General features: G+C 52.8%; 3 protein-coding genes and 1 long non-coding RNA gene across 5 annotated transcripts in view; 2 read left to right on the top strand and 2 right to left on the bottom strand.

The window, feature by feature from the left end:
• Positions 1 to 1378, bottom strand: part of PRKAG3 (protein kinase AMP-activated non-catalytic subunit gamma 3) — a 6155-nt gene extending 4777 nt beyond the window's left edge. Inside the window, exons 1-3 of one of the 2 annotated variants that reach the window (XM_061147914.1) lie at positions 1342 to 1378; positions 911 to 950; positions 279 to 434 (exon numbers count right to left, since the gene is read on the bottom strand). In XM_061147914.1, the coding sequence (XP_061003897.1) occupies positions 279 to 434; positions 911 to 950; positions 1342 to 1377 (232 nt within the window). In that variant the 5' untranslated portion in view covers position 1378. Of the gene's footprint in view, positions 1 to 278; positions 435 to 910; positions 969 to 1341 lie in introns of both variants that reach the window. The other variant, XM_061147915.1, reaches the window with a different exon arrangement.
• A 27420-nt stretch (positions 1379 to 28798) lies between these two features.
• Positions 28799 to 41598, top strand: WNT6 (Wnt family member 6). The gene is made up of 4 exons (XM_061148726.1): positions 28799 to 28878; positions 38460 to 38680; positions 38907 to 39241; positions 40820 to 41598. The coding sequence occupies exons 1-4, from the start codon at positions 28799 to 28801 to the stop codon at positions 41279 to 41281; spliced, it is 1098 nt and encodes a 365-aa protein (XP_061004709.1). The 3' UTR covers positions 41282 to 41598.
• Positions 41599 to 42395: 797 nt separating this feature from the next.
• LOC133060860 (uncharacterized) lies at positions 42396 to 49510 on the bottom strand. Its single transcript, XR_009693856.1, has 4 exons — positions 49349 to 49510; positions 48247 to 48331; positions 44224 to 44284; positions 42396 to 42986 (listed from the first exon to the last, which is right to left on the bottom strand). It is a non-coding gene; the product is annotated as an uncharacterized LOC133060860 (long non-coding RNA).
• On the top strand, positions 49209 to 62261 carry WNT10A (Wnt family member 10A). The gene is made up of 4 exons (XM_061148725.1): positions 49209 to 49446; positions 50488 to 50750; positions 58045 to 58424; positions 61156 to 62261. Exons 1-4 carry the CDS (start codon positions 49334 to 49336, stop codon positions 61651 to 61653), a joined length of 1254 nt encoding a protein of 417 aa, XP_061004708.1. The 5' UTR covers positions 49209 to 49333; the 3' UTR covers positions 61654 to 62261.
• The last annotated feature ends 1895 nt before the right edge of the window (positions 62262 to 64156 follow it).

The following is a 64156-nucleotide window of genomic DNA, read 5'->3' as shown; positions in this document are numbered from 1 at the left end:
TCCCTTCATCCTCAGAGCAGCGTGGGAAGCCTGGATGCTGAGGTCCCCACTTTGCTAGTGAGAGCCGAGAGAGTCACAGCAGAGGGTGGCTCTGTCCTGAGCTGGCCATGCTGGGCCCCTGGATCAGCACTGCAGCTGCCCCCTCTCATGTGGGTAAACTGAGGCCACAGGATGTCATGCGTCTGTGTTATGGAGGGATCCAGGGCAAGGCCAGCTCCAGTCTCGGGGACTTCCCACTGCCCCCAATCCCATCTCCCCAGGACTGGCCGTGGCCTCACCTCCCTTCAGGCCTGGGAGCTCCCCTTCCTCTACAGCCTCCTGGCTTGTCCATCTTGAGACCTTGGTCCCTTGTTCCCCAAGGCTTATTTCTGCGCTGGTGGTCATGGCTGGTGATGGCCATGAAGTGCTGTCTCCTTGCTCTAGGAAGCTCATCTCTGGAAGGGGGAATGGGGCCTGTTTGGTTAATGGGGAGTAACACAATAAAACAATTGAAATGTTGTTAACAATAATATTCACTATTTGCAAATGTCCAAAGGTCTTTCCCTCCAATGTATTTGTCATTCAAACCTCATAGCAATCTTATAAGGGAGGCATTAGTATCATCCCTATTTTACTAACAAGGGACCTGAAATCAGAGAGGTTAAGCAATTTGCCACAGATCACACAGGTAACATGTGATAAAGTCAGGCGGCTCCAAATCTTCAGACTCTAGATCCAACCCCCTCCTTTCTTCTTCTGAAAGAGGAGGGAGGAGGGCCGGAAAAGGAGGAAGAAGAAGCAAGTAGGAACAAAGAAGGAAAAGGAGAAGAAGACAGGCTAGTGGGATGGGGGAGATGGGGAGCCTAGAGACGTGAGAGGAAAGGAAATGGAAGAAGAGGCTGGAGCCGTGAGGAGGGGCAGCCCCACCTACCTTGATGCTCGGGTCCCCCAAAGCTGCTCCAGGAGGGGGTCTGTGTGGAGAAAAGTGACTGAAGGGGTGGGGAGAACATCCTACACTCAGAACCACAGGAGCTGCCCTTCCCGCCACACATGCACAACCACACAACCCCCCATAAACACACAAACACCCACCCCGAAGACACACATAAACCCATACAACCTACCCAGACACTTACATACACTCAGAAACTCGCATGCTCAACCCTCCCCAGACACACACACGAGCAGAGAGACTCACACCAAGAATATACACATGCAGACAGCCTCCTGCTCCTATACACAGAGAAAATCTTGGTCAAACACACCCACATGCACGCATACACGCACATATCCATGCGGCATGGTGCTCTCAGCCCTGTGGCCTCAGCTGCCCCGGCTCCCAGCCCCCCGGGACCCCGGTACCCTGCTCAGCGCGTGCTCCAGCTCGGCGGGCTCCATGAGCGAGTGCGCAACACTGTATCTGGGCAGCACTATTCTGGGCCCGGCCCCTGGCACCCTGCCCTCCCGGATCAGGTTCTCTCTGATTGGATGTCGGGCACTGGGGAGGAAGGGGTCCACCCGCGCCCGCAGCTGCTCCAGTCCTGAGGCCTGGGGGCTGCTGGGGAGGCGAGGGGAGGGGCGCACCTGGAATCTTGACGCCTGGTTCTGTCTGCCTCCTGGGTGTCCGATGATGGGAGGGAAGAAAAACCCTGCTGTGGGGGGAGGATGGGTGCTGGGGTGGGAGGAGAGGGTCTCTCAGAGCCCTGGGGTTTCTTCTCTGAGGGCCCCTCTCATCTTTGTCGGATGCCAAAGGAGGAAAGACAGAGGCAGTTGAGCTGAACTCTCTTCCTTGTACAAACCTGGGTCACGGGTGGTGCTGGAATTAGAAAGGGCAGGTTGCAGCCGGCTGGCAGGTTGGGGATAAGAGGTTTGTGGGTGGTCCTGGGAGAGTGGCCAGTGTGTGTCCAGATGTCACTATTTGAGTCCCAGGGGCCCATTCCTCTCTAGGTGAAGGAGCTGGGACTGGAGGGTTCAGGCAGGTGGGGAGTCCTGAGAATCGCCTTGACGGTGCGTGGTGGGCTTGCACGTGTCTCCAGTGTCAGGGACACCTGTTTGTACCTGTGGAGGTAGACCCAGGTGTGCAGCAGCCACTGTCCCCTCATTCCGCTGTGTGTGCTGTTTCTGTGTCTCCCGGGGCCAACAGGATCCCAGCTGGCTCTGGTGGCTGCCCACCCACCTCCCCCTTCCTTAGCATTCCTGGGGCCTGAGTCAGTGTCCAAATCGGGAATGCTGACCCAGCTGCTCCAGCTCTCCTCTCGGCCCCCCTCCCCTTCCTCTTCTCTTTCCAGCCTCTTCCATCCCTGTCTCACCAGGGAGTGAACGGATGCTCAGTAATGGGTTACCAGATTTCTTGCTGATTTAGTGAACGTATTTCCCATCACTCCTCAAAGCCCCTGTACTGCCTATGGGGATGGTGGAGGAGAACAGAGCCAGGAAGAGGCTTGCCTGTCATGCGGGTCTTGGTCAATACTGGGGATGGGTGCAGTTCCCCTTCTGCAGGGCCCCTGCGGCTTGTTCCTGTCTGGTCCCAGATGATGGAATAGCAAAGGCACAGCTAATGGGACATTTCAAATGGGGGAAAGGTCACATGGACCATCCCTGGAGATAGGTAGTGCCTTGGTCCTGTAAAGCGCTGTCGGCTTATCCGCTGGACACCTTCACAGCCAAGCCAGATATAGAACACGTGCAGCTCACGCCTCTGCCTTCTTCTGCAATACCTCATCCTCCCCTTTACCTCAGACATATTTCACCTGCAAGACCAGAAGCAGGGGCTCCTCTTCCAATAAAGCCTCCCTTGATTGCATCACCCTTATTGTGGTTGTTCAGTCGCTCAGTCACTCAGAGTGTCCGGCTCTTTGCGACTCCATGGACTGCAGCACACCAGGCTTCCCTGTCCTTCACCATCTCCAGAAGTGGTGGTTTGCTCAGTCACCCTCATTGCACTGATCCTAGAGCCACGCTCTGTGTGCACATCTCAGGGTACACTGGGCTGGCACTCGCATAATTATTCACGTGTGAATGTCTTTTATCTCTTAGTAAACACTGGGTACCTTGATGACCACAATATGTTGGTTGGATGTGAGGGAAAAATCTGTTTTGGGGTCAGATCGACCTTGTTAAAATTCTTGTTCTGCCATTTGACCTTGGAAAGCATTGCTTGTTTTCTCTGAGCATGTTTCCACGAATGTAAAATGAGGATAAAAGCATTCTGTGCCAGACACTGCCAGTTGCCTCCTAATAACTCTTTCTCTCTTTTGCTTTTGTAATAGAATCACTTGAATTTTAACTGGAATGATTGCCTATAACAAAGACTTAAATTCCCAGCCTTTGCAGTTAAATATGGCCTTGAGACTTAATTTGTGAGTGCTAGTGATGGGAGCAACTTCTGGATCAGGCCTTAAAAGAAAGAGCATGAGTTCCTTTCCTCCTCTGATGGCTGGAATGCTAATGTGATGGCAGGAGCTAGAGCAGCTATCTCACAGCCAAGATGGAAAATGCTTGTTCAAGGTTTCAGAGTCACCCTTCCAGGTTTAGATTGTCTGGAGACTACAAGACTAGAGAAATAAACTCCTTTGTTTAAGTCATCCTTAAATTGAGTGTTTGTTATAGCAACCAAACATGTATCCTAACTAATGCAAAATCTGATATCTGGAAGTGACATTGCTTTAAAAGCCTAAAACAAGTGGCATTGGTTTGGAAATTGGACTTTAGGTAGCAAAGAAAAGTATTGCACGCTGGTAAGCAGATGACCATTGTTATGTTACAGCAAAACATATGATCTGTCACCTATGATGCCTTGAAAGGTCATCATATGCTAACAGAGCCTGTAACTCATGGAAATTAGCATGTATTGGCTTCTGCTGGATGCTACAGGCAAGGTCCTATAAGAGAAATGCATTCAGGCAGCAAGTTGTAAGTGGTGGCTTGAAAGAGGCAACCTTAGCAAGGGTTCCAAACCTTTCTCAAGTGAACCCAGTTCTGTAGATAATAGAAACCAGTCCCATGGGCAAAACAGGAAAGTTCTCTGGTGGCTCAGACAGTAAAGAATCTGCCTGCAATGCAGGAGACCCGGGTTCGATCTCTAGGTTGGGAACCCCATCCCCTGGAGAAGGGAATGGCAAACTCATTCCAGTATTCTTACCTGGAAAATTCCATGGACAGAGGAGCCTGGTGGGCTACAGCCCACGGGGTTACAAAGAGTCAGACATGACTGAGTGACTAACACTTAACAACCAAGCATATTTTTTTGACAACCTCAAGGTAGCCACCAGCAGTTCAAGAGAGAATGGGAAGAACTCCAAGTCCAGAATAATCAAGCAGGAAAATGATGAGACATTTGGCTGTGGTTACATAAATATGAAGTCAATCAGAAGCCTTGGGAGACTTTGAGGGTGCAACATTGGCAGAGAAACTATAAGCCTGGTCAGCAAAGACTAGTTTGCTCCCCCACCCACCCAATAGTCCCTAGCCCTTGAAATCTGCACCAGCATAAAGAGGGCTGTGTAAGGTCCGCAAGGACGGCCGTGTTCACCAGCAGCCTAGGGCATGTTGCATGAGAAATAACTTCCAGGAGGCAATGGCAGAAGCCACTAGGAGAGTAGAAAGCTTCCCTCCCAGACAGCAGGACCAGCAGTGGCTGGATGAGCCGCCCTAGAACCGACTCCTCTGTGGGGAAGCCATGCTGCAATTCCTGTCCAACTGGATTTAGTTATTGCTAAAGATCAGGTGACTGCCCAGTGTTTGCCATTCTTTGTTTTCTGGAGTTTATCCTGTTCCTCCTCCACTGTTATCTCGGGGAGGGGGAAGGCCAGATTACCTGCCTTTTGGTTCACAGGGCTCTAGACACTGAGGATCCCATCCACACCCAGGCCCTCAGAAATTCTGAGTTCTGAGCTGGAGCTGGGTCTAGATGGAACTCTGCCTTGCCTCTCTTCATTGTTATTATTGTTCAGACCCTCAGTCATGTCCGATTCTTTGCAACTCCATGGACTGCAGCATACCAGGCCTCCCTGTCCCTCACCGTCTCCTGGAGTTTGCCCAAGCTCATGCTCATTGCATTGGTGATGGCCTCGACTCTGGTGGCTCGGACGGTAAAGAATCTGGCTCTCTTCAGAGGGTGCTAAATGCAGGGTAGGCTGAGGGGTGGCCCAGTATAGGCTCTGGCAAAGCAATAGTTATTTTCCCCTTCTTCTTCCTCTACTGGTAATTCCCCACAATTTCAATGAAGTGCAGGATTATATTTCCCAGCTTCCTTTGCAGATAGCATGGCCATGTGACTAAGCTTGACCAATGGGATCTGCACAGCAATGTTATCTGCAACCTCTAAGGATGTCCTCAGGAGGAAGGGGCAGATTTCCCTCCTCCTACTGACTGGAATTATGATATGATGGTGGGAGCTGGATTGGTCATTTCAACTCATTGGTGGAAGGTTGAAAATAATAGAGGTTGAAAATAATAGAATCTCATCCACTCCCCATCTCTGAACTGTTATGTTATAAAAAGAAGTAAACATCTATCTTGTTTAAGGCACTAATCAATAGAAACTTTGCTACAGCAGCCAAGCCTCTAACTAATGTATTTACATGACAGGATCGGGGTAGGGTGAGAAATTACAAGTGTATATAATGATGCTTCATATGTATGCAGTGCTAAAGATCTGCCAGACACTGCAAAACACATTGTGGGCAGTATCCCAGGTAGTCCCTCACAATCCTATGCGGTGAATGCTTTATTGCTATGATTCTACAAATCACAAGATCAAGGCACAAGGGATTAAGTAACTTGATCAAAATCCCAGAGCTAGTGAAATGAAAATGAAAGTCTCTCAGTCATGTCCGACTCATTGAGACTCCATGAACTATACAGTCTATGAAATTTCCCAGGCCAGAATACTGAAGTGGGTAGCAGTTCCCTTCTCCAGGGGATCTTCCCAACCCAGGGATCGAACCCAGGTCTCCCACATTGCAGGTAGATTCTTTACCAGCTGAGCCACCAGGGAAGCCCAAGACATTGCCCAGGGTCAAACCCAGTGTTTCTGAACTAGCACCACACTCTCAGCCACTAAGCGTAATATAAACGAAGCACAGGCCTGGCATGTAATATATGCTCAGTAAGTGGTTACTATAATTACTACCTCACTACCTGCTTCCAGTCCCCCTAACCTTCCAGCTACAAGGTTCTGAAAGCAGGCAGGCTGGGGGTGGGAGTAGGTGGGGGGTTCTCTGACTCTCCAGTAGTCATCTCATGGTGGCACCGAGGTTGGGATGAAAGAGGGCCAGGTTGGGGCACACACTGCCCTGCCCAACACTAAAATCATAGTGAATTTCCAGTTGTGAAAAAGGAGCTCCCACACCTGCTCTTGTGGCCAGCCCAGCCCCACCCATCCTCTTCGGCTGGGCGAATCAGCAGAAGGTACTGGCTTTGGTTGGGAAATAAATACTCCTTGGGTGTTAGAGTTTAGTCTCTGGTCATGGTATCATATTTCTTGAAACCCTCCTTCTTGGCGCCATCTCAAAACTGGGTGTAATAAGGACACTGGCCTCTGACCCTACGGTGAAATTGGCCACCATCTCTGGATCATTGATTTGGCTAGGACATGGGGTTGGGATCCTGTTTAAGTGTTATTTTTATATCAGAAGGAGTAAAGCAGCTGGAGTGGGTCAAGGGGATAGCCTGGACGAGACCATTACTGATAAATCACAGATGGGGTCCCCTGTGCCAAAGTGGTTGGGAGGCTGTGAGAGCAACCTTCATGCCAGTCACCCAGACCCCAGCTCCTGAACTGTCTGTGTGTGGCTGAAACCAAGCAGCTTCTATGCCAGTGTCCCAGGGACCTGGACTGAGCAAGCACCTTGTTACTACAATTTAGTCAGCCCCACAGGCCCCATTGCTGGGCCTTTTTCTGTCAACTGTTGGAGATTGAAATGGACAGATGGTGCTTTTGTCTACCCAGGATCCATTTCACCCCTCTTTTGGCAACCCCCCAAGTTTTCCTTCAGGGAACCACATTTCCTCCAATTTAAGAGCATCTGAATCTCAGAGGAACTCACCCATCGGTTCCAGGAAGTATACAGCTGACTCAGACTTAGCCAATGAGCACATCAGATTCCCCTGACCACAGTGAAGGGGCATGGACCGAATTAGCCCAATAGAGGTGAACCCTGGGAGTTCAGCTACAGGCAATGGGGACTCTTTCCCACTGGGTTTGGAGCTATGAGGATGTATGTGTGGAGATTCTGCTACCACACAGAACAGAACTGCTTGAGAATGAAGACCAAAAAAGAGAGTAAAAGAACCACGATATAATAAGAAAGATCAGGTCCTCTTGATTCATTGAGCCCCTGGATCAAACTGTACCTGGAGACTTTATACTGGGTTTTTTTTTTTTCTGTTACATTAACCAATAGAATCTTTTTGTTGTTGTTGTTGTTTTTAATGCAGTTTGAACTGAGTCTTCTGTCACCTGCAGCTGAAACAGCCCTGATACCAGATTTAATAAAGAAACAACCCCAAGACACTTGCAAAAGCTGCTGGGCATGATGTTCATTCACTGCACTTTCCCAAGAAAAAAGAGCACATTTCAAAACACAATTAGAGTAATCAACAAGACATCAGGGGATAGCAGGCTAAAAGTTACTTTGATAAAATGCAGTAAAAGAAGAATTGGAATGGGACAAAGTTAAAGAAGGAAGGCCTCATAAAGAAGATGAGTTTGGACATAGAAATAATCATCATGACAACAGCAACTGTTTGCTGAACCCTAACTATGGACTAGGCACCAAGTTAAGCAGTTGACATATGTGAAGGGACAATATTTTGAAATAATATCCAAATTGAGGGGTACATCTTTCTCTCTAGTAGTCCTTTGCTCATTCGAGTTTCTCTGCTTATAGTCTCAAGGAAGAAATGATACAATATAAAGAAGAGCATCTTCTGAGTTCTGAGTCTCAAAAGTGATTTAGTCTTCTGGGAATACCTTTGGCTTAAACAAAAGATTTGAGAGCTTTGACAGGCTACGTTATTGAGAAAACATATTCCACTAAAAACACTTAGTGAATAACGAGCATCTTCTAAAAAGCACAGAAAATATAAGATGGTAAAGACTAGATCCAACTGAAAGGAAAATAGGCACACAGAGAAGTTAGAGAGAAAAGAGGTAGCTTTGCTCTAGGGCAGAGGTCCGAAAACTCTGGGATCTAATGCCTGATAATCAAGGTGGAGCTGATGTAATAATAATAGAAATAAAGTGCACAATAAATGTAGTGTGCTCGAATCAGCCCAAAACCATCCCCTACCAACCCGGGTCCATGGAAAAATTGCCTTCTACAAAACAGGTCCCCGGTGCCAAAAGGGTTGGGGACCACTGCTCTAGAGCATCTGCCAATTCTAGCAAAAGCCATAGAGGGTTATGGAGGCCAAGGACTCATACAAGTTGGGAGTATGTAGGAGATCCCATCTATTAAAAAACTGGGATCTCAAAAAACCACATCCTCTAAGTGTACTCCAGAAGCAAGCAAGGTTGGCAGTCATGGTCTTCCCCGTCTGAGTGGTTCAGGGAGTGTCAAGGTTCAGATTTGGTTTAGGGTATGGGAAGGCCAGTAATGACCTCGAGGCCTGGCAGAAGCAAACAACAAATGTTCTCTGGGAAGAGTTATCTCTTCCAAAGCCACAAATAATCCCAACTTCCAGCACATAGTTGAAAATAATTAGATATACAAGGAAACTAGGAATTATGAACAAGAGCCAGCATAAAATACACATAGCAGGAATAAACCCGAAAGAATTTCAGAAACTGGAATTACAGACACTTTATTTATTACAAATGCTTCTTATGTTTAATAAAATAGGAGACAAGTTTGAAAAAGCCTGGAGCAAATGCAAAGCTATAAAAAGCAGAACACTTTTTTTTTTTTTTTTAAGCAGGGACTTCCCTGGTGGTCCAGTGGTTAAGAATCTACCTACCAATGCAGGAGACACAGGTTCGATCCTTGGTTCAGGAAGATTCCACATGCTGCAGGTCAACTAGGCTGTGTCCTAGAGCCCATGCTTCTCAACAGGAGAAGCCACCGTAAGGAGAAGCCCACGCACTCTAACTAGAGAGTAGCCCCTGCTCGCTGCAACTAGAGAAAGCCTGCACACAGCCATGAAGATTAAATAAATAATATAAAAATGTAGAAACTTATTTAAAATTTTTTTTAAAAAAGCAAATAGGAAATTCCCTGGTGGCTGAGTGGCTAAGACTCTGAATTCCCAATGCAGGGGGCCCAGGTTTAATCCCTGGTCAAGGAACTGGATCCCACATGCTGCAACTAAAGATTTGAAGCACTGCAACTAAGACCTGGAGCAGTCAAATAAATAAATTTTTTCTTTTAAAAAAAAGCACATAGAACTAGAAATGAATGAGGAATACACAAATGAAAGCAAAAACTTAATAAATGAGTTTAACAACACATGAAGCGCAGCTCGAAGAGAAAACTGAATATTGGGTCAGGATTTACCTACAGTGTAATACGGAAAGTTTAAAAATTTGTAAAAATTTTTAATATGAAAGAGAGTGAGAGGTGTGAGGTTAAGTTGAAAAGCCAACAACATATTTAAATAGAATCTCAGAAGGTGAGTAGAGAAAGAAAGGGGTAAAAGTGCTGTTTGAAGAGATCAGTTGATATTTTCTGGAACTGATAAACCATAATCACCCTGAGATTTGAAAAGCCTATGAATCCCAAAGAGGATAAATGAAAGAAACCCACATGTAGAAACATCACATGAGAACTGCAGAAAATCGAAGACAAAGAGAAAAAATGTGAAAAAAATGAGAGTCTAATAGTTGACTTCTTAGTAGAAAATGGAAACCCAGAACTGAGTACAGTACCTTCAGAGGGCTGAAAAAAAGTAACTTCCAACTTACAATTTTATACAAAGAGAAAATTTATAAGGAAGAGAAAAAAAAAATTTTATGACAAGCAAAAACAGAGAGTTCATCTCAGGAAAGGAAATTTCTAAAGAATGTGCTTCAGAAAGAAAGTGATCCCATATGTTAGATATGAGAAATAACAAGGAAAATGGTTTTAAAAAAATAGATAAATCTAAATGAATCATAACTGCAGAAAACCACATTAAGCCTAAGAATTATAATGTCCTGTGAGATTAGAATTAAAATACTGCCAACCATAACATACAAATCAGAGGTGGTGAAAATAGAGTACATGAAGTATTTGAAAATCTCTGTGTTATCTGGGAAGAGGAAAAAGTTTTGATTAACTTTCAATTTTTATTTATTAATCATGTATGCTGTAATGTCTAGGAAAAGCCCTAAAAGAACAGAAACAGAGCCAGCAAATAAAAGAAGGAAGAAATGAGAGAGAAAGAAACAACAGACCAAATGGGACAAATAGTACCTCTGAAGGATTTCAGAAGATAAATATGAAACAGAGTGAGACTTCTGTAGCCCCAAGAGGGGATAAAGATCTCGTGGTTTGGCAGGAAGAGAAGAGTTAGATGGGAAGCAAGGGTGAGCAGCTGTGGGTCCCTGAAGAGGGACGGCCTATCTTTTGCCTCTTCCCCGCACCCACTAACCCCCGGCCCTGGCTAGTGTGTTAGGTATCTGAGGGCAGAGGTGGCCTGTGCTCAATTCCGAGATAAAATCCAAAGTAGGAAGTGTCACATGGTGTTATGCTGGGAGAGGGGCCCTTAGGTCACTTTCCAGGGTTTCCCCAAACCCAGTATGGTAAGAGCAGCATTCCTTGGATTCTAGCATCCAAAAGCTCTGCAGGAGACCAAGCTGTTGAAAGTCACGTGACTTTGATCTAGCCTAACATCCACATGGCAAGAGTGTTTATTGTGAGACCAAGAGTGGGACAGAAATGGAGAGACAGAGGCAGAAGATGGGAAGGAGGAACAGCATGACAGCAACCTATATGGTCCATCAGCTAAGGACCACGTGGTGTGATGGATGCCTCTGTGGATGCCCAGGTGGACAGCTGATGACTGAGAACCCGAATACCTACTCTGGCATTCCAACCTCAGCTTTGCGTAAGTACTCAGAAACTTAGACACAAAGCCAGGGGAGTTGAGGAGACCCTGATTTCACTGAGATTAAATTTTTCAGGAGGCAGGCTGTATCAGTATCAGGCACAAGTCATAGAAAACTCAATTCAAATTGGTTTAAACAAGATGGAGATTTGCTGGTTCACTTGACAGGGCATCCGGGGGCAAGCTGAGCTTCCAGTGATCTTGATCCAGTGGCTTGGATATACTTCCCCTTGATTGTCTTAGTCGTGGTTTCCCCTGGCGCCAGCTTCAACTACTCAGGTGGTGGCAGCAGTTTTGAACTCCTTATCGATGCCCAACCACACCCAGAAGAAAAGAGACCATCTTTTCTATACTTTCTTTTAAGAGAAGGAAATACCTTCCAAAAATCCTCCACAAATTGTTTGTATCCTATTGGCCCAAACTGAGCCACGTACTTATTCTAGAACCAGTCCCTATCACCAGCAGAACACAACTGACGTAAGACTCAGTTCAGTTCAGTTCAGTCACTTAGTCATGTCAGACTCTTTGTGACCCCATGGACTGCAGCATGCCAGGCGTCCCTGTCCATCATGAACTCCCAGAGCTTGCTCAAACTCATGTCCTTCGAGTCAGTGATGCCATCCAGCCATCTCATCCTCTGTTGTCCCCTTCTCCTCCTGCCTTCAATCTTTCCCAGCATCAAGGTCTTTTCCAGCGAGTCAGTTCTTCGCATCGGGTGGCCAAAGTATTAGAGCTTCAGCTTCAGCATCGGTCCTTCCAATGAATACTCAGGACTGATTTCCTTTAGGATGGACTAGTTGGATCTCCTTGCAGTCCAAGGGATTTGCAAGAGTCTTCTCCAACACCACAGTTCAAAAGCATCAATTCTTTGGCACTCAGCTTTCTTTATAGTCCAACTCTGACATCCATACATGACTTTTGGAAAAACCATACCTTTAACTAGACGGACCTTTGTCGGCAAGGTAATGTAAGACTAGTCAAGGCTCATCCTTGACTAAGGTCAATCCTCCTAGTGGCATGGCTGGTACAAAATAAGGAGGAACGGAATGGATTCACATGAAGACCCCAACTATGGTCCTCCCCTTTAGTTGTCCAATATTCACATTCACCCTCCATGCTTCATTACACACACTTCAGAAACGCTCATACCTAATGAAATGTGCTCCGGCCCTACTGAAAAAAGCACCATCCAAACTTCATCTCATTATGTATCCAGGTGCAAACCCAGCATTTCTGGGAGATGTGCAGGTCTCTCCATCGAGTCAGCTACGTGCACATGGATTTAAGAGAAACTGGGTGGGGGAATGAAGTGATTGTTTCTTGTTACATGCATTTAGAAAACTCTGAGCCTCAGCCTCCTCAGCTATTAAATGAGATTAAAAATGTCTGTTATGGAGGCTGTGAAACTGACCTAAACTAAGAGATGACAAAAAGAAACCAATATGAGTTGTGTGTACTCACTTCTCACCTGCTGAATATAATAACCGTGCTGCTTTTGCATCTGATATGCCAAAATCCTGGAGCTCAAAGTGATGCTCTTTGATTAGCAAAAGACCTATTATTTTCCCCTGGGATTAGCCCTTCCCCCAACTCCTTCTCTGAGTTTGAGTCTGTTCAGCACATGGTCAGTTCTTTCATGTTGGGCTAGGGTCCCATGGCCCTTTGCACTGGCCACCCTCTTCATTGGCCGAGGTCGCCCCACTGCCCACACCACTGACTATTCCATTTCCTTACTCCTCTGACCACAGACCTCTGAGGCTTCTGTCTCTCTCTTTGGCCAACAGAAACTTTCCACCTACTTCAGATCAGCTATTTCAAAATGGGTTCTCACAGTCGAACTTCTGACCCCTAGAAATATCCTTCATTCCCTTGTACCAGAGCCGCCTTCTTCCCAGAGTCTCAGGGTGTGGAGTGCAGACTGGATTATAGTCAAGTACAGTCTCACTTCCTTGGCTTCCCAGGTGGCGTTAGTGGTATAGAACCTGCCTGCCAATGCAGGTAGACATAAGAGACTCACTGGGTCAGGAAGATCCCCTGGAGGAGGGCATGGTAACCCACTCCAGTGTTCTTGCCTGGAGAATCCCATGGAGAGAGGAGCCTGGAGGGCTACAGCCCATGGGGTCACAAAGAGTCAGACACGACTGAAGCGACTTAGCATACATGCACACACACAGCCTCACTTCCCACCTGGCTTTGCAGCATCCTCCAGCATCCCAGCCCTGCTGCCCAGTACAGACTTCTTTCACAGGCTGTGACTTTGCCTCTGGGCTCGTTAGCTGGCTCGCTTTCCCCTGGGCGCCCTTCCCAGTCTACCTGCTTCAGGAAAGCCCAGCCCATCAGCTGCATATGTTTAAAGGCCAATGACAGCCCAAGTTTTCTCCTGCAGAGCCCCTGGGTGGCATGCAAACTTAAGGGACTTCTGTCCTGAGAGGTCCGATTAGTCTACCTAGAAGCACAGAGAGAGGTCTTTTGAGAAGTCTGGGCCTCAGCAGAGCTTCTGCTCTGCCCAGCCAACAGTATCCTCCTGCCTGTGTAATTTTCAGCAAATCACTTACGTTCTTTGAACCTTGATTTCTACATCCCTAAAATAGCTAAAGCAGTGCTGAGAGAGAAATTTATAGCATTAAACACATACATTAGAAAAGGGGGAATGAAGAAGATGGGAAAGATATTTTTAGTAATACAGAAAGGTATTCAGGACTGTTAAATGGAAAAAGTTTAGTTGATAAGTTGCATCCAATTCTTTGTAACCCCACGGACTGTAGCCCACCAGGCTCCTCTGTCCATGGGATTTCTCAGGCAAGAATACTGGATTGGGTTGCCATTTCCTTCTCCAGGGGATCTTCCCGACCCAGGGATGGAACCTGAGTCTCCTGCATTTGCAGGTGGATTCTTTAGCACTGAGCCACCAGCGAAGCCCATATTTTATGGTAGTATATGCTGTAATATAGATAATTATTTCCCATTGAAATTTGTTTATAGTTTTTTAAAAAGCCATTACTGGTAATATACTAATGAGCTATCTTACTTAAACAGCTTAAAATTTTAATTTTTATAATGTGAACTTAGATGAGTCTTGTGGGGAATACAATAGTTTCCTCTGTTGCTACATTTCTTTTCCCCGTGTATTTAAAACTGTTTTTGTGAGGGCAGGGGAGAAAGAGAAAGAGAGACAGAAACAGGGAGAGAGAGACTAATTTTCAATACCCACTCAATTAATGGAGGCTCCTAAAAGAAGTCAGGGCTGGAACGGGAAAGATGCTCTTGGATACCGCCGGTTTGGTCTCTCATCGCAATCAGCCCAGAGAGAGAATTGTCCTGCCCAGTGCCAGGCTAGGACACGGCTCGCCCTGCGTCCACACGGAGCTCTTTCTCCTGAGCAGTCCTGCCCCTCCAGTGAGTCCTTTGGTTACCCCATCTCTGCTGGCAGCTGTCGCTCTTCCTGTCCCGCTGTGGCTATCGCCTCCCTTTATTGGGTCTGAAGGGTGCCTCGAATCTGCTCCTTAGGGTCTGGCGCCCTCTGCTGGCTCTGAGGATTCACCACAATCGTTAAAGGACCACCCGACCTGCCCTGAACTTAGCAGCTCATTCATTCCCCAAAGTCATATGGAAAACTGAAGCAGCAAGTGTGGGGAGTGACTGGATCCAGAACAGAAAGCAAAGAAACTTCTTGGGCTAAGACTTGGGCCTTCTGACCCTTCTTTCTGCACTCTCTCGGGTACACTGTCGTTGGAAGAAATGAAGAGATGGCAGACTTGACTCCAAGGCTGGGGAAAATTTCGCCTTCCACATGTATCCTCAGGAGCCCTCCTGCCATGTTGGGGAAGGACTGAATGTTGAGCTGGACTTTTCCATTGCTGTATTCTAGGGCAGTGGTCCTACTGCCCTCTCTGTTTAGTCAGCTCAGTCGCTCAGTCGTGTCCGACTCTTTGCGACCCCATGGACTGCAGCATGCCAGGCCTCCCTGTCTGTCACCAACTCCCGGAGTTTACTCAAACTCATCTCCATTGAGTCGGTGATGCCATCCAACCATCTCATTCTCTGTTGTCCCCTTCTCCTCCTGCCCTCAATCTTTCCCAGCATCAGGATCTTTTCCAATGAGTCAGCTCTTCACATCAGATGGCCAAAGTATTGGAGTTTCAGCGTCAACATCAGTCCTTCTAATGAACACTCAGGACTGATCTCCTTTAGGATGGACTGGTTGGATCTCCTTGCAGTCCAAGGGACTCAAGAGTCTTCTCCAACACCACAGTTCAAAAGCATCAATTCTTCGGCTCTCAACTTTCTCTATAGTCCAACTCCCACATCCATACATGACTACTGGAAAAACCATAGCCTTGACTAGACGGACCTTTGTTGGCAAAGTGATGTCTCTGCTTTTTAATACACCTCAATACTCCCATCAGAGTATGGATGGATTTAATGATGCCCTAGGCGTAGCCTGTGCTTCCCCAAATGCCATCATTCACAGCTTCCTTCATGGATTTTGCACGTCCACAAGTCACTCAGACTATAATTTACTTAATACTTTTCTTTAAAGTGTCTCATTTTAAACTTCAAAGTCTGAAGGAATGAATCACCTTTCCCTAGGTGACAACCCATAGATGCGTCTGGTTCCCTTGGAATTGTCTTTGAGCCCTTGCTGTCTGCATTTAGTGCAAGAAGAATTGATCCCACCCAGAAATCTTCCCTTTAAAAACAAAATAAAAACCATTACTTGCTGGAAAGGGTGTGGAGAGAAGGGAACCTTCCTAACCTGTTGGTGGGAATGTAAATTGGTACAGCCACTATAAAGAACAGTATGGAGGTTCCTTAAAAAATTAAAAGTAGAGCTACCATATCACCCTGCAATCCCAGTCCTGGGCATTTATCTGGAGAAAAACATGATCTGAAGGATACGTGCACCCCAACATTCATTGTGGCACTGTTTACAATAGCCAAGACATGGAAGCAACCTAAACATCCATCGACAGAGGAATGGATAAAGAAGATGAAGTACATATATATTAATACAGGTATTTACCTGGTTGTCCAGTGGCTAAGACTCTGAGCTCCCAATGCAGGGGGCCCAGGTTTGATCCCTGGTGAGGGAACTAGATCCCACATGCTGCAACAACAACAACAAAAATGATTCTGCATGCCTCAACTAAGACCTGGCATAGCCAAGTAAATAAGTAAATAAATAAATACATTAATACAAGGGAGTATTACTCAGCCATTAAAAATAATGAAATAATACCATGTGCAGCAACACTGATGGACCTAGAGGGTATCATGCTAAGTCAGATAGAAAAGGAGAAATATCATATTGTCACCCCTTATATGTGGAATCTGAAAAGAAATGATACAAATGAACTTACAAAATAGGAAGAGACTCACAGACTTAGAAAATGAACTTATGGTTGCTGGGGGAAAGGGATAGTTAGGGACTTTGGGAAGGTCATAGACACATTGCTATATTTAAAATGAGTAACCAACAAGGACCTACTACATAGCACATGGAACTCTGCCTAATGTTATGTGCCAGACTGGATAGGAGAGGGGTTGCGGGGGAGAATGCTGCTGCTGCTGCTAAGTCACGTCAGTCGTGTCCAACTCTGTGCGACCCCATAGACGGCAGCCCACCAGGCTCCTCTGTCCCTGGGATTCTTGCCCCAGGCAAGAATACTGGAGTGGGTTGCCATTTCCTTCTCCAGTGCATGAAAGTAAAAAGTGAAGGTGAAGTCGCTCGGTCGGGTCCAACTCTTTGCGATCCCATGGACTGTAGCCTACCAGGCTCCTCTGTCCATGGGATTTCCCAGGCAAGAGTACTGGAGTGGGTTGCCATTGCCTTCTCCAGGGGGGAGAATGGATACATGTATACGTATAATTGAGTCCCTTCACTGTTCACCGGAAACTACCACAACACTGTTAATCGACTATCAGTTCAGTTCAGTTGCTCAGTTTTGTCCAACTCTGTGTGATCTATGAACTGCTGCACACCGGGCTTCCCTGTCCTTCACCATCTTCTGGAGTTTGCTCGAACTCATGCTCATCAAGTTGGTGATGCCATCCAACTATCTAATCCTCTGTTGCCCCCTTCTCCTCCTGCCTTCAATCTTTCCCAGCATCAGGATCTTTTCCAATGAGTCAGTTCTTCGCATCAGGTGGCAAAAATATTGAAGCTTTAGCTTCAGCATCAGTCCTTCCAATGAATATTCAGGGTTGATTTCCTTTAGGACTGACTGATTTGACCTGCTTGCTGTCAGAGGGACTCTCAAGAGTCTTCTCCAATACCACGGTTTAAAAGCATCAGTTCTTCAGTGCTCAGTACTTTTTAGGGTCTAACTCTCACATCCATACATAAGTACTGAAAAAGCCATACCCCAACACAAAATAAAAAGTATAAAGTTTGGGGGGAAAAAAACAACTATTACTAGGGAATAAGGAACTGGTATCTTTCAGGTACCATTCTCAGTCTTCACTTACTCCTCATTACATTCTTTGGGGGTAGCTACTATCTAAATTGGACATCAAGGCACAGACAGGCTAGTCCAAGGTCTCACAGCTGAGAAATAGTTGAACTGAACTGGATCACTCTCTACTTCCAAAGCCAACTGATGTGAACTTGCTGATCTTTTGAAATTAAAAGTAAAATGGGGGCTTCCCTAGTGGTTCAGTGGTAAAGAATCTGCCTGCCAATGCAAGAGACATGGGTTCAACAGAGCAACTAATCCTGTGTGCCACAACTACTGAGCTCATGCGCTGCAACTACTGAAACCCAAATGCTCCACAACAAGAGAAGCCCCACAATGAGAAGCCTGTGCACCACACCTAGGGAGTGGCCCTCACTCGCTGAAACTAGAGAAAAGCCCACGCAGCAACAAAGACCCAGCAAGGCCAAATAAATAAATGCAATTTTTAAAAAGTAAAATGATGCAAAGCAACAGTAAGAGATAATGACCAGTGCGGCATCTGTGCTTTGGAGGGACTCACTGTGCAGGTGGAAGGCAGACAGCAGACATAGGAATACAGTGGGGTGGGCCGTGTGTGATAGAGAGGGGACCAGGAGCAACATCCAGCATGTGGGAGTATAAGAAGATCAGACAAGATGTGAGTCCTAAGTCCCAGGGAGGTGGAGGGGGCAAGAGGAGCATTCCTGGCCATGCTTTTCCAATGCTGCTGGGTCCTCTGTGGCCCCTTCTGATCACTTATAGATCATCCAGTAACATTTATCCATGGGAGCCCTTCTTGATGGGGTGGCTCTGCCTGCGGCCTTCTCCTAGGGTAGGGCTGTGTCCCTAAGGGACAGGCAATCAAGGTGGGGGTAAAGGTGCAGGTGGAAGGATAAGCTGGACTCATAGTTCTACCTCTTGATGACTATGACCTTGGCTTCAGTTTCCTCCTCAGCCAAAAGTCCCATAGGGGTGCCCTGTGCTTCCCCTTCATGGAACAACTTGCTTCCCATCTATGGGAAGTGGGGTCAGCAGCCTCCAGCTGTCCGCTGCAGAGAACCCACTCTCCCCCTCTTGGGGCTGTGGGCACAGCTGATGACTGAGTGAAGGCGGGGTGGAAAGGCCCACCCATTTTAACCCGGGGAGGGAGCCTCCCTCCAGAGCTCAAGGTCCCGGTGTCGACGGAGGCTTTGTTCCACTTTTGCCTCTGTCCTGTGCCGCCTCTGTCCCCTCTCTTTTTACAGGGGCTGATTCCAAATAAACCCTTGGCACCCCCGACTCCCTCTCAGAATCTGTTTCTGGAGAACCCGATCTGTGACATATCCATTTTACACACTCAGGACAGAGGAGGCATGCCACTGGTTTTGATGAAATGAGGTTGGATGTTAATCTAAACGTGAGAATTGTCCAGCTCATCAGGACCCACCTTCTGACCAGATCAAGAGTCATTTTGGGAGAAAGGACTGAAGGCTGCAGGACAGTCAGGCAGCCTTGCTGCATGATGTGACCTCACAGAACCCGGGCAAGTCACTCAAAAACAAAAGGGCTGAGGGGCAATTGAAGGAGGCTTCTGGAGAGAGAACGGTGCCAAGGAAGATGGGTGATGTTTCCAGCAATGCATCACCTTAGGCAATAGCTCCACAGACATCCATTGAACACACATTATGTGTGAGAGCTCAAGCTAGGAGGGGAAAAGTTTTGGAGAAAAGCCTCAAGGAGTTCCTCTGACCCTGACTGTTCCTAAGAGCTATTCCTTAGCCCTATGAGCTCTGGACATTTTCCTAAACAGTTCTCTCCTTCTTTGATTTCTTTTCACTGAATAATTGAAATCTCTATAATGAAAAACGAACTTTAGCCAAAGAGTAAATAAATAAGAAAAAAAAACCCTCAAAATGCTTTTTCATCACTGAATATAACAACTTGTTCACTTGCTCAGTTGTGTCCAGCTCTTTGGGAACCCATGGACTGCAGCCTGTCAGGCTTCCCTGTCCTTCACCATCTCCCAGAGTTTGCTCAAACTCATGTCAATTGAGTTGGTGATGCAATTCAACCATCTCATCTTCTGTCGCCCCCTTCTCCTCCTGCCTTCAATCTTTCCCAGTATCAGGGTTGTTTCCAATGTGTTGGCTCTTCACATCAGAAGGTCAAAGTAAAAAAAAAAAAAAACAGAAGGTCAAAGTATTGGAGCTTCAGCTTCAACATCAGTCCTTCCAATGAATATTCAAAGTTTATTTCATTTAGGATTGACTGGCTTGATCTCCTTGCAATCCAAGGGACTCTCAGGAGTTTTTTCCAACACTACAGTTTGAAAGCATTAATTCTTCAGTGCTCAGCCTTCTTTATGGTCCAACTACTTATAAGATTTAAAAATCCTCCCCTGATCCTTATTGCTGCACCCACTCTTTCTACTGCATAGTCTTTTAAAAAACTTATTTATTTGTTTTTGGCTACGTTAGCTCTTCATTGCTACTGGGGCTTTCTCTAGTTGCAGCAAACAGGAGCTACTCTTCTTTGCCATGCATGGTGGATCTCATTTCTTGGCATCTCTTGTTGCGGGGCATGGGCTCTGGGCATATGGGCTCAGTTGTTGGACTTGTGGGCTCTAAAGCAGGGGCTCAGTAGTTGTGGTACATGGGCTTAGTTGTTCCATCGAATTAGGTATCTTCCCGAACCAGCGATAGAACTTGTATCCCTTGCATTGCAAGATGGATTCTTAACCACTGGACCACAGGGGAGGCTTGCATAGTCTTTATTGTAAAAATAACAATTTGGGTGCTCTTTTGTCACTTGGCATTATTTTATAGGAACTGTTCTTTGTTTCAATCCAGTGAAAGTATTTGTCATTGTAATGCCTGCACAATATCCTATTGAATGATCAGATCATATTTGGTTTAACTAAACCCTATTACTGGCTAAGTACTGCATAACCTTCTAAATCTTCATCTACATAGAAAAACATATTTATAATTACATTTGTATGCATAAAATAAGTTCTTTTTTTCCTCTTAGGTAGCTTACACTGGGTATCACCCCAGAGGTAAAATCATGCAAAGCATATGATCAGCTTTGTCAGCATGCCCTCTAGAAAGCATGGTCAAATTTATAGTGCCACAAGCAATATGCAAGGGTTTTCTCAGTCAGTTTTAAATTTAGAAATAAGAATCTGCCTGCAATGCAGGAGACTCTAGTTCTATTCCTGGGTCAGGAAGATCTGCTGGAGAAGGGACAGGCTACCCACTCCAATATTCTGACCTGGAGAATTCCATGGACATGGGGTCGCAAAGAGTCGGACATGACTGAGCGACTTTCACTTTCTAAAATATTGTTACTGACTTAACAAGTTGATGTTCTTCTTGGTTCTAATATTTTTTAACTTTGCATTTCTGTTATGGTGACCTTGCAGAAAGTATTCTCTTAAGGCCCAGGGGCCAGTGTCCCATCTTGCCAAGAGATGGCGCTGTGACTCTGTGCTTAGGCTTCCTGAGACAGCCTAAGCAGCCTGTTACGGTGTGTGTGTGTGTATGTGTGTGTGTACCAGGAGAGGGGATGTCAAGAAATCCTCTGGTTTCCCCCCGCCCCCCAGAACCCCAGTTTCACACCTGAGGTCAGAAAGACCTGGTTTTGGTGAGGTGACACCCCACCTGCTAAATGCTTTGCCCCCACCGGCAGTGTATCTACCACCCTCTCAAACTCAACAGAACCCAAGTTCCACTGCAGGCCAGACATAGACCTTGTTGCTATTCAGGCACTAAGTCCTGTCTGACTCTTTGCGACCCCATGGACTTCACCATGCCAGGCTTCCCTGTCCTTCACCATCTCCCAGTGTTTGCTCAGACTCCTGTCCATGGAGTTGGTGATGCCATCCAATCATCTCATCCTCTGTGGCCCCCTTCTCCTCCTGCCTTCAATCTTTCCCAGCATGAGAATCTTTTCCAGTGAGTCAGCTCTTCCCAACAGGTGGCCAATGTATTGGAGCTTCAGCATCAGCACCAGTCCTTCCAATGAATATTCAAGATTCATTTCCTTTAGGACTGACTTGTTTGATCCCCTTGCAATCCAAGGGACTCTCAAGAGTCTTATCCAGTACCACACTTTGAAAGCATCAATTCTTTGGCGCTCAGCCTTCTTTATCATCCAACTCTCACATCCATACATGACTACTGGAAAAACCATAGCTTTGACTACATGGACCTTTTGTAGGCTAAGTGATGTCTCTGTTTTTTAATATGCTGTCTAGGAGCAAACATCTTCTTTTTTAGTGTCTTCTAATTTCATGGCTGCAGTCACCGTCCACAGTGATTTGGTTTTGTTTTTGTTTTTTTTTAACAGTGATTTTGGAGCCCAAGAAATAAAGTCTGTCACTGTTTCCATTTTTTCCCCATCTATTTGCCATGAAGTGATGGGACTGGAGACATAGATCACACCCTCTCAAAAACTCATAAGCAAGTGGAGGACAAAATCAACTTGAAATGCTGTACTTCCTATAAAACAGCTTCTAAGTGCACTGAGGGATTGGGAATCGGAAAGATTGTCTCCAACTACAGGCTGGGGTCTTGGCGGACGTGGGGGCTGAGCTGGGTCAGCTGGGACAGGAGGCAAGTGAGCAGAGCACGGAGGGGAGGAGGTGGGGGCCAGGGGTGGGGGCCTGACCGAGAACCACTGTGAGTCTGGAGCTCTGGTGGAGACTAACAGGCAGGTGAGGTTGGGGAGACCCCAAGAGAGCCCAACTGTAGTGTGGCCTGAATGCCATGCCAAGAAGCATGGACTTGGTTTTGTAAGAGGTATGCTCATGGACGTGTCACAGCCATAAAATGGTGGGGTTATCCTTGTGTTCTGGCAAGAGTAGCCTGAGATCTAACTGATTCAGTGGTTTTCCTAAGCGTGTTCTGTGGATACATCAAGGGCCATAGCCCACCAGGCTCCTCTTTCCCTGGGATTTCCCAGGCAAGAATACTGGAGTGGGTTGCCATTTCCTTCTTCATGGGATCTTCCTGACCCAGGGATCCAACTCCTGCACTGGCAGGCAGATTCTTTATCACTGAGCCACCTTGGCTTCTGTGAAAGCGTGATGCTTTTTTTCCCCCTCCTGCCTCTGTGGCGCCTCCTGAGTCTCCTTTGCAGCCTCTTCCCCTTCTTCCAGCCATGAAACACAACTTCATGAAGGCTGCTCTCACTCCGCACTCTCCTCTGGGCTCAGCTTAATTACACCCTACCTCAGGATGACTCGGGCCTCCCCGCTGAGCTCCAGACCCATATATCCACTTGCCTCCTTGTCAGTTCCTTGTGAATGTTTTCAAAGCATCTTTAATTCATGTCTCAAACTCATCCACTCCAGTTCGCCAAATACTGGTCCTCCTCCGGCGTTCCTCGCCTGAGTGGACATCCCACCATTCATTCTGTTGTGGGGCCAGTTAAAAATCTCAGAGGCACCACCCTTGCCCCCTCCCTCTTCCTCATCCCATTTCCAACCTCTCCCCAAGTCCACTGACTCTACTTCTTCCACAGCAGTCAGCACTATCCTCTTCTTTCCTCACCTCTGTGTGGTCCACGCAGGTGGAAGCTGCAAAGGCTTTCCTGGACCACTTAGGGCCACTGCAGAATCTCCTAACTGATCTTGCATGCACTCTGGCTCCTCTCCAACCCCCTCTTTTCAAAAGGAGAGCTGATAGTGTCACCACAGTCCCAGTGAAATCTCCACTGCTTCCCATTGCTTTAAAACATTTTTTTTTATTAAAATGATACACAAAAGAGTACAGAATCAATGTACAAATGAAACACTCTTGAAACCAGCTGCCATGAAAGGAGGCAGAACTTGGCTACCATCCCACTCCATGTGCCACCTTCCCTCACCCCCAGAGAAACTACTAACCTGATTTTTATAGTAAGCATCCACAGATGCTTCTTTGTCATCCAAGCATACATCCCGAAATGTTAGAGTTCCCAAAATATTTTGCTTTTTTAAAAAATTTATGTCTGTTAGTTCTGTTTTAATCTAGCAGGTCCCCTCTATCTTTTATTCTCCCTTCTTCAAATGTATTTAAAAGAATTCCCATTGCTTTTAAAGTAAGAAAAAAATTTCCCTTCCATTCCTATAAGGTTTTACTTGGTCTGATCAACCCCCACTCCAGTCCCTCTAGCCTCTTTCCCACCAGGTTGCTTTCCACTCTCTTGTCAACCTCAAGCCAACCTTGAGTGGATGCTCCCCACCCCCACCCTGGTGCCTTCTCCATATCCCTGCAGGGCTTTACAGGGCTGCTCCCTCGGCCAGAAATGCTCTTCCCTCCCTTGCAGCTCCCAGTTAATTCTGACTTATTTTTTGTATCTCACTTGGGGGGTCCCCCCTCTGAGAGGCCTTTTCCACCTTCCCTGACTTGATCAACCCTCCTGCCCAAGCCTCTTCCAGTGCTCTCTCTTCTCCGAAGCACAGGTCAGAGTTGTGATTTTTCCATTTGTTTGTGAGATGATATGATTAAAAACTGTCGGCTCCATGAAAGTGAGGATTATGTTTGCTTTTGCTTACCATGTCTTTCCTCTATTTAGCTGGGTGCCTGGCACATTGGTGGAGAAGGAAATGGCAACCTACTCCGGTATTCTTGCCTGGGAAATCCCATGGACAGAGGAGCCTGGCGGGCTACAGTCCATGGGGTCGTAAAGAGATGGACATGACTGAGTGACTAAATAACAACAGCTGGCACATAGTATGTGTTCTGTTAAAAAATTGCTGACTGTTGTCCAGGGAGAGAGAGCCAGCAGACACCGATGCGGTTAGGAGGGTGTCTGGTCCTGGAGACCTGGGTGGAGGAGATCTGATTCCCTGAGAGGTGAGGGCTGAAGCAGTGAGGATAGGCGGTGTGACCTGGGAAGGAGGGATAGTGTGAGAAGAGGGTGGGGACTTGTCTCCAGAACCCCAGAGGCCATGCCAGGGATCTTCTGCCTACCCCATGGCCTCTAATGCTGGAGCCAGGCCTGGACAGGGATGCCTGGGGAGGCTCCTGGGCCCAACCACTCCTCCTTGGGGCCACTGGGGCTGAGCTAAGTGGAAACAAATGTTTCCTGGCTTCCCACCAGCCCAGTTCTAGTGGGCGAGCAGCAATTCCTCCCTCTCAGCCTCTGCTCCCCCCTCCGCCGTCCCACCCTCCCACCCCACCGAGTTCTTTCTCCCTTTGACTGATGGAGTGATGGGAAGGCTGGAGCATGGATAGGGTTGAGAGATGTGGAAGATACAAGGCAGGTGGGTTCCATGGGGAACCACCATGGGGTGGGGGTTCCCTTGGACAAAGGCCCAGAGGCAATCTCAGGGGAAACTTGACCTAAACTGCCTAAAGCTGGGAACCAGGCATTTGAGTTCCCACTCTGGGCTGGAAAGGCACATTCTCATGATTTCAGGTGGGCTGGGAAAAGTTAGACTAGCATCTGGGATTCAGAAAGGAGAGGACAGCGGTTCTTCCTTTCTTCTATCTGTTTCCTTCTTGCCATCTCTCTAGAGGGCTGGCCTTTCCTCTCTCTCTTCTCCCGGGACCCAGAGACCCAGGGCCCTGAGGAATTCTCAAGTCCCATCACCACCCTAAAGGAATGAGAGTTAGGTCTCATTGCTGGGGAAAGAGGGAGGGAGGATGGTGGGAAGGGAGAAGAGAGAGAGGGAGAGAGAGGTGATTGGGAGGGGAAGGGTCACAGGCCCAAATTCCTGGGCTCCTGCAGCTTCAGTCATTCTGAGAAACAAAGAAACAGAGAGAATGATTTAGAGAGAGACACAAACAGAGACCGAATTATGGAGATGGGGAAGACATGAAAAGACACACAGAAAGACAGTGAGAGAGAGAGAGAATCCGACAGAGGGCTCCGCTTTCCCCTGCAGCGAATCTGATGTTATCTATCCCCAGCTGCCTCTCTCCCCCTCCACAGTCCCCACTTCTGCCCCTCCTTCCTCTCCAACCCCATAGCCAGACAACCCTGTTTCTCCGTCCCCTCCTCTCTTTTGGACGGGCCTAGACCTAAGGTGGAGGGATGGGGGAAGAGGTGGAGGGGGGCGGGAGGACAGAGAGAAAGAGATCAGTGCGGCACCCCATCCATGCTACAGAGGTGGTGTGTGTGCGCACGTGTGTGCACATGTGTGTGTGCACGTGTGTGAGTGCATGATCTCCAGGAAAGCCAGCATGTGTCTCAGTCTGAGCCAGCCCACCTGTGTGGCCTGCCCTACCTGTGGATGAAAGTTATCCAGCATTGTCTAGGAGAGGCGAGGTGTCCTGTGGTTTCTGCGAGGCTATCTGGAAATCTATGCCCAGCTGTGGGTGTGTGTGAGTGCGTATGCATGTGCATGCACCTCGATCTGTCTTTGTGTGCCTCTGTTTCCATCTCCTAGTTTCCCAGCCCTTCTCCGTGGAGGGTCTTCCAAGGTGATAGTGATGGCTTGAAGCCTCAGGGACATCTGAACTCATCTCTGTTAAGGTTTGAGGGCTTCAGGAGTGAAGTCATGGCTTTCGCTCTGCCCAGATGCCAACCAACACCTAGATGGGGGTGCAGAGAAGGCAGAAAGCAGTGGGCAGAGGCAAGGTTGCCCTTGAAACAGAGGCCTTGAGAATTGATGTTTCAGGAGACCTGCCCATCCCCTCCCTGCCCCACTGCTTCCACAGGCACTAGTAGGCCAGCTGTTTCTGGAATGGGATTCTGGGGTGCTTGAGTTGGGGGAAGGATGAGGACTTGGGAAATCCAGGGGTGGCCAAATATTCTACAAGGTCTGGCCAGAGAGAGTACTGCAGGAGGGGTGGGGCGTTCTGTGTGTGTTTGTAGGAAAGGTGGGGGGTAGGGGCAGAAAGGCCGCCTGCGGGGGAGAAGGCTTCTTGGCAAACGCCCCAGTTTCCTGAGCTGATCCCTGCTCCCTGCCACTGCTCCCAATTCTGTTGTTTCAATAACATCATTTTTATCCACCCCACAGAGAGACCGTGTCTTAGGAGGGGGAGGCAAGGGGCAGGGCTAGGGCATGAGGGGGTGGTAGTGGAGAGAGGCTAGGGTCTGGAGGGAGCAGGGACCAGATTTGGGGCGCTCCCTCCTCAGGCAGAAGCAGGGCGGTCCCAGAGCCCTGGTCCCCTGATGACAAAGACAAATACATTAAAATTCTTGCCTCGGAGAAGAATGCAGGATCAGGAGAGCATTTCATAATCTGCAATAACAGTAGCAGGGTGGGGGCGGGGGGCGGGCGGAGGGTTCGGAACCCAGGCAGTGGTTCCCAGGGGATTGGTCATTGGCCACCTGCAGCCTCTAGGGACCGCCCCCCCCACCCAGAGCCCTCCAGCCGCCTCTTCAGCACCATCTGGCCTGAGTGTGGGCCCAACCTTGGCTGCGTTGTTGAGTGTGCAGGGTCCGGAGTTGGCATTGCCCTACAGAAACAGCAACTGGGTCCAAAGTTAAGAGGTGCAGGGGCTGTGCCTGGCATCTGGTTGCTATTAAAGGCTAAAATGGGAGGGGCTGCACTTGGGCCACGCCCCCAACCTCTCCAAGCCACTAGCCCCCTTTTCTAGAGCACTCCAGCACCCTCACCAGAAGAACTCTCAGTGCCCAGGACAAGGGGTTAGACTGATTCAACCTGGACACCACAGCCCCAGGCAAATCCAGGGGCTTCCCTGTGCCCCTAGGCCAACGTTTCTCCATTTCTTTTCTCTTCTCCACTTGCTCATCCTTCCTTTCCCAGATCTGCCTCCTCCCCTGGGACCCACATCTGTGGTCTCTTCTTACACCCCCAGCCCATCTTGATCCACTTGTCCCTACACTCGGAATTGTGGCTTCTCTCTGCTCACCAGGGTGTTTCTCTCTCTTATCATTCTTGGCAGTGGCCCTACTACCCAAGTTCAGGTGCTCCCCACTCCCACCCCCACCACCACACACAGTCCAGAAGACCAAGAGCTTTCCTCTAGATGCCTGAAGTTTCTGCCACATGGACTTGAGGTCCTCCATCGTTCTCTCCAGCTAGGAGCACCCGCACAGCTTGATGGCCGCTCTGGATAGAGGTGGAAGGGAGACTGGCCCTTGCCATGGAATGTCCAGCACCACCTGTCTCTCTGCACCCCCGGGGCACACGGGGCCGGAGCCGGGAGCAGAGACTACAGCTCCCTGCCAGCCCGCTTGGCGTGATGAATGGAGCTGTCCTTCCTCCCCACGGGGGCCTTTGATCTCCCCTCGTGGGGATGGGGCCAGGGGCATCAAAGACATTTTTGTGGCATTAGAGAATCAGATAAAACGCCATCTCACCTGCAGCTGCCCTCCCACCCGCTCCGGCCCCGGCCAAGCTGGGGGAGCAGTGATGAGGCAGGGACTCTCGGACCCACGAGGCCCGGCTGCAGCGAGTCCTGACCCTTCGCTCTGCAACCTCCACTCTGTCGCTCGCTTGCACGTGCGAGCACTTGATCGCAGGCCATAAAGAGGTTCCTCTCTCTTGCTGTCTAATCTGCCCTCCCGCACCTCCTCCCCTCAGCGCCGGCCTGATGAGGCGGGGGCTGGGGAGCAGAGTGGAGGCCCATCGCTTCCTCCATGCTCAAGAAAAGGCTGAAAAACGGGGCTTGCGGCGCGGAGGCGGGGTCCGGTCAGAGGTGACCCCCTCCGGAGTCTGCCCATCGGGCCGTCGAGTTCGACACCCCTCCCCGGAGCACCCAGGGCCGGGGGCCGACTGCGTCTCCCGGCCCCCGCTCCAGCATCCCACTCCGCACCGCCCCCCAACCCAAACTCCCTCATTCCTGGGAAGTTTTCTCTCTTTACAGTCAACAAACCTGTCAAACGTCTCCCTTCCAGCCCGTCCCCCATTCCTTCGCTCCTCTTCCTTCCCCCCGCTTACCCTTCTCCACCCTGCTTCCCCGCCCCTCCTTGCCCCCGACTCCAAGCTGCGGCGGGGGGCTCCCAGGCCGTGAGAGAGGCGAGGTGAGGGGGCGAGGCAGGCGAGTCCCCCAGCCACGAGCGTGCTCGGGCCCCGCCCTCCGCCGAGCTCCGCGCCCGCCGCCCCGGGGCGCTCGCCTCCCTCCCGAGAGTCCCGCCGCCTGACTGTCGCAACTGCCACCCCCACGGCCCCCCTGCCCCCCGCCCCCGCCCCGGCCCCGCTCCCCTCCCACCCCCGCCCCCGGCTCTGATTTCTTCTCCCGAGCGAGCTCGGCAGGAGACACAGGCTCTGGCTGCCCTGTCCGCTCTCCGCCTCCGCCGCGCCCTCCTCGCCCGGGATGGGCCCCCCCGCCGCCGCCACCGCCGCCGCCGCCGCCGCCGGAGCCATCGCCTCCCGGCCGCCGCCGCGCTCGCCCTGAAGCCCGGGCCCCGGCGCGCAGCGGCTGGCCCCTCAGCCTCGCGCCCTGCCCGCACCCGCCGGCCCTAAAGCTGTCACGATGCAGCCGCCCGCGCCCTCCCGCCTGGGGCTGCTCCTGCTGCTGCTCCTGTGTCCGGCGCACGTCGGCGGACTGTGGTGGTGAGTGCTGCGTCTGGCTGCCCCCGCGGGGCCCCTGGAGCTCGGACATGGGGACCTTGGGGCCGAAGGTGGGGCTCCGGATCGCGCTCCCGCCGCCTCCCGGCTCTACCTGTGCGCGGAGCCCAGCCCCTCGGCAGGAGACGCTAGGGGGAGGTGCGTGCCGCTCCTGCCGACCTCCTCTAGGGGCATTTCTGAACTGCCACTTAGACGTGCCCACACACCCCCTGCCCCCTCCCTACATTCTACTGTATTTCCTCCCCATGTGTCCCACCCCCACCGCAGGTTACGCGCTCAATCCAGGTCACCGAGGAATCAGCGGATGGGTAGGAAAGAGATATGGGGAGACGAGGGCAAGATCTGTAGTCTGAGATCCGAATAAAGAGTGTGTGTTAAGACGGCTTTGGATTTAGGGGAGAGAGGCTGAATTTGGGGGAAAGAGAAGAACAAGGTGGGAAGCCACTGGCAGGGAGAGCCAAGCTGTTGCCTCTTCCCTCCCTACTTTGCCCACAAACCCACCAGCTTCTCTCTGGGCTCCTTCAGAATGGGTGGGAGGGGCGGGAAAGGGAGCGTAAAAGGGGAAACTGAGTCAGAACCTTCGCTTTCTCTTTCTCCTCCCCGAGCAAACAGGAGGAAAAGCAGGAAAAGGACCCAGACTCCTGGCCCTTCCAGATGCAGAGGTCATGGATGAAAAAAATGTGCTGCTGGGAATCGTGGAGGGTCCTGGTGGAAGGGAGCAAGGCCTGGCCAGCCAAGGGATGGGGTCGAGTTCCCAGACTGCCCTAGCTAGAGCAGATACTTAAGCAGCTGATGTTGCGGGAACTTGGAGTCTTGCGGGATGGATAGAGGCTGGGGAGGTGGGTGCCCGGCCGGGACCGCTCAGCGATTCGGATCCCGTAGACTTTTTTTCCCCTTCTCAGTCTTGGGAGCAGCAAGGACCCGCCCGGAATAGTTGTGTTTAGAGAGGAGGGACTTGGACGCTACCGCTGGTGCATTAGCCAATCCTAACAAGTCAAAACCTTGTCTATTTGCATACCGCCATGTCATTGGCTGGATTCTCTACCCTCCACTCCTCTCCCACCCCGGATTTGGAAGAAGGGGTGGGGCAGGCAGTTCCCTCTTTTCTAGGAAGATAGCTGGATGCCCACACAGGGAGCTGCTGGCCACGATCCCACTTCCATGATGTAGGAGAGAAGTCCCTCAGGGTGTCAGTGAGGGGGCCAAGCCAGGGCGACCTAGGTCCCGGCTAGGGAACATGCGTCCTTGGATCCTGACTTAGAATAATGCAGTAGCAGCTTTGAAATAAAGAGACCTGCGATCTAATCTCCCCCCATTGTCAAGCCTATGACCTTGGGCAAGTCACTTCTCCCTGCTCCCCGATGTCTCAACTGTAAGATAGGGAGTCGGTCCTCCTACCTGGAAGGCTTGATAGGAGGGCTGGGTGGGATGACCTACAACATAATCTGACGTTGGGATGTGCTTCTAAATGTAAGTCCTCTCCTCCACACCCCAGGTTCTGGCCAGAATCCCCATGGGTGAAAGGGGGATCAATTTACATTAAAACCTAGGGTCTCTAGCAAAATTTTGCAAAGGGATCTCTATCTCTTATTCCCCATACACACCTGTCCTAACTTTGCCCTTTCTCAAAGTATGGAAACAGAGGTCTCTCCCTGAGGGCTGTTGCCTTCCTTCCCCACCCCACTCCACCCCCTACTATTTGTCCCAATTTTATCATCCTTCCACTTAAAAATACCACTTCCTCCATGACGCTGCCCCTCTGTCTTCCCTCCCTTGCCTTCTCTATGCTCACTGCACTCCATGCATTGGACACTATGCCAGTTAGGCATTTCACTGACTGCCCTCTCCTCTTGGGTCCCCTTTCCCGCTTCTGGGAGGCGGAGCCTTTGTCTTTAGGGCCCTGGAGACTAAAGGTGCTGGGCACAGCTGTATGGAGATCTGTTGGGGTTTGTGTTCATGGTGGCCCCTTCGTTTGGGAGGGGCTGCTGGGTGGGAGCCATGCCGGAGGAGGAGAGACCTCGTCCCTTGGAGACTGACCCTGAAGCTCGAAAGGAGGGAGTGGGGGAGGAGGGGAGGAGGGCAGGTGTGGAAGAACACAGAGGCCTTCATGGCCACAGCTGCAGGGCAAGCCGGGTGAAGAGTGAGGAGTTGGAGTGATAAGGTGTCTGGCAACTGGCTCACTCAGATACTTTGGAGAGGCTGTCCCCACCCCGGAGGCTTCACCTGAAGCAAGAGCTTCTTCAGGCAAGAAATGTACGGGCTGCTCCCTGATGTCTAGGACTGGTTGGCTGGATCCTTTCTTCCTGCTTCTCAGAGAACACTGACCAGGCGGGAGCTCCAGCAGTGAACAGGAAAGTGGCTGCCCTCACAGCAGCCCATTGCAGTCCTTGCTGTCATTCTAGCAGCAGCCAGGCTGGGAAAACTTAGTTCTCCAGGAACTCTGAGTGACCAGACTGTCCTGGTTAGGAAAGGAGGGCCCTGGATGGGTATGGCCCAGGCCTTAGGCTCACGGACCTGGCTCTAGGTCACCCAGAAGTTTCTCCTTTCAATTTCTTCCCTCCTCCCCCTTCTTTCCCACCCCCTGCCCCGCCTTCTCCAATGCTTTCTAAACTCTGCCTCTGACCTCTGTCTGTCTCTCTCTCATCTGTAACCATATCTTTGTGAATCACAGAATCCCAGATTCCAGGACATTGGCCAGGCTCTCTTGAGGTCATCTTGTCCAGCTTACTGCCTCCAGGCTATCCAGTTTATGCTCTGGCCCTGACAGATTCTGTCCTGGTCATCAGCTCCCAGCCCTCCCATCCTGCTCTCTGCCCCCTTCTCATCCTCCCCCAGGAAGTTCTTCTCAATATCTGGCCCATCTTTATTTCTACCTTCAATCAGTAAATGTAGAAAATAGCTCAGTCTCACAGAATAGCCAAATCAATCTCCCTTCTTCTCCTTTCCTCTTTCCATTTGATATTTTCTATGAAAGAAACTAACCCTCCCATTGTTCCACTAGGAAAAGCACCACTCGGTCTCACTCCCTTCCCCCATCTCATCTTCCCTATGGAAACAGGAACGAGGTGCTGGTCAGCTCTGGCCCCTCAGGGAGGCAGGGAAAGGACCCAGGCCTCTTCCTGACACCCAGGCTTTCCAGCTGTGACTTCCACCACCCCTTCCCATTCTGTCTTTCTCTGGGGCCCCTGACCCTTCATGGGCAGTCCTGTTGCTGGCTCCCACAAGCTTAGGATGGGGTAGATGGTGGGGGTAGGGTGGCCATCCAGGCCTCCCCTCCTAGCCCCCCCACCCTCGCCTTGGCAGCTTCCCCTGGAGGGAGACAATGGGGCTGTGAGCAGAAAAGGGCAGGGGCAAAAGGAGGCTGGCTTGGTCCAGGCCAGAGCATGCCCTGAGCCCACCAGAGTCCTGGCACCGTGACATTTCCCGGGGGGTGCAGTCCCCTCCTGCCCCATTCTCATCGGAAGCCAGGAGTTGGGTGGGAGCAGGAGCTGGGGGGGGGGGGCGGGGGGAGTCAGCGGGAGGCTTGATCATCAGGGCCCAGCCAGGGGGATTCCAGAATGTGTACTTTGATGAAGAAATGCAGCAGTGGAGGGGATGAGGCGGGAGTGGGGGGGTTGTGGGGTGTGGGCAGCCGGGCTGCAGTTAGGCTGGCGGTAGGGCACCCAGCCAGCCAGAGCAGGAGGTGCTCAGGAACACGGAAGCCTGTCCTCTGGGAGTGGGGAGAGCGCCCTCTAGCCTGCACCCTCCTTCCTGCCAGGGGCAGGGTGGAGCGAGGCCCTGAGTGCTTCCCCTGGACTGCCCGAGGTGGCGCAGAGGGAGACAAAGGTCGCTGGGCAAGTACTTCACCCACTCTCTGCCCGGTCTCTTTGGCTGTTTCCTCCAGCTTGGAGCCCTCTGCTTAATCCAGAAATTAGATCTAGAAAGGACCCTACAGATCATCTGGCCCAATCTTCTCACTCTCAGAGAGAGAGAAGTCTAGCAAAGTTCAGGGACAGGAGGTGACTTGCCCAAGGCCACCCAGAATGCACGTAGCTGAGGGTTGGGGACCAGGAGTCCACCTCCCGATGAGTACCGGGAGTGCAGAGGGGTAGGGGTCAGGAAAGGGGCTTGCACAAGCCCCTTCTGCTCCCCCCATCCTCCCCTTCTCACGGGGCTTCCCCACCTCGGTTTGGGAGAGCAGATGGCACAGGGCAGACTCTCTGCAGGATATCCAGTGGATGGTCATTGTGTCCAGGCCGCTGACCAGCAGCAAGCCATCTTGTGTGGGGAAGTCATTCAGGGCAGGGAAAGCCCCTGCAAGGGGAGAAGTGTGAGGAGGTGGGAAGGGCAGCACCTGGGACTGGGCAGAAAGAACCCAGTTGGGCCGGGGGTGGGGGGTTGGGGAGCCAGGGAATGGGGTGGCTGGTGGGCGGTGGGGAGGTAGGGGTTAATGGAGCTGGGGCATTACTGACTTTGATGTGGTGGTTGGGGTGGGGGTAGGGACTGGGGGAGGGGGAACAGTAATTACTGAGTTAGACAGAGCAGGACAGGACAGGCGGGCCGGGCACAGGCCCGGGCCCAGCCTCCTCGGCAGCCCAGCCGTCAGGCAACATTTTTCTACCCCTTCTCCACCACCCACCTCCCCCATCCCTGTGCAGCCCCCACCCACAGCCCCAGGGCTCAGGGCTCCCTCTGCTGGCTCTTGGGAGCTGAGGGTCAGACTAAGGAGTACCCAGAATGAGTGCGGGGAACTAGTGGGGATTTGGCTGTGAGACCCTTTAGAGGAGCAGGCTTCAGAAAGGTCTGTGATCCTCTTGGCCTCAAGAATCCACCCAGGAGTGCTGGCTGGAGAAGGGAGGCAGTGGGTGGGGAGATCTTGGAGGGTGCTCCTGGTCCACGGGTTAGACTGGCAGGAGAGGAGGAGATACTGGAGAAGAGTTGGAGCAAAGCATGTTCTCAGGAATTCATACCTGCTGCCTGATTGCCCTGCACTGTGTAGGCCCAGGAGATGATTAAGGGTGTGAATGGGAAGTCACCCATGGGAAGACACTTGTGGAAGCCCACTCTCTGGACAGGCTCTTTTCATTGTGTAACCCAAGAAGTAGGCAGGTATTATTATTTATTTCCACTTTACAGTTGAGGACACTGAGGTTCAGAAGGTCAAGTTTCCTCATCCATTCAACAAAGGCTAAGTGCCAACCTCCCCGGCTAGGGGCTTGTTAACATCGTGGAACCAGCAAATGGCAGAGCCCAGATCCAAACCCAAGTCTGATGGATTTCCAAGGCCCTGAGTCGTGTTCTGCTAATGACATTATACTTCTCCCTGAGATCTTTGTCTGGAATGAGTTTATATCTAATTGGGAAGATAAGACAAGAAGATGTGACAAAACAATTATGCCACTGGCCAGGATGACAAACAACACCCCCCCCAATGAGTGACACCAGGAGTGAGGCAGGTGGGGGAGGTCAGTGAGGGCTGGGGCCCACCAGAGGCTCCTTAGAGCAGGTGGGATCTGAGGCATGTTTGGAGAGATGCTGTGTGAGATTTGGATGACTTAGGTGTGAGGAGTGGGGGTGTCTCTAAGTTCAGAAACTTAGCGGTGTGATCTGGGATGGATGCAGAGTCAGCCAACCCTGATCAGACTAAGGACCATGTGGAGGACAGTATGCATGAGCCCCTGAGGTTTCAGAAGCCCTTGGGGTGGGAGGGCTGTTTCCTCCAGTCCCTTTGGTTTTTAAAATATTTGCCTAAATTTCTTGTGATGGGGATTCCCCCATTGAGTGGCCAGGGTCAGTCCCCTCTCTTGCTTGCCTGTATAATAAGGGTGAAGTGGGTGGAAGTGGACTAGAAAATCTTCCACCCTCTGAATCCAGGCATGTAAAGGTAAGTTACGCCAAAAACCCAGGCCTCCAAGGCTTAGATTCACAGATGCTGCCAATAGGAAGTGGCTGCCCCCGGTGCCACCTCACTTGGCTACTTATTCAACCAACCGAGGTCCCTGGGAAGGAGATCTTGGCACAGGAGGCCAAGCCAGCTAGAATGGCCAAACCCAGGCTTGTTCCTTCTTGTCTACGTACTGATTTCTTTTAGGGCTAGCTTTGTTTTTTCTATGCCCAGAAGCGGCTATTTGTTTAGGATCTCAGATCCTACATATTATATATTTCCTACCACCACTCTGCTCCAACCACCAGCCCCCACCCAACATGCAGATGCTGCCAGACAGGCACCACTTTCCTAGGCTGATCTCAGGCCAATGCTAACTCAGAGGCCCCCAAAGCAGAGTTCAGTCTCTAAGCAAGCAGAAGGGAAAGAAGGAGGGCAAAGGAAGAGGGGAGGTGGGGAAGTTATTTTGTGATTCGGTTAAAGATGGTGTTAAAGTTTAGAGAGGCTATTTGAGTCTGTCTTGCCAACTCCTTATCTTCCTGACGCCCAGAGAGGGAAATGACTTGCTCAGCATAGCTCAGCTCACCCAGAGTGGACAGAGACCAGAATACAGATGTGAGGCCTGGTGTTTTGCCCAATGCTTCCCTGCCAGTCCCCTTCTGGAGTTTCCTTTCCTGTGACTTGAAGATGGGAGTGAGGACAGGAGGGCAGGGAGCAAGCTGGTCCCTTGGGATTCTAGCTGCTACTATTGCCCATCCCTCCTCCTGACCGGCTTGTAAACAAGTCTAGTTCCCAGGCAGCCAGCCAGCCTGAGGAGCCAGACCCGGACCAGAAACTGACTCCAGGGCAGCCCCTCAACCCTGTGCAGGGCCAGCCCCATCTCCTGGGGGCCCTGCCTGTCGTGCTCCTTCTGATTGCTCTCCTATCTCAAGCTTCTGGGAAAAAGACAAGGTCAAGAGGTTCTTTCCCTTTCTCGCCTGCATACCCCACCCTCTCCTACTTCCCCAGAGCAGGAGGGGGGAAAGAAGCGGGATGGGACAGAGTAACCTTGGGAAGATAAGGCCAGTCAGCCTTGGGAAAATAGGGAGTTAGCAGAGGGCAGGATTGGGGAGGGGAGACTGCAGAACTTGGCAGCTTGGGGGTGGAGTGGGGAAGATAGGTTTGCAGGGTCCTAGGCTCCCATCTCTCCCAGGTAGAGTTCTCAACATGCAGGTGGCAGAAGAGGAGTGGATGGCTGTGTGGAGGTCTGTTTCCCTGCCTCTGAATCCAACTGGGGAGAAAATGTTTCTGGAAGCTAATTAGGAGTCATGAAGCCACATGCGGACAGGGTTCAAGTGAGGACCTTTTCCTTAGATGGCTCCTTCATTCACTCAAAACACATGTATTAGATGGTATTCATTGGAGAAGCATAGTAATCGTTCACAATATGCAAATTTTCATAATAAATATTGGAGGGGAAATACAAATTAAGCAGCTAAAAATCTGCCATGGGAAACAAAAGTAACAGTCCTAACTCTCAAGGTGCTCCATAGTCTTATTCACCAACCTTGTACAACCATACTGGAAGTTGCCTCCACTTATTTTTGTAATGAAATGGGATAAGTAAGTAGAAGGGGGGTGAATAGATCGATAGAAATAAAGATAGATAGATAGAGACTGATCAACTAGTATGGCCAGGGGTTTTCCTACCCTTGGCCCACTTGCCCCTGCCCCATCTATTACTTCTCTAGGGATGTGAAAGGGTTGGGGCTGGACCTTCCCAGGTACAGTGGTAATGCAGTGATGGTAAGTCCTAAGTATGGAGGCAGGCAGGTTTGGATTATGAGTCTCTCCACTGAGGAGAGAACTTTGGTTCCTGGACTACTGGGGTAGGGGTGATGACATTGACTGGACAGGGTGGTGATGGGGGTGGGGTGGAGTGTGGTAGGAGAATTTATAGGATTGAGGACTGAGCTCAAGGATTGAGCTTACACATCTTCCTGCAATCACGTCTTCAAGCATCTCACTCCTTAGTGAGAGAAGTTCTACCTTAAGACCTAAATTCCTCATGCTGCTATTTAAGCCCATTACATCTCGTTGTGGGCCCAGAACATGCCTGGGCAGCCCGTAGTTGTGGAGCAAATGGGGACAGTGGGGTGGATGTGCACTAAAGCTAAGCTGAAAAGTAGGCCACCTTGACCTTTGGCACATATCTACCAACATTTTCCTCCAGGTTTTCTTTCTCGTGGTGTCGCTTCTCCCCACCCAAAATCTTATTCCACCCCCTGCTAAAGGCTTTTGAGTGGTTTCAAATTACCCTCAGCCTAAATGCTCTACCTACTTATTCTTACCAGACAGCGATCTCAGCTAAGTGCTCAAATAAGAGCATTCCAATTAAAGTAGTCCCCTCCAGGTGTGAATACCCAGCCAAGTGAACCTTCAGGGGTATGATGTACAGCTACTAAAAGGAAGTGCTAGCCTCAAATGAAACAAAGGCTGAGAATGGAGGGATTTCTGCAAGTGTGTGGAAGGTCTTTACCCACCAAGTCAAGGAGTATCCCCTCCCCAATCAGTTATGTTATCTGCCCTGCCACCCCCGCCACATGCACTGGTCTTCGCTTGCTACCATCTTGCTCTGGAAAGGTCACAGGCCCTGGAGCAGGAGAAGGGTCAGTGCCATCTACTTTACAACATGGCTTCAGAGACTCAGGCCCCAGTGCCTTCCTCCTGCTCAGGGAAACAGGGAGATATTGGGGGGGGGGGGGAGCGGGGGGAGGAAGGGATCTGACAGAAGGAGAAATCTGGGCTAGAGAGGGGGTGTGACTTTCCTTAAAGGCTCCCTTCCCTGACCGCTCTAACATACCCTGGCTTGCTGGGATTGCCCCACCTTTCTAGCATCAGGGCTAGTCAGCTAACACAAGACCAGCTTGTGGTCCACTAAGACCAGATCCTTTTCTGACACTGTCTACTTTTCTTTATATTTCTTTATGATATGTACCTTATTTTCTTTGACAGCTTACTTTTTTTTTCCTAATTGCATTTATTTATTATTTTTATTTTTGGCTGTGTTGGGTCTTCATTACTGTGGGAGGGCTTTCTCTAGTTGCAGCGTGCCCGGCTTCTCATCACAGTGGCTTCTCTTGTTGCAGAGCAGAGGTTCTAGGATACGAGAGCTTCAGTAGTTGCAGCACATGGGCTCAGTAATTGTTGCACACTGGCTTAGGTGCTCAGAGGCATGTGGGATCTTCCAGGACCAGAGATCGAACCAGTGTCCTCTGCATTGCAAGGCTGATTCTTAACCACTGGACCACCAGGGAAGAAGCCCCATGATGGCTTGCTTGATCTTCCTTCCATTAACGTCCTCTTCCTCTCCCTTTTGGGTTAGGCCTGGTGAATTTTAACCTTGGTCTACCGGGTACCAGAAGCCTTCACCTTGAGTCAAAATCCTGTAAGGATTTATTAATGAATGTGTACACAGAAGGATAATACTGACTCTTTGCTCTATAGCAATTTCAGCCTAGAATCTAGCTCAGAGTGCACACACACACACACACACACACGGAATAGTAAGAGAACTAGGTGGGACAATCTATCTCAGTTGGGGGTGCTGGTGGGACAGGAGGCATGTCACAGCTCCCGGCTGTGGGCTGGGCGCGGCTGGTCCCCCGCCCCTCCCCCAAGCTCTTCGAGTTACAACCATGGTCTGCTGTTCTTTACTTCCCAGGGCCGTGGGCAGCCCTTTGGTCATGGACCCTACCAGCATCTGCAGGAAGGCCCGGCGGCTCGCAGGGCGGCAGGCTGAGTTGTGCCAGGCCGAGCCAGAAGTGGTGGCCGAGCTAGCGCGGGGCGCCCGGCTGGGGGTTCGGGAATGCCAGTTCCAGTTCCGCTTCCGCCGCTGGAACTGCTCCAGCCATAGCAAGGCCTTCGGGCGCATCCTGCAACAGGGTCAGTGTGGGGAGGACCCAGGAGGGGGCTGCTGTCTCGCCGTTGGGGGAGTCAGAGGAGAGGGTGGGGGTGGGGGAGGCCCACGGAGCCCCACTTCCTCCACGGGTCAGAGGACACGGCCCCGAACCTGTCTCCCAGCCCCACACCACGCTGCCTCGCGCCCAGCGCAGCGCCCCAGAACCCAGCCCGGGTCTTGCTGTCTGACCGCCCCTCCCCGCCTCCGCAGACATCCGGGAGACGGCCTTCGTGTTCGCTATAACAGCGGCGGGCGCCAGCCACGCGGTCACGCAGGCCTGTTCCATGGGCGAGCTGCTGCAGTGCGGCTGCCAGGCGCCCCGCGGCCGGGCCCCACCCCGGCCCCCCGGCCTGCCAGGCACCCCAGGGCCCCCCGGCCCCGCGGGGTCCCCCGACGGCAGCGCCGCCTGGGAGTGGGGGGGCTGCGGCGACGACGTGGACTTCGGGGACGAGAAGTCGAGGCTCTTCATGGACGCGCAGCACAAACGGGGACGCGGAGACATCCGTATGTTGGTGCAACTTCACAACAACGAGGCGGGCCGGCTGGTGAGTGGGGACAGGCACGTATAAGGGTGCGCGCGTGTGTGAGTGTGGGTGAGTTTGAAAGGATGTGGAGACTGTGGTATATGAGGAGGCGTTTGTGGAAGACTGTGGAAAGTGAGGGTGTGAGTGGCCTGCACAGTGTGGGAGTTTGTTAATGTGTGGGAGGCCACTTGGGAAGATTGGCTGGGGGTGTGGTTGGGCCAGTGGGAGGCAAGGTGGCTGACCTAGACGAGGGAGTCACGTGGGGGGCCTGGGAGGGCTAGGGGCTGATGGCCCAGTGGGCAGGGTAGGGAGGGGACACCCAGGGAAGAGGACCCAGGGCCTTTAGGGACCTCAGGTAGGGAGGACATACTTCTGAGACAGGACAAGTAGGGCTAAGCTTGGGTGGCTAGGGGCTGCCAGGGCAGGGGCTGAGGAGGGAGACCAAGGCCAAGGATGAGAGGAAGGACAGAAGCCCAGTAAAGGTATGGGGTCTGGAGGTTGGGGAGCTGGGAGAAGTGAGGGAGGCTCCAGGGACAATTTTCTTGCAAAGGAGTGAAGGACGAGTAGTGGATCCTGATGGTAGGAGGGGTCAGGCACAGGCCAGGGAAGCTGTGACAGTCTAGGCACTTGTCAACTGGCTGCCTGGCAACCCCAGACCAGTCCCTGCCCAGAGCCCTGGCAGCCTCTCCACTTCCCTCTACGAAGAGCAGAGCCTCAGGAGCTCCTGTTTAGGGACAAGAAGCAGTATGAGTCAGATGTTCCTGGGGGAGGGGGGGGAGGGGAAAGAGAAGGGGCCTAGGAGGGGGCCCGTAGACTTTAAGACTGTAGATAAGGTTGGCCCCTGGACTCTGAGCTTCCGGAAATGATCTTTCTGGGGCATCTGACCCCATAAATCTCTAGCAGGGTTGTGAATCTTCCATTCCAGCTTCAGACATAAATGGTAAATAAAGGGCAGGACTCCTGGGTTTCAGTTCTCAGTAGGGCATTCATAGGGGCCCTCCTGCACCCTATGCCTATAGGGTGTGCCAGGGAACCCCCACATCCTATGTCTTGTAGGGTTCTGGCCTGAGGCATTGGGCAGGGGGGGAAGAGGGGACTCAGAGAGGAATGTCCAGACAGGCCCACATACCTGTCGGAAAGGGTTGGGGAGGGGTGGCGGAGACAGAGCCCAGGCCTCCTGCTCTGCCTGGGGCCCTGAGAGCAGGAATGAGAAGGCTGGCTGGCAAGAGGAATCCGTGCGACAGCTGCCACCTTTACCCCCTCCCTCCAGGGAGAATCTCACCCTTGCTGTCCATTCCGCGTTCTCCCCCATTCCTTGGCTTTGGATCCTGGGATCTCTACACTGCATAGTGTCCCCCACTCCCCACTGCTCCCACTTTGCCATCATTCTTCCTGCTCCTCCTCTCCGGGGTGTCTGGCCCGTGAGTTCCTCCTTCCCGCTTTGCGCGCTCTCGCTTTTTTGTTTGTTTTTTTTGGTCTGCTCTTTGCAGTCTTCCATTCACCACCCTCCCCTATCTTATTTTCTGTCTGTCCTCTGGGCCTTTCTGCGTCCCACCTCCCAGATCTGTTCCCATCCGCCTGCTCTTCTGCTCCCCGCAGGCCGTGCGGAGCCACACGCGGACCGAATGCAAGTGCCACGGACTGTCCGGCTCGTGCGCGCTGCGCACCTGCTGGCAGAAGCTGCCCCCGTTCCGCGAGGTGGGCGCGCGGTTGCTCGAGCGCTTCCACGGCGCCTCGCGTGTCATGGGCACCAACGATGGCAAGGCTCTGCTGCCTGCCGTCCGCACGCTCAAGCCGCCGGGCCGCGCTGACCTGCTCTATGCCGCCGACTCGCCCGACTTCTGCGCCCCCAACCGGCGCACGGGTTCGCCGGGCACCCGCGGCCGCGCCTGCAACAGCAGCGCCCCGGACCTCAGCGGCTGCGACCTGCTGTGCTGCGGCCGCGGGCACCGCCAGGAGAGCGTGCTTCTCGAGGAGAACTGCCTGTGCCGCTTCCACTGGTGCTGCGTGGTGCAGTGCCACCGCTGCCGCGTGCGCAAGGAGCTCAGCCTCTGCCTCTGACCCGCCGCCCGCCGCCCCCGGAACTGCGCGCGGAGCCTCCTCTCGGCACCTGCGGAACATCTGGGCGCCAGCAGAGGGCGCTGCCTCGACCCGGCTTCCCCCTGAGAAAGTCCATCTCCCAGGCCTCTGGAAACTGCGAGGCGGTGGGGCTTGAGACTTATGCCGCTTCATCAAGGCCCAGGGCACTGAAGAAGCCGCCCGACAGGGGCTCCCGGGGACCTCATGAGGAGACCATATAGAGCCTCTCTCTCCTCGGCCCCCAGATGGAAACCAAAGAGCCAGTTTCTAGGCCTCTGGATGTGGGGCTCCTCAGAACTACTGGCCATGGGGTGGGTGGGTGAGTTTTGTATCAATAAAGATATTTAAGCCAATAGGATATATCAATAAAGATATGTGAACCTGGGCCCAGGGCTTGGGAGGCGGGGCTGCTGTGGGGACAGGCTCTGAAAGGAGTGATTAAAGGGAGATGGTTTTGATAGGATGAGCCTCTCAGGGGTCATCGCCTGGGTCCCCATCTGTCTTCCAGAACTGGGCTCTCCTGGTGGTGAAGAGTGCCAGATCCCGCCCTTGGCATTCTTCTTGTTCATGCTGGTACACATCTAGGGTCTGTATCTGCAAGCTGGGGGAGACCTGGGGTCCCCTTTAATGAGCAGACTGAGGGGATCTAGGGAAAGAGGACCAGAAGCCTCCGGTGGTATACTGAGTTCTCAGGTCAGCCCTTGTCCTAATTCAGGGTGGGGGGAGTTTATTTTCCTGTTTCTTGGGAATTTGAGGGTAGACTTATAGGGCCACCCAAACTCAAAAGTTAACTTTAAAAACGGTAGAATGTGATGAAAATGTCCTTAGTAACATCAGATTTTGTTGTCATCAAAACTAACTTCACCCCCACTAACACTGAAAAAACTTAGAATGGCATTTCCAATCAAACTTAGAGGGAGGGGAAGCAAAGCTGTCCCAAGGTTTCTCTTGGTATCCAACCACATTCCTGCCTTTCTGATTCCTCTTGGAAAGCTAATGGTGAGGGTAAAGGGACAGAGGAAGGGTTGGGGTTCTGGGTCTTCCAGAATTGAGGGTAAGGCCCTCATCTTTCTCCAGAGAGAATGGAAGAGGACATGGCCAAATGGCTGGGATTTGGAGCCCCCAATGTCCCCACAGTCCAAAAACCGCAGTGGAGAATGACTCTCCTATCAAGGTATGCAGAGCAAAGCATGAACATTAGATTCAGGCACTCTGGGTTGGAAACCAGTGCTGTTGCTTAGAAGTTTACAATATAGGCCATCTTAGTCCCAGTGCCTTTACCTATGCAATGGGAATATCATTGTTTCAGTTATCCATTGCTGCATAACAAACAATGCCAAAGTAATTATTCCTCATGATCCTTTAGGTCAGGAATTTGTCAGGACTCAGCTGGGTGGTTCTGCTCTTTGTGACAAGCTATTGGTTGTGGTCATCCACGTGACTGATTCTGCTGGTGGTTCTGCTGGGATGGACAGTCCAAAAGGCTTCACTCATGTATGTCCAGTGTCCCAGAGTTTCTCCAGTAGCCTCCTTCTCTCCATTTGACTAGCTTGGGCTTCCTTACAGCATGGTGGCTTCAGCATAAAGCTGGATTTCAAATTATACTGTGCCAAAGTTGAAGGCAGAGACTGCAAGTGTCTTCTTAGGGTCCAGCCTTGGAAGGTACCCAGCATCACTGTCATTCCCTCTTGGTTGACACAAGTCACAGAACCAGCCAAAATACAAGGGGAGAGAAAACAGACCACTTCTCAGTGTGCTGAGTGTGTGCTAAGTCACTTGGGTCGTGTCCGGTTCTTTGTGACCCTATGGACTGTAGCCTGCCAGGCTCCTCTGACTGTGGGATTCTCAGTAGGACAAGGGCAACTTGTTACACCCATCATAATCTATCCACACCCTCATATAATTTTGGGGAGGATTCTGTGAGATATGCAAAGCACTTAACATTTGATGTAATAATTTATGTCAAGTTTGTATTTAATAAATGGTAGTTACTGTGAGAAAGGGGATAGAGAGCTGATACTTTGCAGGCATTGGGCAGGTCTTGACTGCCAATGAAGATACCCAACTCAAACTAACTTAGGCCAAAGGGAATTAATGAGTGGATCTCACACCTGGAAATGGTTGGATGGCATCACTGATTCAATGGACATGAACTTGGGCAAATTCCAGGAGATAGTGAGGGACAGGGAGGCCTGAGTGCTGCAATCCATGGGGTCGCAAAGAGTTGGACATGACTTTGTGACTGAACAACAACAAAAATACCTGGAAAGTCCAGGTAAGTCTGAATTTAGGCATGGCTGAGCTCAGGGGCCCAAATGATTGATGTCACCTCTCGCTCACCCTGACTCCCAGGTCTATTGTTTCTACTTGTCTCTGTCTCTCTTTTCATACTGTCCTTATTTTCTCCTGCTGCAGACAGACTTCCTCTATATGGCAGCCTTATGTCTACATTCTTAGGCTCTTAGTGCCGCTGACCCATAAAAGATCAAAAAACAATGGAATTCCCAGCAGAAGTCCTAAGGAAGCTAGGATCAGGTCAACTTGACCCGCTTGCCTATCCTTGAACTAATAACAGTGCGGTGTGGGGTATGTGTGTGTGGGGGGGACTTCCCTGGCAGTCCTGTGGTTAAGACTCCATGTTCCCAATGCAAGGGGCATGGGTCGTCAGTGGGAACTAAGAACTCACATGCTGCATAGTGCAGGAAAAAAAAAAAAACTAGTGTCCAGGGAAATGTACCACCACGACTGGCATTGGTAGCCCCCCTAAAACCACAGGGAATTGGGGCACAGTGAGGAGAGAAGAGTTCTTCAAATGAAAGAGAGGGAAGGGGAACTCATCCTGGGTATGACAGACCCTTTACGTGGCTTCCCGGGCATCAGCCCTCCCCTGACAATACCCCTTACACACACCTGTGTGACCTCACCTGGTCCAGCCCTCGAAGATCACATCGGCACCCCAGAGTGATATGGAGAGGGAGAATCAGGCTGCAGCGAGAAGGAACAGATATTTGGGTTTTCTTTTCTTTTTCTTTTCCAATCTTCTTCCTCCTGTCTCCCTTAAGTCAAATACCTGGGCTTCAGGGAAGTATCATGGAGAATTCAGACTCAGAATCTCTTGAACTAAGGGGTTTGGCTAACTTACCAAGGCGGGAGAATGGAGCCAGCATCGTGGGCCCATGGAAGAAAAATGAAGCCCTGTACAGGATAGGGTTTTTATTCACATTTCTGCCTTCTCCAGGCACCAAAGAATGGATGCTTCTGAACAGTGATGTTGGAGAAGACTCCTTGCATTTGGACTGCAAGGAGATCAAACCAATTAATTCTAAAGGAAATCAACTCTGATTATTCATTGGAAGGACTGCTGCTGAAGCTGACGCTCCAATACTTTGGCCACTTGATGTGAAAAGCCTGCTCATTGGAAAAGACACTGATGCTGGGAAAGGCTGAAGGCAGGAGGAGAAGGGGACAACAGAGAATGAGATGGTTGGATGGCATCACCGACTCAATGGACATGAATTTGAGCAAGCTCTGGGAGACGCTGAAGGACAGGGAAGCCTGGCATGATGCAGTCCATGGGGTCGCAAAGAGTCAGAACAGACTGAGTGAATGAACAACTGCCTTCCCCGCTCCCCACCGACCCCCCCCCCCCCCACCCCCCAGTTCCCTGGCTGGGTGCAACACTTCCTGTTTAAAAAAAAGTCTCCTGCACTTTTCTCAGAGGCCACCAGAGGGTGCACAGAGCCCAGCTTCCCTATTAACACGGCCCACAGATAGGACCTGCAGGACATCTGGGGAACTCAAGAGTTGTCAGTAGGAGAGGGTAGGATGGAAAGGAAGTAAGGAGACCCACGGACAGCTGGGTCAAGCTGCTAGGGATCCAGACTGTCTGAGACCTCTGATGTAGGCTGACCCAGATGTAGGGCTGGGATGCCTGCCTCTGTCTCTACTGCCGGATTCTAGTGTGGGGTGGTGATGGTGGGGCAGTGATACAGGGTGTGGGATGCTGGATTTCCTCTTCTGTGATGCTAGGGAGGACAACTGAGGCAGTGGCAGAAACTGACACCATCCCTAGTAGGTTAAAAGGAATTCAGTGGAAGTAGCACGATCACAGTTGGGGGATAAAAGGCCTAGTTTGCCAGCTCGAGCTGGGCCAAGTCAGTTACCCTCTCTGAGCCTCAGTCTCCCCATTATGAAATGAGAGTGCCTGATAGCACATGGCAAGAGTGCTTGCAGTCTCTGAACGGGCACTCGTGTGTTAGCGTCCATCTTCTGTGACCAGTAGAGACTGGGAACTACATCAGGAGTCTGGGAACTGCCTTCTATGAAAGGTGAGAGTGGTGGCCCCGGGAGGCACCATTTTGACCATTATCCTGGTCCTCTTTAAGCTTGGAGGTGGCTCTGCATCGTTGCCCTGAGGACTGGGATGGGGGCTGGAAGCAGAGCTCAGAAATGCCTCAACACCATGACCACCCCACCTCCCCCGTCTTGCTCACCCAGCTGCCCAGCCTCAGGCACAGTCTGAGCCATCGAGGTCCCCTGCTGGCTGAGTGGTGGGGGACATGTGGAACTGGGGAGATGGGGGAAGAGCACAGAGGCCCTCCAGATGTGTGCGTGACCACATCAGGGAACGCCGGAACAAACAGGCAGAAGGGTGGGGAGGCCGGGAGGAAGGCCCAGGACTCAGGAAGCTCTTTCCCTCCCCTTCCGGACCTAACACATGGGTCTGGGAGACTGGAGTGGCCAGCTCTTCCCCCTTCCTTCCTTACCTTCCTGAGGGGGCCATGGTCCCTGAGGCCTGGACAAGAGGACGAAGAACTGCCTCATTGCTCTGGGGCTCCTTCCCTCCCTTCTTCACAAAGCTAACCTTCTCCAGCAGAGTATTAGGACTGAGCTTGGACTGGGCTCAGCTGGGGCGGTGGGGGTCCCACCTGTTCTCACCCTGGTGCCTCCCTGGCCCTCCCTTCCCCGCAACCTCCGAAGGAGCCGCCACAGCTGGAACCATTCTCTGGCGCTGCCTTTCATCCCTGGTCTCCCCCACCCCCAGTGGCCCCTGTAATTGTGGTCTCAGGCAGCGGCTGCGGGGGCTGGGGCTAGGCTGAGGGCCAGAGCCCAGGGCAGGGCCAGGGCGGGGCTTGGGGGCCGCTGATAGGGGCTTGCCCATGGCATGGGTCCTGTGGGGTTGGGGCTCCAGCAGCAGACACCCTTTCAGGGTTTCATTTTCACATATGTCAAGGCCATGGGCCCACATAGGTCCTCACTTCCTGGGGCTAGGGAGAAACACCCCAGATGGGGCACTCCTGGACCCTCATGACAGCAGGCTAGTGCCATGCTTGAGTGCCAGCAAGGCTTGGGCATTTTTTGCTTCCTGGAGTTTTCAAAGAAAGGGTCTTCTCCCTCTCCCTTACATTTCTGTATTTCATGAATAGTGGAGGGTAGGAGAGCAAAGAGATCAGTCTTCCTCTGATGAAGGCCAAAAAGGGGAGAAAAAAAATCAGTCACTAAACCAGGTCAGTGGCATTTCCCAAATGTGGTCCTCTTGAAAAGAACTTGAGACGTTGGATAGAACTGCAGACCCCCAGGTCTTGCCTCTGGAAAGGCTGATTCAGCTTCACAGAGCCCAGAATTGGAATTTCCCACAATGGCCTACCCCAGGGGAAACATACAATGCATCAAGTGTGGGAAATGCTAGTGTGAGTGCTAGATGTGGAGTAAGGAGGTCTGCAGCCTGGATTATGAACCCATTGCTTGATCCTTTCTGGGCCTCAGTTTCCCCAGCAGCCAATGGGAGTATGGCTCCCCAGTCTGGCTTGTCCCTGCTGGTGCTCTGTCCTACTCTGGGCTCACACCTCCTTCCTGGGTTGAGACTGGTTCTGCCCTGCCCCTCCCCAGACCCTTCCCAAACTTTAGACCCAAGCTGTCGCTCTTCCTGCAGCCTGGTAGGGGAGAGTCGGGAGGGCAGGGGGCGGCTGGGGTCAAACCCAGCTCTGGCTGACGCAGACTGCTTCCTGCCCCCGGCTGTTTCCCTGCTGTCCAGCCAGACTGCACCCCCCACTGCCCCACCCCCACCCCCAGCAGCCTCAAGCCCTTAATTCCTGACAGCTGCGGTGGCTCCCGGCAGAGATGGGGGAGAGGAGGAGGGAGATGCCGTCAGCCTGCTGTTGCTCAGGCCGCCCCCACCACCTGACAGTCTGGGGACAGGGAAGGCCCCACCCCTCTCATTCGATTCTCTGGAGGAGTGGGGGCGATTCCAGGAATGGGCCCCTTTTTGTTTCTGAGCCCAGAGGCTCTGGTTGTTTATCCTTAAGCCAGGAGGGGCTCTCTTCAGAGAGGGGGGCAGTGAGGTTGGGAGGGACACATAGGTATAGAGTGAGAGGCTTGTGCCCATTTTACAGAGGGGGATGTCAAGGCCACAGTGGGCATAGGTTTTGCTATCAGGGCACAGGTTAGAGCCAGAAACAGAAGCTGGAGCCTCTGTCCCCACCTCTCTGGCTTTCGGGCCCTTTACCCAGATCCGGTACACTCATCCTGCCAGGCGAGCCTACTGTTCAGCTGGGATACGAGGACAGAAAGGGATCCCAGAGAGGAGTGGCCCTGAGCCAGGAAGCTGGTGTTTGGGAGCTCCCAGAGGACCAACAGGCAGGGCCAAGGTGAGACCTGGGGTATCTACAGGCTGGGCATGGGGAAGGAGGACTCACTGTTTGGACTGCTGCTGCTATGCTCAAGTGGGCTTTGATCCAGCTCTTCCATTATCTTGCTGGGTGACCTTGAGTAAGTCATGACCCTCTCTGAGCCTCAGTATTTTCTTATGAAATAAAAGGGGATGAAATAAGATGACCTCAAAGCACACTTTTAGGATTAAAAGGCTGTCTAATCCCTCCTCTTAGGGTATGCCACCCCTGGATGCTCTGCTCCCAGACAAGCATCCACTGGCGTCCCAGGACTTTTACCTTCACTGGCTCATTGATGAGATGAGGTGGGTCTCATTAACCTCATTTCACTGAGGCAGAGGGTGGCTTGGTGTCCAGGAGGCACCTGTTGAAGGTCGCACAGCCAACAAGAGAGAGATGGGGCGGGGGACAGGGGGAGGCTGCCAACCCCCTCTGCAGGACCCCACACCTGCCTCAGCAGCCAAGCCTGGGAAGTCCCTCCTGAGGTGGGGGAGGCGAACAGAGGGCCAGCCCCTCCCAGTCCCTGCAGGTGTGTATATGCGGCAGGGGGTAGGGGGAGGTGGGGGGGGGATGGCTTCCCAGCAGCTGCGGCTCAGCCGGGCGCACACACCTCACAGTAACACACACCTTCCCACACAAACCAGCCAGCCGGCTCACTGGCACCGCCCTGGGCCTGATCGCGCAGACCCCAACACCTCTTCTCCCCGCCCCTCCCCGCACGGTCTGCACCGCGGCTCCCACCCCAATGCTGAGCAGACACAGTGGCCTCGGGAGGAGTACACGCCTCTGCCCCCCTCCCCCGTCGTCGTGACGTCACGTGGGGTAGAGCCCTGAAACACGGGGGTTGGGGGGAGGAAAGGGGAGGCGGCCGAGCTCCCCGAGCCGGGACAGTCACTCACTCTTTTGGGCGGTGGGGCCGGGCACAGACAGCGCCGCCCCCCCACAACTCCCCCCACCCCGCCGCCCGCCTCGCAAGCCCTAGGAAGCTCAGGCTCACCGCGCTGTGCTCGGGGGCTCCCCGGCACCCCAGCCTCTCTTCCCTAGCCCACAGCACCTCCGGGCCCCCCTTACACTCAAGAGGCACCAGGAGTTGTTGCAGGGGGGCCTCGGGAAATTCCCCAAACCCCTGTGCCAGGAGGTGCCCGGTGCGCCCGCCCGCCGCCCCCCCCCCCCGAGGGCGGTGCCCGGGGGCGCTGCCCCATGGAGCAGGGAGGCGGGCACCGTCTGCTTTGGGAGCCGTGACCCGAGTCGGAGCTGTGTGTCGCAGCCGCCCCGACCCCCCGCGGATCATGCGCCGTCGCCCCTGGCTCGCCGGTCCCACCGGGCTGTGAGCCCCCCACTCCTGGCCCATCACGGCCTGCGCGCGATGGGCAGCACTCACCCTTGCCCCTGGCTGCGGCTCCGACCTCGGCCCCAGCCGCGGCCCGCGCTCTGTGCTCTCCTCTTCTTCCTACTGCTGCTGGCTGCCTCCGTGCCCAGGTGAGCCCTCACCTTATGCCCCGCCCTCCTGGAGAGCTGGGACCCCCAGCCACCCGGGCCTCTGCGCGCCTGCTGGGGCAGGGGACCCTGAAAGGAGGGAGGGATGGTGTCACAGGAAAGTGTTGATGACCAATGAAAAGAGTACTCTCACAGGAGGGGGTTGAACTGGTGACAGAATAAGGGCAAGCCAGGGAGACAGGGCAGTGCCCAGAAGAGTGATGGCTACTAGAGGGGGAAGTGTGTTTAGGGGGCAGCAAGTGCCAACGTGGAGTCCCTGCTATGCTGGGGGTACATACCTCGCCCCAGGAGTAAGCTCAAATTGCCGATCTTTACCTTGGAGATTGTCCCTAGGCAGAGGCAGAGGGTGGGAGCCCAAAGGGGGTCGCCCAGGTGAGGTCAATGAGAGATGGCAGCTAAAGTGTCCTTAGGGTGCATATGCATGTGTGTGTGTGCGTGTCTTTCTGTCTGTGGTCAAGTGAGCCCAGCAAGCTGAGTTGTAAACAGCAGTCTGTGTGTGCACATGTGTGGATATGAGGGCTCATGGATCAATGTATGTTCAGATGAACGTGTGTGAACTTGTGAGTGTCCGTGTGTATGTGTATAACTATGTCTGAGGAAGTGTGCATGTGGTAAGTGTTCCTGCATCTGTGTGTCCACTTCAATGTGTGCACAAGTGTGTCTGCATGTATGTGACTGTCTGAAGCATGCCGTTGGGAGTGGTCTCCCGGAGAACGCTGCGCTTGAGCGCATCAGTGCCTCGGGATGTACTTATGAAATACTGTGTGCGCAGGCATACCGGATGTGTGCGCATTTGCACATGTTAATCAGTATGGGTGTGCAGCCCAGTGGGCTGTCTTGGAGGGGAGGATGGTGAGAAGGTCAAGAAAAGGAGAGTGCTTTGGGGGTATGCTGATGGGCTCAACCCTGGAAAGCAGGGGTTGGAACAGATGGATTATGGCCTTTGGGACAGAGTGTGTATAGTTAGATGGGGCCCTCCTAGCCCCCAAAACATTCACCCACCCCAACCCCACCTGCCTGCAGGTCTGCACCCAACGATATCCTGGGCCTCCGCCTCCCCCAGGAGCCCGTGCTCAACGCCAACACGGTGTGCCTGACATTGCCAGGCTTGAGCAAGCGGCAGATGGAGGTGTGTGTGCGCCACCCTGACGTGGCTGCTTCAGCCATCCAGGGCATCCAGATCGCCATCCATGAGTGCCAGCACCAGTTTCGGGATCAGCGTTGGAACTGCTCTAGTCTTGAGACTCGAAACAAGATCCCTTATGAGAGTCCCATCTTCAGCAGAGGTAGCTGCCCCTCACCCTCACCCTTGTCCTGCCCACCCCATTCAGCACCCCCACTCCAGAGGTGATCTGCCAGCTGTCCCCTAACCCACTCCCTCAAGCTGGCAAGCTCCCCAGGTGCTCATCTCTTAGCCATGTTGCTCTCCTCCTGCCTCTTTCTGCTCTGGGCAAGTCCATGGTTGGAGGGTGGGGGGTGGGCAGTCTGATAAATGGGGCAGATGTGACTCCAGGCTGGGCTGTGTGGGATGCAGGTGGCAGGTTTCATCCCTGAGAACTGAACTCCTGGGTTATCCTGCCCTGAGATGGACTCTGCATATCTCAGGCCCAGGAAATAACCATATCTGTCATCTGCCTCAATTTAACCTGTACCCAACTAGTAAATAGCATTTAGGATGGAGGGCCTGTGATGAACTACCCAGAATCCACACGAAGAGGGGTCAGGGACCTTTGCCCAACAGTGTAGGTGAGGGAAGCCTAAGTAGGTAAAACTGTACTTCGCAGAAGCCTTTCCCAGCAGGGAAAACCACCAGCCTCCCTATCATCCTTGCTGCCCCTGCAAACCCTCTCTGAATCAGAGGCACTGGGTGTGTGCCTGTCTTCTGCCCAATAGGCTTCACTTACGGTTCTGCCTATCCCTTTTCCCCTCATGGCTGGGAGAAGCTGCAACCTACTATCTGTCCCCCTCCCTGGACTTTTGGGTGACCCACCCGGACAATCCCTAGAGTGGCTTGGGCTGGAGATGGCAGGTGCTTTCCTCATCAGTTCCCCTCACACCCACCTCCAGCCCTGGTATCTTAAGCTTTGATTCAGGTCTTTGAGAAAAGATGGGGGTCTTGCCTCCTGGATGGACCTAACTGTGTCTATCTCTCTTCCGCGCAACTACTCAGGTGGGACAGCGTGGGGACCTGACTCCTTGGGACTTGTACAATTCTCAGGTGACAGGAGAGGAGGCCAGGTACCCCTGTACTGGGTGGCTTTTGGGCCCACGGGCTTTGGGGAGAGTCAGTAATGTACCCTAAATTCAGAAAGAACTGAGTCAGGGGCATTCCCTGTCCACCAGGACCCCTCCGCGCATCCCCAGAGCCCCCAAGTCAGGGGCCACCCCAGCCTCCCCCAGCCCGGCCCCTGGCCGCCCGCCCCGCCCCCGCGCGCTCTCCCCGCTCCCTCCCCCGCGCGCCCGGGGCGCTGTTTCTCCCCGGCCGAGCCCAGCCCGACGCGTGTGGCGGCATGCAGCCGCGAACTAATCCCCGCGGGCCGCGGCAGACGGCTCCCGGCCCCAGCCGCGCGCCTCTCAAAGAGGGCGACCCCCCCACCCACCCCGTCCCCGCGCTCCCGCCCCGCCCGCCCCGCCGCCCCCGAGCCCCTCCAGCCGTCTGCCGGGAGAGGATGCCCGCGACCCGCGGCCGATCGGCTGGCCCGATCCGGCCGGGGGCCCCGCCCTGGCCGCCCCCGCTGCCGCCTGGCTCACGGACACGAAGTGACAGGCCCCTGCATCTCTCCTGCCCCGGCCGGGCTGGGCCGGCGCTCCCCACTGCCGCGCGCCCGAACCCACTCCGAGATTCTGGGTCACCCGCGCTCCCCGAAGTCCGGTTCTCGCCAGCGTTGGGCCCCGAGTTTGCTCCGGGTTCCGCTCGCTGAGGACTCGGGCACCGCTGTCTCTTCGGGGGAGGCGAGGCTAGCTCTTCGCCCCTCTTCCCGGGGCCTCCGTGTCCCCTCTTTCCCTCTGGTCCTCCTGCCCCCTCTAGACCGAGTGAACCCAGGCGCCCCGACTGCTTCGACCGGGGGAGGCCCGTTCGGGCTGGTGGAGGACACGGGGGCTTTGCAGCTTGGGGGAGAGTTCGGAGCGGTGGAACCCCGCGGGGTTGGCGCTGTGCCAGGCGCTCCCGGGTTCACCTGCAGTTTAATAAGCGGGAGGTGAGCTGGGGGGACGGGTAGGGGGGGAGGTGAGGTGTGGAGGGGGGAGACTTGCCGGGGCTAGCCGGCGCGGGGCGGCGCCCAGCGCTGGGAGGGGGCGGGACAGCGCGGCTCCTCGACTCCTGCAGGGAGGCTGGACTCCTGCCTTTGGCCTCAGAACTCCGGCCTACCTTTGCGGCTTCTGCCTCTCCCTGCGCCCCCACCTCCCCCTTGCAACACCTCATTTCTACCTCTCCATCCTCCTCGGAGGATGGCCTCCTCAGAGGGCTTCTGGAAAGAAATGTCCACCCCCCACCCCTCTGCTCACCTCCCAGGGCCACCATTGCGCTGCTCACTCACTCCACACTCTTGTGGGACCATTTTCTTGGCCCATCACTTCAAGGACTAGCTAAATTTGAATCCCATGGGCCAGTCTTGGCGGTAAGGAGCCCCTGGACTGGATTCTTCCCCCAGTCTCCCTTCTTTTCAAGTCACAGATTGTCCATGAGGAGATCAGGTGACCCCAGTTTCCCCATATGGAATATCAGTATGGTGACCCCTCTTCTGACCCAGACTGCCAGTGGAGTTCTTTTAAAGGTGCACTTGGGCTTCCCACGTGGCTCAGTGGGTAAAGAACCCACCTGCCAATGCAAGAGACATAAGAGACGTCAGTTTGATCCCTGGGTGGGGAAGATCCCCTGGAGGAGGGCATGGCAACCTACTCCAGTATTCTTGCCTGGAGAATCCCCATGGACAGAGGAGCCTGGTGGGTTACAGGCCACGGAGTTGCAAAGAGTCAGACAGAAGTGACTTAGCATGCACATGCATGCCGCCATGTTTAAAATTCAGAGACTGCTTCCAGGAGGTGGTCCCCCAGGTCTTCCACCTGAGTACTGTCACTGTCATCTAATTGTCCTGACACTTTCCCTGCAATGGGTTGACTGAAGGGATGGAGTTCTCATGTAGGAGGTAGAGGGAAGGGTGTTTGAGCACCTGGGATGGGTGCTAGGGAAGCAGGACACACAATAGGGCTTTCTCTAACCAAGGAGAGGGAGGTGGGGCTGCTGGAACCTGAGAGTTGGTAGGCAGGGAGAGTGGGGACTAGAGTCCTAAATAAACTGTGAGAGGACCACCCCCATCTCAGAGGCAGCTGTGACCCAAGGATCCTGATATCCCCAGCTTTCAGTTCTGAGGACTCACACGGTTGGTGCTTGGGTGGGTGAGATGCTGGACAAACATTGGCTAGAAGGGGCTCTTTATTATGTGGATTAAAGAACTCCATCTCTTACTCAGGATGCAGGGACCAGAGGGAGATTTGAGAAAGGGGCTGTTTAGAGCTGGACTTGGGCACTGGAGTTAGAGGGGATGAGAGGACAGGGACAGATGTGGTGGAGAGAGTAGATTCATGCAGCAGGTCCTGGAGCACTGGCACAGTTTGGGTACTGCCCTCCCTAAGGCCCAGACTCATTCAGAATGGATGGAAAGAGGGGGCGTGAGGCTCTGCAGTAAGCCAGGCTCCCAGCCCAGGAGAAGCCAGCAATTTGAGAGTCTAGCCTCTGCTCTCCAAGGCCCTGGCTCTTTGTCTCCCACCTCCCTTTTACATTTACCCTCAGGGAGTCTTGTTTTTATGTGTGGGCTTGGGATATGTGATGGTACTCACATGGGGAGACTGAGGCACAGGCAATCATATCCTAATGATTATCCTAACCATAATCGTAATCATATCCTAACAGGATCACCTAAAGTCCTGTTATTCTTGTTTGTTTAGTCACTAAGTTGAGTGCGACTCTTTGGCAACCTCTTGGACTGTAACCCACCAGGTTCCTCTGTCCGTGGGGTTTCCCAGGCAAGAATAATGGAGCACGTTGCCATTCCCTTCTCCGGAAGGAGACCTTCCCAACCCAGGGATCAAACAAATTACCCAAAACATATTAAGTACTTGCTGTGTGCTGATCACTGTTCTGAAGCACTTTACCTGTACTGTAGGATCTTCAAACAAACCACATGCACTAGGTTCTATCATTATCCTCCTTTTATAAATGAAGCTTAGAGAGGTTGGGTAACTTGCTATTAGTCACACAGCTTGTACAAGAGCTGCAGAGCCAGGACTCAAGTGTAGGCTAGCTGTTCTTAGAGATTGCACTCAACCCCCTGCATACTGCCTCCCAAGCTGCAAGGCCACCATGATCTCCTACCTGGTGCCCAGAGGTGAACTGGTACAATGGAGAAGTAATCCAAAAAATGGAACTGACATGCACACATGTACACACGCACTCTCACACACCAGCACCTACCCGTAGTTGTGAAGACGTGACACTACATTCAGTGTCACTCCTAAGTGTTCCCACATATACGCAACCCTCTCTCTCCCAGGCCAGGAACATGAACACGCACAGATTATTTGCACACAGATTATTTGTGTGGAGGGAATGGAGACCAGACTTCTCCACCTCTCCTCCCTCTTTGACTTGAATGGGCAGGTCCCAAGCTTCTCTAAACCTTCCTAGTTCCCACTGGCTCCTGAGTCCTCTCTCCTCCACACTTCCCTGCCCTCCAAACCTCCTCCCCCAGCCCCTTCCTGGCCGTTGGCTGCGTCCTGTGCAGCAGCTGACTCCAGTTAGATGCTGGCAGTCCCTGTCCCAGATCAAAGGCAGGGCGGCTAATTGTGCGTCTTAACGAGCCCCCACCCCCCAGTGCTCCGGGCAGCCCAGCTGGCCAAGGCCCCACCCCTCTCCCCCTCCAGCTGGCCAGCTGGCACTGTGCCTGCGTCTGCCCCAGACAGTTGGGGCCAGGACCGAAACTGGGGCCCAGAATGGGAGCTGGGGGCAGACCCAATGGGCTGGCCTTCTCTGAATGCTTGGAGCAGAGGGTGACCACACAAGCCTTGCCTGGTCACTCCTACACGTGGCTGTGAGAGGTGCCAGAGGCCATGGGATGGTGTCTTTAGCTGCCCAGGGTAGGTAGGGGTGTTCTTTGTAGGCTGTGGGCTACATTTCTCCAGACTCCTCTAGGCCTGCCCTTGAATGTAATGGAGCCTGAAAGATGGTGGTTGGGTTGGCCCAGCACATCTCCTGGGGCCAGCAACTTGCTCTTTCCTGATGTTATGCATAGACAGAGGACTGGGAACTGTACTATCTGGGTTTCTTACTCAGCAGCAAGTCTTCTCCAGAGCAAATGTCCTTCAGTAGAAAGTGGCCAGGCCTGGGAGCTGGGAGAGCTGGGGCTGGGCCCAGCTACATTAGCCCTCTTTTGTGTGTAAGTGTGTGTGTGTGTAAGTGTGTGTGTGTGTGTGTGTGTGTGTGTGTGTGTTGGGAGGGGTGCTTTCTGGGCTGCCTCCGGTGGTCTATATATGGCCATTTGTCCTAGAAGCAGGCTGATGACTCCCCAACCCCAAGCAATAAGTGCTCAGGGTCCCACAGATAAAAGGCAAGGGATAAATACAGGGTGTGTGCCTCAGCTAGAGTCTGCCTTTCTTTCCCTTGGGCCCCACCTCCCAGGGCATTGTCTACTCCTCTGCAACTCCCACCAGTTCCCAGAGCCCCCTCTGAGGGCTCCTGCCTATTCTCTGTTCCTTCCTGTTTCCTCAGAGCTGGGTTTTTCTTAGAAAAGGTCCTGAGATGTCATCGGCTGGAATGAGAAGCTAAAGAGGGACCATCTGCTTTATGGGCTTCTGGTGACCCAAGCGATTTGTTCTAGAGTGGGCCATGGGCTGCAGAGCTCCGAGCCTGGCTGGGGAAACAAGAAAGGGCAACAGCCTGAAACTGCAGCAGCGGTGGGTGAAGTCAGACAGCAGGAAGGAACTTCACAATAATATCAAGTGTTTACATAGTCCTTACTAAGAGTAAGGTATTATCCTAAGCAATTTAAATTTCTTAACTCAGTTCTTGGAACAACAATGAGACAGATGTTTTACAGATGAGAAAATTGAGGCACAGAGAGGTCAAGTCACTTGGCCAAGGTCACATAGCTATTACCAGCTAGTAAGTGGAAGAGCCAAGATTGAAACCCAGGCAGTCTGGCTCCAGAGTTCATATTCTTTTACACATCTTGTTTTCTGTTTTTGTTTTTTTGCCAGGCAGGGAGAGGGGGACAGGGCCCTGTGATGCAGAGGGTGAGCATTAGGGGCTGGACTGGGTTAAGGTCTCTGTCCAGTCCTGATTGGCTCTCTGGGGTCAGTGAGGCCTCCAAGTCTTCTCAGTCTTGATGCTGAGGTAGTAGGATCCGGAGTTTTTTCTTCTGAATCTCTGGCCTCTCCTAAGCCATCAGCTCCTAGCCGAGTTCTGGCTTCCCCACAGGTATCTATGGCTCAGCCGAATCTCCTGCTCATGTGGGAGCTGTTATTGCCCTTGGTTTCTCCCACTGCTCACACTCTCTCGGGTTCAGAAGCTGGTCAGAGACCTGCCCTTAGCCGGTCCTTTCTCAGATGCAGAATAAGATCCTGCTTGCAGGTCCAGAAGCCCAACCCTCCTCTGCAAGTAGGCCTCCCCCTGCCACAGACCCAGAGGATGGCTCAAGCTGGGAATGTCAAGGAGGAGGAGCAGTGTAGACAAGTCCTGGGCTCCTGAGAGTCACCCATCTGGGAAGCTTTGCACCCCTGAGCATCTCATGAAGGCATCTACCTTAGCTAACTGTTCCTTCTCAGTGTTCAACATGACTATACTCTTAACCCCGAGTCAGCAGGGGGCTCACTCCTAGCATCCTTGAGACAACCTCTTCAGCTGACCTGAACAAACCATAGGCAGGGTGGCTGGGCAATGCCCTTCTCTGAGCAGACTTTCTGGGATGTCATGTGGACAGGGAAGGGGGAAATTCCACTGGCTTTTTTCCCTTCCTCTGGTACCTGGCCATCAGAGGGTGTTCTGTGATGTGCCCAAAGGGGTGGCTGCAGTCAGGATATCTTGGGGCTGGGAACCTTAGGAGGACACCATCTCCTCTTACTTACCCTTCTGCCCATTACCATCCCCTGGGGCCCAGAAATCCATCATTGGTAATTTATTTAAGTTAAAATTTGCCTTCTTTCTGCAGGCTTATCTTAAAATTGCAAATATTGCATGAGAGGTAATAACTTAAGTCTTTGATGGTGAAAAAAAAATGTTTACTAGATAGTGTCTGTCCAACGGGAGAGCTGTAGACACAAATCCGACTCTGAGCTTGCTAAGGGTGAAGGGAAAGGAGTTCAAAAAGGAGGGCTGTGGGGAGACTTCCCCCATTCCATCCCCCGTGCAGAACTTCCGGAGGCGTTATTTCTGCCCCTCTCTGAGTCTATGTCCTTGTACCAGATCCCTCCCCCGCCGAACACTGGGCCTCTGCTTCCCCTCGGTGCGGTGAGAAGGCTGGGTGAGGAGGGCAGAGGGATGGGATGTGAAGGCCACTCAAAGGCCGTTTCCCGCATTTCTACGCCCAGGTTTCCGAGAGAGTGCCTTCGCCTACGCCATCTCGGCAGCCGGCGTGGTGCACGCGGTATCCAATGCCTGCGCCTTGGGCAAACTGAGGGCCTGCGGCTGCGACGCGTCCCGGCGCGGCGACGAGGAGGCCTTCCGTCGGAAGTTGCACCGCCTGCAGCTGGAAGCGCTGCAGCGCGGCAAGGGCCTGAGCCACGGAGTTCCCGAGCACCCTGCCCTGCCTCCTGCCAGCCCCGGCCTGCAGGACTCCTGGGAGTGGGGCGGCTGCAGCCCTGACGTGGGTTTTGGAGAGCGTTTCTCTAAAGACTTTCTGGACTCCCGGGAACCTCACAGAGACATCCATGCGCGCATGAGGCTCCACAACAACCGAGTAGGGAGGCAGGTGAGCGCCCCACCCCGCTGGGCCGGCTCAGACCCCTCTGCCTAGGGCCCCTCCCCTCCCCCGGGCTCATCTCTCCTCTGGAGACCTTATCACTGTCCCTAACTCAACAACTTATCGTTGTGTGTGCTTAATCTCTCAGTCCTGTCCGACTCTTTGCAACCCCATGGACTGTAGCCCTCCAGGCTCCTCTGTCCATGGGGATTCTCCAGGCAGGAATACTGGAGTGGGTTGCTATGCCCTCCTCCAGGGGATCTTCCCAACCCAGGTCTCCTACAGCAGATTCTTTACTTTCTGAGCCACTGGGGAAGCCCCAACTTATCATTGCCCCCTCCTAATTTGGTCATCAAATGTGTGTCAGCTAGCTACTGTGTGCCAAGCACCAGACTAGGCCTGGGGCTATGAGGACAAAACAGCCTCTGACCTGGAAGAGCTTCCTCTCTGCTGAGCAGCCTGATCCTCCCAGTTCCTGCTGTGAGCAGAGGGGAGAGCTCTGGGTTGCAGTCAGGACCTCCAAGTCTAGGCCTAGCTCTGCCACTCAGTCTCCTCCCCTATAAAGTGAGAAGGTTGAACTGGATGATCCATCCGTAAGACTCCCTAGTGCGAATGTTCCTTGATTCTGTTTCCCTATGCTTAGACACCCCTCCTCTCCCAGGCTTTCTGTGCATAACAAGAAATTCCTGGAAAGGGAGATTCCCTGGGGCCACAGTGGTACTGTGTTATGTTCTCATCCTCCTTTCTCTGCACCCCCTGCCACCTCCAATATTCATATTCCCTGAAAGGGTCATTCATTTTAAAGGGGGCTCCCCCCTTTAAGAAGAAGAGGAGGAGGAGGAGGAGAATGGGGAAGAGAAGGAAATCGAGGAAGAGAAAGGAGAAGAGGGGGAGGAGGAAGAAGGGGAGGAGGATGAAGGAGAGGAGAGGGAGGAAGGGAGGGGGAGGAGGAGAGGGAGAGGACAGAAAGGATGAAACAAAGGGAGACGTGGAGGAAAGAAAGAAGGGAAAGTAATAGCACACATTCGATTTATTGAGTCCTTTCTCTGTGTTAGGCATTGTTCTGGAGCATTTTACTGCATATTTGCGTATTTCACTTACACCTACCTATGAAGGTTCTATTATTCACCTCATGTTCAGATATGGAAAGTGAGGTACAAATAGACTAAGAAGCTTGGCTAAGGTGATGCAAATAGTGAGAAAGTGGCAGAGGCAGGATTCACCTCCAAGCAGTTGAGCCCTGAACGCTTTTGTTCTATAGTGTAGTCTACATGAAGATGCCTCCCTAGCCCTTGTGGTAGCTCAGCACCCTCTTTTCTTGGCTACTCAGCCCCCTGTCCCTTCTCTCGGCCCCGCCCCTTCTGCTCAGGCCTTGTGTCTGACTTCCCCTCACTCTGGCTGGCACTTTCTCCGTCTCACTCCCCTTTCTCCTGGCTTCTCAGCCCAGGCCGGTTCACCTCCTTCTTCCACAAAGACTGGAGCTGATTCAGCTCTCCCATCATGACTGAGAGGTGAGGTAAACTGAGGCATATCCACCCTCAGGTCACATCCAGCTCCCACCCGGTTCTGCCCTGTTCGTGCAGCTCTTTTCCCAAGCTTCCATTACTACCTCAGCCCATACCAGCAGTGCCTCCTCCTCCTTGTTAAACTGGTTAATTAATGGCTGCTGCCTGTGGGAAGCAGATGTTCTGGAGCTGTTGGCCTGGGGAGGCACTGGGCTGCTTTCCACGTGGTGTTGACACCACAGGCTGCGCATACAAGCTGCAGAGCCTTTTAAGACTTGGAGGAATGGGGTCCCTCTCTTATGGCCCTATTTCCCGGGTTTGAGGGCCCTGATCATTGCTTTGTGTTTTTGGAGTGGAGCAGGGGGAGGGGCATGTGGCCAGTTTCCTCTAGGGTCTCTGGTGAGGATAACATGAAGGGGCTCTTTGGGAGGAGACTCAGGAGAGCAGGCTAAGGGCTGGACAAGAAGTGGGTAGGTTGTATTACAGTAACTACCTCCCTTGGAAGCCCAGGAGCCTCTCTCCACTTTCATTACCCTGGGGGTCTGGCTCTTTGCGTTCCCTTTGGTTCTGTATTCAGGTTGAGCCTTTGGCTCCTGTTGATGCTGTTTCCTAGGAGGAATGGTGGCACTCAGTGCTGGGCAGAATAAGCCCCAGCCTGTATGATGGGGAGGAGGGGAAGGGGAATCTCTCCAGGCCCTGGCCCTCCCCTTAGGCTCCTTGCAAAGTGCTACAGGGCCCAGAGGAAGAAAGGGGCTTTCTCAGACTCCCCACAGTCTCTGCTCACTGGAGTGAGGCCAGAGGCTTTGGGCTGGGAGCTAGTGGGGCCAGCACGCCCCTGCTCCTGGTCCCCACCTGAGGGTTAGAAGAAGAGGGAATTTCCCTGAGGATCTGGGATCCCCCTCAGGAAGCAAGAGCCTCCAGCCCCAAGGGCCCCCTGCAGCTGCTGGGAAAGGCGGTGGGAGAGGAGGGGTGCAGGAAGGAGGGAATTCCCCTGGGGTCTGACGGGGTGGGAGGTGGAAGACAGAACAGCAGAAGAGTAGGCAGAACTCTTGTCCTGATTGCCTGGTTGAGAAGCTGTGCCACCCACCCACCGGCTTCGGGCCTCAGCCTTTGCCTCTGTTCAATGGGAGTTGGTTTGCAAAGCCTCTGAGATTCTCCCAGGCCAAGGTCTGCGTGGGGAGGAGGGCAGTGGGGCCGGCCGCGGGCGTCACCCTTCCCCGTGCCTCCCTCTGCAGGCGGTGATGGAGAACATGCGGCGGAAGTGCAAGTGCCACGGCACGTCAGGCAGCTGCCAGCTCAAGACTTGCTGGCAGGTGACGCCCGAGTTCCGCGCGGTGGGGGCGCTGCTGCGCAGCCGCTTCCACCGCGCCACGCTCATCCGGCCGCACAACCGCAACAGCGGACAGCTGGAGCCCGGTCCCGCGGGGGCACCCTCGCCCGCCCCGGGCCTTCCAGGGCCACGGCGCCGCGCCAGCCCCGCCGACCTGGTCTACTTCGAGAAGTCGCCGGACTTCTGCGAGCGGGAGCCGCGCCTGGACTCGGCGGGCACCGTGGGCCGCCTGTGCAACAAGAGCAGTGCGGGCCCCGACGGCTGCGGCAGCATGTGCTGTGGCCGCGGCCACAACATCCTTCGGCAGACGCGCAGTGAGCGCTGTCACTGCCGCTTCCACTGGTGCTGCTTCGTGGTCTGCGAGGAGTGCCGCATCACGGAGTGGGTCAGCGTCTGCAAGTGAGCCGACGGCTCTCCTCCCTCAGGCTGGCCCTCTGTGGCCTGCCGTCTTGGCCGAGCATCACCTTTGGTTCCTGAGAGTGGAGGCTGGACCACAAGATTTTATAGGAACCTCCCAGCTCTGAGGTCATCAAGACTTCAATCTCGGGACAGTTCAGGCTTGCTTGGACCTCCCCCACTCACTTCTGTGGGCTCCAGGACCGATTTCCCTTCCCAGATCTCTGCCCCAAGCTCAGACAGCTCCGTTGGGGTGGGGGTTGCCCCACACTTTAGGGCAGTGTCTCTGGGCTTGCCTCCTTTTATCTCCTCACCCCTTCCCCTGGAGTGGGAGGAAACCAATGGAAGCTGGTGGGTAGGGGGAGGAGGAGTACAAAGAAGAAATGGACATCACTGAGCTGAAGTGTTTCCGCAGAGGCCTCAGAGGTTCTCCTCCACAAGCCCCTGCCCCTCCTCGTTCATTTAACAAATATTTATTTTGCACTCTTTGTGGCCTGGCACTCTGTGGGGATGAGAGGTGCTGGGGATACAGATGTGAATAAGAGACACAGCACCTACCCTCTTGGAGTTTACATTCTGGCTGGGGAAGATGGGCAATAAACAAGAAAATGCACAAGCAAGGGCATTTCAGACAATGCTGTGTGATGTGAAGAAAATAAAGCAAGGTGCTAGATGTAGAGTGATTTGTGGGGAGTGGGGCCCCTTTAGATAAAGCGGCTGGTTGGAGAGAACTGCACGCTGAGACCTCATGATGAGGAGAGCTGTGCTAAAATATTTGTGTAAGATGTGTTTGCTAAGTCGTTTCAGTTGTGTCTGACTCTTTGTGAGTCCATGGGCTATATGTTGCCTGCCAGGCTCCTCTGTCCATGAGGATTCTCCAGGCAAGAATACTGGTGTGGGTTGGTGTGGGTGTGGGTTGCCATGCCCTCCTCCAGGGGATCTTCCCAACCCAGGGATCGAACCCACATCCCCCACATTGCAGGCAGATTCTTTACTATCTGAGCCACCAGGGAAGCCCAAGAATACTGGGGAATCCAGGGGAACTTCCCAACCCAGGAATCGAACTGGAATCTCCTGCATTGTAGGCAGATTCTTTACCAGCTGAGCTACAAGGGAAGCCAGAGCCATGCACAAATTGAGGGTTAAGGGCTTTCCAGGCAGAGGCCATGTGAATGCAAAGGCTCTGAGGTCAGAAAGATCTCAGAAGGAACAGCAAAGAGACCAGTGTGATTGGAGGGAAGAAATCAAAGGACAGATGTCGGAAAGGAGCAGCCCAGGTGGGGGTAGGAGGATGGGCACATGATGTGTCCTTCCAGGCCAAGGTAAGGAGTTGGGATTTTATGTAAGAGAAATGGGAACCTTCAGAGGGTCTGAGGCAGGCAAGTGTCCTGGTCTGATTCCCACATAGATTGCTGTCTGGGGAACTGAATGACTGGGGACAAGTTGACAGCAGGGGGCCAGGTAGGAGAGACAACCAGAGATAAGGCCTGGATTAGATGGAAGGTGGTGGGGAAGTTGGCAAGGGGCCAGATCAGGAGCCCTGGAGGCCAGAGCTCTAGCTGTCCACCTTATGCCTGAGCCCTCTGCCACAAGCCAGGACGAGTGTTGGCCAGCAGCACCCGTCAGCAGAGACAGGAGGCACTCTGAGAGCAGTAATCCTGGGCAAGACCCAGCTCAACCCAGCCAGCCCAGCGCCCCGGGGAGCAGGTGGGGCTAGGAGGTGCGGCCGGGGAGAAGGGTGGCGGGGGAGGGCCAGGAGACTCACTGTCTGGATTCTGGTCTCTCTGAGTCCAGGTAGGGGAGGCAGGGTGTGTAAGTAAGGCTGGGGGTGGGGGACATCCTTTCTGGGCCTCCTGTGCCCCCAGATCCCCAGTTTTGGGGTACCCCTTGGCAGGTCAGTTGGCCTCCCGTCTAGACCCTCAGAAGAACACTGCGGAGCTGGCAGCCTAGGTCCAGTGTTGCCCTCTCCTCGGCTCTCAGAGCTGATGTTTTCCTGGAATAGACCCTCAAGGAGGAGGCAGTGGAGAGGGAGGGAGGGTCAGGATCTTGGAGAAAGTACACTTTGTCAACTTCATCCAGGCCTCCTGCTGCTCACAGTTGAGAGTCCTGCTGCCTGCCTCAGTTTACCCCAGAATGGCCCCCTTCTTGATGAACCAGCCAAGGATGAAGTCTTGCTCCTTTTCCCAGTTGCCAGCCTACACACATCTCCATACCTCTCTGGCCCTAACTCATGTCTCTCCACCCCTGAGTAGGGGTGAGAAGGAAGGAAGCCCTCCTGGTGATGCACCCCCATAGGCTCACCACCTGGGTGAGCTGCCCCCACTCACTTGCCCTCAGTTCCCTTCCCTCCAACTGCCTGCATCCCAGCAGCTTCCAGACATGCCTAAAGCAGCAGGGCCTTCCACATGCTCAGCTCTTCTGCCTCTGGAAAAGACAGGGTTTCTCTCCCCATCCCCCCAAAGACAGCCCCACAGGCAGGCGGGTAAGAGTCCCCCGGGAGGAGGGGTGGG

Source organism: Dama dama, chromosome 8, assembly GCF_033118175.1.
Source record: "Dama dama isolate Ldn47 chromosome 8, ASM3311817v1, whole genome shotgun sequence".
In the NCBI taxonomy this organism is placed as follows: domain Eukaryota; kingdom Metazoa; phylum Chordata; class Mammalia; order Artiodactyla; family Cervidae; genus Dama; species Dama dama.
Note: the sequence above shows the minus strand (reverse complement) of the source record. Positions and strands in the feature narration are given on the sequence as shown.

What these genes read in the sequence shown, in the direction of transcription:
- WNT6 (XM_061148726.1), top strand. Translation starts at nt 28,799, where the DNA reads ATGCAGCCGCCCGCGCCCTCCCGCCTGGGGCTGCTCCTGCTGCTGCTC. An exon ending in CACGTCGGCGGACTGTGGTG is followed by an intron (nt 28,879 to 38,459) that starts GTGAGTGCTGCG and finishes TTTACTTCCCAG; the next exon opens with GGCCGTGGGCAGCCCTTTGG. An exon ending in ACAACGAGGCGGGCCGGCTG is followed by an intron (nt 39,242 to 40,819) that starts GTGAGTGGGGAC and finishes TGCTCCCCGCAG; the next exon opens with GCCGTGCGGAGCCACACGCG.
- WNT10A (XM_061148725.1), top strand. Translation starts at nt 49,334, where the DNA reads ATGGGCAGCACTCACCCTTGCCCCTGGCTGCGGCTCCGACCTCGGCCC. An exon ending in GAGTCCCATCTTCAGCAGAG is followed by an intron (nt 50,751 to 58,044) that starts GTAGCTGCCCCT and finishes TTCTACGCCCAG; the next exon opens with GTTTCCGAGAGAGTGCCTTC. An exon ending in ACAACCGAGTAGGGAGGCAG is followed by an intron (nt 58,425 to 61,155) that starts GTGAGCGCCCCA and finishes CTCCCTCTGCAG; the next exon opens with GCGGTGATGGAGAACATGCG.